The 72,089-nt window shown below is 42.7% G+C and overlaps 6 protein-coding genes and 1 long non-coding RNA gene across 8 annotated transcripts in view; 4 read left to right on the top strand and 3 right to left on the bottom strand.

Moving 5' to 3' along the window:
- The first annotated feature begins 17,667 nt into the window (after positions 1 to 17,667).
- On the top strand, positions 17,668 to 18,290 carry LOC310872279. Its single transcript, XR_014570361.1, has 3 exons — positions 17,668 to 17,683; positions 17,821 to 17,992; positions 18,162 to 18,290. It is a non-coding gene; the product is annotated as an uncharacterized lncRNA (long non-coding RNA).
- A 17,373-nt stretch (positions 18,291 to 35,663) lies between these two features.
- Positions 35,664 to 46,416, top strand: LOC310872236 (E3 ubiquitin/ISG15 ligase TRIM25-like). The gene is made up of 4 exons (XM_083783993.1): positions 35,664 to 35,971; positions 42,551 to 42,658; positions 43,950 to 44,045; positions 44,431 to 46,416. The coding sequence occupies exons 1-4, from the start codon at positions 35,937 to 35,939 to the stop codon at positions 44,864 to 44,866; spliced, it is 675 nt and encodes a 224-aa protein (XP_083640119.1). The 5' UTR covers positions 35,664 to 35,936; the 3' UTR covers positions 44,867 to 46,416.
- A 3,669-nt stretch (positions 46,417 to 50,085) lies between these two features.
- On the bottom strand, positions 50,086 to 52,857 carry LOC310871820 (general vesicular transport factor p115-like; the record flags this gene model as incomplete). Its single annotated transcript, XM_083783455.1, has 1 exon — positions 50,086 to 52,857. One exon carries the CDS (start codon positions 52,855 to 52,857, stop codon positions 50,086 to 50,088), a length of 2,772 nt encoding a protein of 923 aa, XP_083639581.1.
- Positions 52,858 to 54,179: 1,322 nt separating this feature from the next.
- Positions 54,180 to 55,298, bottom strand: LOC310872206 (glutamine synthetase-like; the record flags this gene model as incomplete). The annotated part of the gene is made up of 1 exon (XM_083783950.1): positions 54,180 to 55,298. The coding sequence occupies one exon, from the start codon at positions 55,296 to 55,298 to the stop codon at positions 54,180 to 54,182; it is 1,119 nt and encodes a 372-aa protein (XP_083640076.1).
- Positions 55,299 to 56,213: 915 nt separating this feature from the next.
- Positions 56,214 to 56,909, top strand: LOC310871819 (dolichyldiphosphatase 1-like; the record flags this gene model as incomplete). Its single annotated transcript, XM_083783454.1, has 1 exon — positions 56,214 to 56,909. The coding sequence occupies one exon, from the start codon at positions 56,214 to 56,216 to the stop codon at positions 56,907 to 56,909; it is 696 nt and encodes a 231-aa protein (XP_083639580.1).
- A 2,583-nt stretch (positions 56,910 to 59,492) lies between these two features.
- On the bottom strand, positions 59,493 to 62,675 carry LOC310871818 (putative E3 ubiquitin-protein ligase HERC4; the record flags this gene model as incomplete). The annotated part of the gene is made up of 1 exon (XM_083783453.1): positions 59,493 to 62,675. One exon carries the CDS (start codon positions 62,673 to 62,675, stop codon positions 59,493 to 59,495), a length of 3,183 nt encoding a protein of 1,060 aa, XP_083639579.1.
- A 4,528-nt stretch (positions 62,676 to 67,203) lies between these two features.
- LOC310871973 (annexin A3-like) overlaps positions 67,204 to 72,089 on the top strand; it is a 13,304-nt gene continuing 8,418 nt past the window's right edge. For both annotated transcript variants that reach the window (XM_083783622.1, XM_083783623.1), the window contains exons 1-6: positions 67,204 to 67,263; positions 68,786 to 68,837; positions 69,094 to 69,141; positions 70,285 to 70,372; positions 70,756 to 70,850; positions 72,033 to 72,089. The exon at positions 72,033 to 72,089 is cut by the window's right edge and continues 57 nt beyond it. In XM_083783622.1, coding sequence (XP_083639748.1) covers positions 68,823 to 68,837; positions 69,094 to 69,141; positions 70,285 to 70,372; positions 70,756 to 70,850; positions 72,033 to 72,089 — 303 coding nt within the window. In that variant the 5' untranslated portion in view covers positions 67,204 to 67,263; positions 68,786 to 68,822. The remainder of the gene's footprint in view (positions 67,264 to 68,785; positions 68,838 to 69,093; positions 69,142 to 70,284; positions 70,373 to 70,755; positions 70,851 to 72,032) is intronic.

Here is a 72,089-nt window from a genome sequence, read left to right as displayed (position 1 = left end):
CTAACCCTAACCTAAACCTAACCGCAAGCACGGGAGCAAACCTAAACCTAACCGCAAGCACGGGAGCAGTGCATGTTCGGACTAACGGGACTTCGGATCTATGGGCAGTTCTCCAGGCAGGCCCAGACCCAGGACTCAGACCAATTACACCCCCAGGCAGGCCCAGACACAGGACTCAGACTGTATTCCTGACAGAAGTGAGACCAGTGTCCATGACATCACTGGCACTTTGAAATACAAAAATATCTAAAAACACGTATTAGGCTACATATATAAAAACCCCAGGAAAGGATCTTCTAAATATGATATGGTTGCAAAAGGGGTGAAGTGGCCCATTAGTATTGTCATGGTCTGGCTCTCTGCCTGGCTATTTCTCTCTTTCTGTATCTCTCCCTCTGCCCAGTTCTGTCTGTATTTCCCTTTCGGCCACTCCCACCTCCCATTGCACCTGGTTCCACTCTCATCAGCCCAGCCCATTACAAACCTGTGAACACTGCTACAATCAACCCACCACCTATAAATACTGGACTCAATACACAAACAAACTGTCAGAACAGAAGTCCATGTCCGGTGTGCTACTTTGTTGTCGCTGAGCGCTCAACGTTTCTGGTTCGGTTCCTTGCTGTGCTCTAGTGTTTGGTGTTTTTTTGGACTTTACTGCATGGGTGCCTTTCAAAGGTTTGCATTTTTGGACTTGCCTTTGTGTTTTTGAAGAGTAATTCTTTTTTGGCTTTCCTGATTTTTCTCTGCATTGCAACTACTGCTAACTTTCGTAAGCCTGACCGTGTTTGATTTAATAAATCACTTTATTTGAACGTTCCTCTGCATTTGGGTTCAGTCATTCTGCAAATCATGACAGTATAGAGTTGGTGTTAGGTGTTTGGGGTTAGAGTTAGAATTAGGCAAAGCTACTGAACACTTTGTCCATTGTAAATGAAGAGTATTTATTATAGGAATAAGAATGCATTTATTCAATTTGTTTGATCATGTGCTTAGATTAAAAAAAAGAAGAGAAAAGTGTGTGGAAGTAGTGCTCTTTTTCTTCGCAGTGAAATCAAAGCGTCGTACTGTTCTCTTTCAATTAGGGATGGGACGATAATCATTATTGAAGAAGACTGTTGCATCTGCTGAAACTTTGGTTTCTCATTCTCTGCGTCCTAATAAATAATCAGCACTTTGGCTATCGGTGTGTGCGGCCACACAGTTAAGTTAGTTAACTAACTAACTTAACTAACTAGGACCCTGAGAACATAAATATGATCCTTCTGTCTGTCAGGCCTACAGTATGTTGGTCCACTGACCAAACTATTATTTTCCTTTTCCCATTTCCATTCTTATATAGAAATGTAAATGCAGCCCTAAATATCAACAATTATAACGGTGAAACAATACATTTTGATTTACGAATACTAATTTGAAAAAAGTTCGATGTCATTAATATATAGGTGTATAATTAAGTAATGTTGAATGTAGGCTATTAAACATAATTTAATACAGTAGTATGTTTAAATATTAGCTGTTTTCTTCTGTGTCAATAGTCTCATACCATTTACATACCAAAAACAAAATACATTTTAACATTAGCCTATCTACTGTAGAAACAACCAAACTAAAATTAGTCTCCAATCTCCATTGATTGATTTAAATATCTATTGACAGAATTAGCAGAATTACAGTACATTTCAAGCACAACTCAATACAAAGACTGTTAACTGTGAGTGGACGATCGACCCAATAAAGCATTATATTACACTCGTTTACAAGAGGGTCCAGTTACATAGATGCAACACTATAAGTGACCAGAAGGGGTTGCTGTAGCTTTACTTGTCACTTATGTCTTGAACCTTTGTCAGCTTTAGTATGATGTCTGCCGCTTTGTCTGGTGGAATGCCCCGTCTGACCAGCTCCTCTTTAAGCTGGAAGTGAAAAAGAAAATGTCTTTGATATGTGACGGCTATTATAAGGCATATTTAGCTTCATGTGGTTTTGAGATGGTATAGCGTGAAGGAAGGGGCTAGTGGCTCAGAGGTACTAAGTGACTGGATACTAATAGCCCTGGAACATGACTGCCATGATGATTATCATGACAGTCATGCAGTAACTTTGCCCTGTTTTTTGCGCTCGCTGCATTTACAAGATTTCCGTATATATAAACATTCAGATTTCAAATATAAAGTACTCACAAAGTGTCCCACGGGTGTTAGTTAGTAGCAGCGCCAGCGATTAGAATTGCTGCGTCCCGCGTTGTTTAATAAAAAGCATTTTTGTCCGAGCTCCCCGGCTACTTTTTTCAAACGGGGTTCGTTTGGGAAATCCACAGTTGCACACCGGGAGCGCACTCGCCTATTAGTCTGTATTGGCAGGGCGGTCAGCCTACCTATATTGAACACACTGAGTGCCACCCTCCTCCCGACCGATAGGGGTGCGTAGTTGAAAGCCAATGGCAAAATAACACCTCGGATAAAAATGCTTTTTATTAAACATGACGAGAGTCATGAATCATGGCTAGGATACTATAAGGCCCTTTGGTATAGCGTGAAGGAAGGGGCTAGTGGCTCAGAGGTATTAAGAGACTGGATACTAAGGCCCTTTGGTATAGCGTGAAGGAAGGGGCTAGTGGCTCAGAGGTACTACTGTAAGTGACTGGATAGGAACCACAAAGGTTCCCAGTTCAAACGGGTTCAAACCTGGGCTCCTCCAGAGTCCTATAATACTTAATGAATTCATTGATTAAATGGTACAGGACAAGTCACACCCGCATGTGCAGATGGTTAAATTGATCATGTAGTTAGTTTGATTTCAGTACCTGCGGGAACACAATATTCTCGATGTCTTCATCGGTTAAAGGTGTCTCTGAGGAGAGCACCATCTTCAGGCCGAGGATGACGTGACCTACAGGTATATCTGTTGGCCGAGGCGTGCTGCTGCCTGACGTCGTCGACGATGCCTCTGAAATGTTGGGAAAGGGGAGGAAAAAATGTAAATGTAAATGGGTGAGTGACGTGACATGGTGTCCCTGGCTGTCCTTAGTATCACTCATGTATAAATAAGAAATATATTTGTCAAAAACCTTCTGAATATTGTGCAGGACATTATGGTCCATGTGAACATACTCAAGATTAAAACATTTCATTCCTCATTTCTTCAGAATTGTCAACCAAACACAGCAAAACTCATATGGTGCGACTGTCCTGGCCTTGTTTCTCAAAGTAGGAACTTAAATAAAACTAAGGAAAAAAATGCTAAAATTCTTTTAAAAAATCCATAAATATAATATAGATGTCTATTTGTGAGCCTAATCTTTTCAAAGTCCAAGCATAATGTTTTCAGTCATTTCTGATCAAAAATATTTTGTCCCCCAAACCAAAATCATATTGTGTGACACCATTTTGGGAAATTTCAACAGGCAATTGTTTACACACCCATTGGGATAGAGAGGTACTTCTTCAGTAAGGCTGTTCAGCACTTGCATTACAATAGCATGACAGGTGTCTGTGGTGAATTATCATTTTAACATTTTCATAAAATACGATCTTGTTGGAACGCTGACAAATGCGACTCTTCCAAGTGTCTGTGGGTGTGACACCTTTTTCATTAAAAAAGCTTAAGGTATTAGATTTTTTGGTCATAATTACATGTAAATCTATGTTGCTTTGTTATAGCTAGCATGTTGTTAGCATGCTAATGTGTAGCTAGTAGCCTCAAGGTTATGTTAAGTGCAGAAAACGTAATATGGTGTGACACTTTATCATAATGGTGTGACTGTTTTCCTGTCACGCCATATGACTTTTTTGTCACACCATATGATACAAACTGTAATTTCCTACAGATATAGCAATAAATAACAAAGTCCCATGTTTCTTTTGTCCATTTAAACATTTGTTTTAAACATTTTCACCTAAAATCTGCAACTATCCACAATAAATTGTGTTTAATTTCGTTTTATTCAGTCATTGCCATGTTATTCAATGTTAAAGCAATTTTCCTGTTGCTGTTTTTCCTGAGTAATTGTTTAATCAATCTGTAAAGTTCAGTACTCACTAATAAGTAGGTTAAAACACAGTTTGCTTTGAAAAATGAAGATATGATCATACGGTGTGACACTAAATAATTTGGTGTGACGTTCCAAATAGTGAAAAAATCATACCTTTATTAATGATGAAACCATTAATGTTTATGGATTACATAGCAAATAGTCTAAGGAAGAGTCACAAATATTTGTGTAATTTTAGAGAAAGTTTTGTCACAATAAATGCAAAATATATTGAAAGACCGATAACATGGGCCTCACATTGAGTGTTGATTACGAAAATAATATACAGATTTAATACATTTTCACAAAACTATAGTGGATCACAGGTTAGTTATGATAAAGGACTTTGATAAAGTGAGCAACTTAAGAAAGTTGTACTCCATTTTCATTTTATAAACAATTATTGTCATGTCACACCATATGACGATTTTAGGCACAAGTACAACAAAATGCTGAATAAATTCTGATTCCAATAAAATATCTAAAAACAAAATATGTTTCCATAAAGATGAGAGTGAGTAGAACAAAAGTAAATCATTTTTATTCCTGTTATTTAAAGGTTTTAAAAAAACACTTTTTTTGGGGTGTCACGTCACTGACCCAAATGTACTTATACTACAGTATACGTACAGGTAAAAATGGAATTAGTTATCACCATGAAACGTCCCCAGTTTATTACTTACACAAATACAATGATTTGTTTTATTGTCTCCACCAGGCCAAAGGCATGGGGAGAGAGTATGTTTTGCACTCCGTCCGTGTGTGTGTTTGTCCGTCTGTCTGTTACCAGCTAATCTCCGGCACCATTAACCCGGTCGATGCCAAATTTTGCACACACACACACACACACGATGCCAACGATGCAGCTCTGCCCCAAATGTTCCAGAACGGCCTGTTATAGCACCACCAGGAGGCCGACTTTTGTAAAACAAATGTTTTGATATTACTCCTCCATATTTTGTCCAAAATATGCAGTTTTGGCCAGTTTTGAACAAAATGCCTCAAATCATGAACGCAGCGTGCAATTTACGTGAAATCTTTCACAGACTTTCCTACTAGGCTGAGGAATATATCCCACCCTTTTCACATTGGCCTGTTATAGTGCCACCTGTTATAGTGCCACCAACAAAACTCATTTTTGGAACAAAATGCCTCAAATCATCCAATTTTTGTGATGTATTCCCATGCTTTTTGTTCTTGCTTAATGTAAGTCGCTCTGGATTAAGAGCGTCTGCTAAATGCCTAAATTGTAAATTGTAATTGCCAACCAAGGCGTAAGAAGAAATGGCACCCTTTTCACATTGCCTTATTATAGCGCCACCAGGAAGCCACAACCTGACCTGCATGGTGGAGACCTGTGCCCCGTGTGTTGCAACACATTCAAATGTTCTGAAATTTGCAATTTAGAATGTCATAGTTTTTATTATTATTATTAATAATAATAAGTCTACCTATGCTCGAGGCTTCCATTTTCCATTTTACGCTTTCTATTTTGTAATTCCCTATTTGCTATTAGTATTCCTTACACATCTCAGCTAAACCTCAGCGTTTTGGATGGTGCACCACAAAATGAAATCTGTTTGATCTACTTTTTTATTTTATTGTTTCCCTTTAAGTCATATTTGGTAAATAATTAATGACAGATATTATATAAACCTTTGTACAAGTAGAGACAAGTTTCCAGAGGCTTTAAAACCCATCATATTCGTATAGACTTATCATTTAACCCTTTCCGTATAATTCTAAAAACGGAGAGATGTTCGCATTCCAGTATTGAGCTCCAAACAGTATATCGCTGCTATCGGGCAGAAACCTCATATCTCCATATTTCAAACCAGAGTGTCGCACAAAGGTAGTGAAAACAGAAAATAGGAGATCTTCAAGCTCACAATGCCTCGCAATGTGAGGCGTAGTGAGCTTGTAGATCTAACCCTAACCCACATCGTCTTTAAAATAATAAAAAAGAACAGTATACACCCGACAGCAACGATAAATATGATATGACATTTCAGCGATTAAATTCAATTCTAATTATTTATAAAAATAAATTAAAAAAAGTGTCTTGGATCTGCTCGTATAGTATCAAGTTGGTGTTTAGCACAAAGTGCTAGTGCTCTTTCAGCAGTATATTTATCAAAATTGGCATTATTGTGTGAAATACAACAAGTAGGTTTCTCACCATCAAAAAACTCAGAATAGAGGGGATAAAATAGATAATGGACTAACGTGCAGTGGTGGCAGCCTCCGTAGTAGCTGCAGCAGTGGTGGCAGGAGGTGCAGCAGTGGTGGCATGAGCAGCGGTTGCGCTGACGGTGCCCGGGATGACAGACGCGAACCCACTGCTAATTGCAGTATTCATCACTGTTTCTACTGCGCTTGTGGAAGGAACGGAGCCATTTGGGAACCCCAGTGTCATAGTAACGCCTGTTATTGACCTGTAATGTGTGTGAGAAAGAGAAAGTCACTTTTTAAGTTGCAAATCGTTTGCCAAACTCATAATGGAAAGTAAGCAATTGATAATAAAAAAATCTGTCTTACGTGAAACTGTCGAGTATAGAGCGATTGAAAGATGCAGTGCTGCTGCTGTTGCTGTAAATCAAGTTTACCTGAAAGAGAATAATGCAAAAAGCTTTAGCTCAATTGCTGATGCATGGAAATATGTGTCCCGACTAGAAAATGGCAATGCAGTGAAGTTTAATAAAGTTTACCCCCACCCCATTTGTCTTACATTTTTCGTGTTGAACTGATTTCCTTTTTTTAAAACCAATCAATCAAACAAACTATGAATTAATCAATCAATCCACATCTGACATAAATTAGATGAATACATATTAATAATATAGCTACATTCCTGTATGCCATTACATATTGATAATAAGTTAGAATTTAGAATGTTCTGGTTTAAGTACAAAAAGCACATATTTTCTCTTACATGTGGTACCACTTCGGCGACCAAGAAATCAGAGATGAAGGTTATGTCGAGACTAAACTTAAGAGTTACGGTGTCTTCACCGGCAGTAAGAGGGGGAAAATTGGTGGCAGGAGCGGTTGCGCTGGCGGTGCCTGGGATGACGTTCAGGGAGGTGGACCCACTGCTAATTGCAGTATTCATCGCTGTTTCTACTGCGCTTGTGGAAGGAACGGAGCCATTTGGGAACACCAGTGTCATTGTAGTAACGACTGTTCCTGGCCTGTAATGTGTGTGAGAAAGAGAAGATTACTTTTTAAGTTGCAAATCGTTTGCCAAACTCATAATGGAAAGTAAGCAATTGATTAAAAAAAATCTGTCTTACGTGAAACTGTCGAGTATAGAGCGATTGAAAGATGCAGTGCTGCTGCTGTTGCTGTAAATCAAGTTTACCTGAAAGAGAAGAATGCAAAAAGCTTTAGCTCAATTTTTGATGCATGGAAATATGTGTCCCGACTAGAAAATGGTAATGCAGTGAAGTTTAATAAAGTTTACCCCCACCCCATTTGTCTTACATTTTTCGTGTTGAACTGATTTTTTTAAAACCAATCAATCAATCAATCAATCAATCCAGATCTGACATAAATTAGATGAATACATATTAATAATAGCTACATTCCTGTATGCCATTACATATTGATAATACGTTTGAATTTAGAATGTTCTGGTTTAAGTACAAAAAGCACATATTTTCTCTTACATGTGGTACTACTTCGGCGGCCACACCACAGTATGTGGTGGACGAGTGGAAATCAGGGTTGAAGTATAGGTCGATACTAAACTTAAGAGTTACGGTGTCTTCATCGGCAGTAGGAGCATCTGTCGAGGCAGTGGTAGTAGGTGCAGCAGTGGTGACATTAACAGGTGCAGCAGTGGTGGCAGGAGCGGCCGTAGTAGCTGCAAGAGTGGTAGCAGGAACCCAGGTTTGAAAAGTGGCTGCAAGAGTGGTGGCAGCGGCCGTAGTAGCTGCAGTGGCAGTGGTGGAAGTACACATTGCTGTACCTGTAAAAAACAGTGTAAATTATTATATTGTTATAATCATATCATATACATCATATCATTCCAGCCAATCAGAATTGGCGTCCTCACCTTCGTCTTCATAATGTTTCTGTTACGCAATGTAACACTAAAGATTGTCCATTCATTGTCAATGGCATTTAATGTTTGTGTTTATACCCACTCACAAAAATACACACACGCACGCACATGCGGACGAGCACACACACACACACACACACACACACACACACACACACACACACACACACACACACACACACCTATCGCCCCTCCCTCAAAAACCTGAATGAACTTGATCAAAAGTAAAACTTAGTATCTAACTAACAATACTTGCTTTCCACCACTGCATAGGACCTGTGAAAGAATGAATTCACTTGGCGTATAGATACCGCTAGTATCAAACCGTCATGGTAAATTATGTGTGAGTGGGCCTTGGAATAACACACCTTGGATGAACACAATCACGGCTACAAACAACAGCCTGCGATACATGATGCTGAGTCTAATGTGAATCAGTCCTTGGAACATCTGGGGGGAAAACATAAAACACAATTAATAACAATAACAATAACAATAATAATAATAATAATAATAATAATAATAATAATAATAATGAAATAATGATAATAATACCACTGCAGTTTCAGCTAATGACTGTGATCCGGTTAAGAATGCTTTCCATAAGCCAGCTACTGGTTGAACTGATCTGATGAGGGAAATGCATCTGTTCATCATGCTTCAGTCCCGCCCTCACCTGCTGTGCCTGTCATATATTATGACTTTTTAAAAGTAGTAGAATTCAGGGGCAGGCCCTCATTTACTAGTCAACGTCAACCCAATGCAGATTAGACAACAAATATGAATCAGAAGTAAAATTACAACAGAAGTACTTAAAACAAATACCTCAAGTAAAAACCAAATTAAATTGATTAAAACAATCTTGAGTAAAAATGTTATAAACATTGCTCTGAACGGATGATGGAAAGTTTATGTTGAGCATTGCTTCCAGGAAGTTGAACTGATCGATCTGATGAGGGAAACATGCATCTGTTTATCATGCTTCGAACAGTCCTGCCCTCTGCCCACACCTGTGTGTGTGTGTGTGCGTGTGCGTGTGCGTGTGTGTGTGTGTGCGTGCGTGCGTGCGTGTGTGTGTCGTCATCAATATTTTAGGGGGCACAATTGACCAAATGATGGTAAGGAACATAGTTTTAACCCCATATTCACTTAGTAAGAGATCACACCTTCGCTCAAGATTAACAGTTTATTGAAACAGAATGAGATGAATGTGGAGTGGAGTGAGGAACCCAAGGTAGGGCGAGACTCAGGGTGGGGGTGTAGTCTCTGGAGCCGACGGTCATCTTTGCTATATACTCAGAATGAGCGGTTGGTCGTCTCTGCTCCGTCACTGCCCCCCCCCCCCCCTGGATTCCTAGAGAATCGAGGCGGAAGGAGGAGGTTGGGGTGGAGGAGGATGGCGATTTTGAAGAATAGTGAAAATAGCCGATCTACAAGTGCAGTACTCACAACCCATGTTTGGTCTGTCGTGGAGCAGAACAAACAACTTGGTTGAGAGATCGCAGGTGTATTTATGCTGTGGTGATTGCACCGGGGATTGGCTGGGTGATAATGAAAGGCAGGTGAGTTTGATGAGGAGGGAGGTGTTGTTGATAATGAGGGAGGAGTGGTTAAGGTCAAGCGGAAGGAGGTCTCTTCTCCCGAAACTACGTTACGTTGTATAAATACAACTTCCCGAACAGGGTTCATCGTTGGGTGAATTTCACCAGAAGAATTGTAGATGTGATGTTTCCTAATACTGATGTCTGACGCGGGTGCATGGGTCCTTGGGTACCTTGGCTTCAGGATGCTCCCTGATGTATTATGGAAGGGAATTTGTTTCCCTGCCCCCATCCCTGTGCCTGCAAAGTTCCCAGCTCCATATATGTTTTTAGGATTTATTTTAACAATACACAATTTTTTTTATAGCTAGAAGCGTTAGACACAGAGGTTGTGAAACGAGCTGGGAGCTGGAGCCAAGTGTACGCCCAAAATACACACTCACACACACACAATAAATATTTCATTTCATTTTCATTTCACACACACACACACACACACACACACACACACACACACACACACACACACACACACACACACACACACACACACACACACACACCTATCGCCCCTCCCTCAAAAACTTGAATGAACTTGATCAAAAGTACAACTTAGTATCTAACTAACAATAATTGCTTTCCACCACTGCATAGGACCTGTGAAAGAATGAATTCACTTGGCGTATAGATACCGCTGGTATCAAACCGTCATGGTAAATTATGTGTGAGTGGGCCTTGGAATAACACACCTTGGATGAACACAATCACGGCTACAAACAACAGCCTGCGATACATGCTGAGTCTAATGTGAATCAGTCCTTGGAACATCTGGGGGGAAAACATTAAACATAATTAATAATAATAATAATAATAATAATAACAATAACAATAACAATAACAATAACAATAACAATAATAATAATAATAATAATAATAATGAAATAATGATAACAATAATAATACCACGGCAGTTTCAGCTAATGACTGTGATCCGGTTAAGAATGCTTTCCATAAGCCAGCTGCTGGTTGAACTGATCTGTTGAGGGAAATGAATCTGTTTATCATGCTTCAGTCCCGCCCTCACCTGCTGTGCCTGTCATATATTATGACTTTTTAAAAGTAGTAGAATTCAGGGGCAGGCCCTCATTTACTAGTCAACGTCAACCCAATGCAGATTAGACAACAAATATGAATCAGAAGTAAAATTACAACAGAAGTACTTGAAACAAATACCTCAAGTAAAAACCTAATTAAATTTATTAAAACAATCTTGAGTAAAAATGTTATAAACATTGCTCTGAACGGATGATGGAAAGTTTATGTTGAGCATTGCTTCCAGGAAGTTGAACTGATCTCATAAGGGAAACATGCATCTGTTTATCATGCTTCAGTCCTGCCCTCACCTGCTGTGTGTGTGTGTGTGTGTGTGTGTGTGTGTGTGTGTGTGTGTGTGTGTGTGTGTGTGTGTGTGTGTGTGTGTGTGTGTGTGTGTGTGTGTCGTCATCATTATTTTAGGGGGCACAATTGACCAAATGATGGTAAGGAACATAGTTTTAACCCTATATTCACTTAGTAAGAGATCACACCTTCGCTCAAGATTAACAGTTTATTGAAACAGAATGAGATGAATGTGGAGTGGAGTGAGGAACCCAAGGTAGGGCAAGACTCAGGGTGGGGGTGTAGTCTCTGGAGCCGACGGTCATCTTTGCTCTATACTCGGAATGAGCGGTTGGTCGTCTCTGCTCCGTCACACACACACACACACACACACACACACACACACACACACACACACACACACACACACACACATACACACACTGCTTTCTCTATTCCAGAAAAACTGGAATAGAGAGGAGCGGCACACCCTGTAGTAGCACTTTAAAAACTTCCTTGTGAAGGTGTCCAAATTAGCCACTTCTACAGAAGCTGCTAACGAAATATTTTCAATATGTTTTTAAACATTTGAACAAATAACAAAAGGCACAAAAAACAAAAAGGCACAAAATATGTTCAGATGGATGTCCCGTGGACAATTAAGTATTAATCTGGGGTTCCTTGATGTGAAGAAATGTGGAAGCAAGCCCAAATAAGCCCAACTACTGTACACTTTAGAATCAAGCCCAAAAAAACATCAACCAGCAACTACCAATAATTTATTTGCAAGTGACTTTACAGAAAAAAACAAGTCAAAGGTTGCTTATAATAAGCAGACATGGCAATGCGGCCTGAAGGAAGCAAAGCACACACACAAAGAGCCCCAGGGCTTTGGTGGGGAAAAATGCATTAGGAATTATTTCCTGGGCCTGGCGTCGTTATGAAAGGGGGCGGGACTGCGACACGCAGTGCAATCCATGCGGAGCAGTGTGGATTTGTCTAAATAGGCCAATGTGCCACAGCTGTTAATGAAGTAGAACCGGCACAGAGCTGCCTCTTAACCAGAGTGGGCTTAATGTGCCAAAGTTGATCTGATGCTAAACGCAAAGAAAACCAAAACCTTTAACATCCCCCCCAGGAACCCCTGACAATAATAGGAGAAACTGCACTAAAGTTGGTCAATGACTTTAAAGATCTGGTCGCATAGGGGTCAACTCCACAGAGTTGCACGGTAGATTAAGCTCTGTTTAGGTGCCATACTACTATTTGGCATTTTTTGCATATTAATAGCCATAATGCATATAGACACGGCTTGTGCGCGTGCACGGGCATGCACATGGGATTTTTTGGCCGTTTTTCCGTGAGAATCGTTCGGCGCTCGAAGTGTCTGTTTGGGTGTAGCTGTTTGCAATATTATTTTAAAGTGTATTTTGTATATTATGTGTATTATTGGTATCTAAAGTCTAAAATATGATGTATATGTGTTGTTCAACTTTTTGGTATAAGGGTATGGCTGTTTATATAGGATATCAGATATATGGAGATTAGTTAATTGTCAGTAAATTGCTAATCTGTGTTCTGGGTGTGGCTCACCCGTTACAAAAGGGAGGTTTCAGGTGAGGTGAGGTGAAGTCTCAGTTGTGACTTGGAGCTGACTAGTACAACACTAAGGGAGAGCTGCCAGGGTGCAATCATGTGTAAGGTTTGGCCTGTTTAAACAGTTTCTCAAGTTCTTAGTTTGTTGTGATTATTTAGTTTGGCTTTTCAAGTGTTCATTTCAGATTTTGAAGTTATTTTTTGACAGCCTTATTCATGTTATGGTCATTGTCTGCCTACAGTGCCAAGGCCCACTGTATGCTGCACTGCATCAGGAGGCCATCAGGAGGCCATCAGTTCAAATCCAGCCACTCGTAGAAACACATACAACATTTAAATTAATCTCCAAGCTCCATTTATGTGTGAAGTTACAGAGGCATACCAGAAGGGGGTGCTGTAGCTGTAGTTGTTACAATGTATTGAACGTTTGTCAGGTGTAGTAGTGTACAGTACTTGCCAGCCCATAGAGCCCCATTGTGAACCTGGACATTTTGAGTACCCTACAGTGTCAGTTTTATGTAAGAAATGTCGAGTATGGGTCCCCAGCATTTAGAAACTGCCAGATGCTATAAAGTTGCATATGTTGGGCAATTTTCATAATAGGGTGAACCATGTGACCATACCATTACTAACCTATATAAGGCAAAACATTCAAAATGTCATTGTGCAAAGTATAGCATGATGTGACATGTCAAACTAGGGCGTTTTCATGATTCTGAATCCATTCCAAGCTTTAGTTTTGCACAAAAATCACAAATTGGGCTACAAATGGCCTAATCTTGTATATATTCTTTCAGAGCGAACATTTTTTTACTCAAATCTTTGCTTCTGCAGGGGGGTCACTGGACCAACATGTTTTCAGATGGGGGTTCATGGTCAAATACAGATAATTCTCGGGGTCCTTGACATGAAAAAGGTTGAGCACCACTCAAACATAGGTTTATCAGAAAACTGTTTTAAAAGCCTTTTTCTTCTCTTTTTTTAATCAGCCTCAGCCCTCAGGTCTAAATGGGTTGGAATTGTATAAGTGATTGTAAGTGATGGATGAATTGTAAGAAATGAGCAGACACATTTGGAACTGGAACACTATAAAATAATTATGTTGATAAACTTGATAAATAGCTCTGTTTTGAGCTGGAGAATCAGGTTAGGAGAGAGACAGGGAGACCCCAAATGATCACTATCAGCTAAATATATATTTTTTTTAACCAAAACACATCACTTACCCTACCTACAAGCACACGTGTGCCACATGTGACTATGGCTATGTGGCTATTTTCACTATCCTACTTCTTAAACATTTGCTGTCTAACTCATGGAATTTCTTAGATATTTCTTTCATAATTGAAAGAAATTGTTTAGAAAAATCATTGAATTTCTTTCAGATTCATGAAAATGTTAGCTTTATTATGTTTTGAAATAATAATTAAAAACAAAATGTAAGAAACAAAATAAATAAAGGCATGTTACTTTTACTCATGAAAATGTGTCCGTGACCCAAACGTGACCACCGACCGACTTGTTTGGGAAACAGTGGTTTAGATGGCATGAAGGAAGTGAAGCTGGATACATAGTCTGACGCATGTCTTTATACGCATATAATAATAATAATAATAATAATAATTATAATAATACCATTACAGTCCTGACTGACAAATAGAGCAAGACATGATGATGTGTTCATTTACAAAGAGGTTAAGACAACATTAAATTAAATAAATTTAACATTTTCAGAATGCTGCCTTGCCCAACTCTGCCGGAGTATGAGGAACCTGAATCTGTGACCTGACACCCATACTGTTACAAAACGAAAATGTGTGGTAAGTGATATTGTTCCATGACATCAAGGAACAAAAAGCAGGGAGAATTTGCAGCAACAACTTTATCCTGTCTCTCTCCTTTCATTGTGGAAAGTGGATTCAAAATAGTATTATTAGTTTTTGTTTGATTCAAAACTACAACCTTTTTAAATCAGACTGAGCATGATAACATCATGCTTAGTTGTGTTTTTTCAAGATATATTTTGGGTATTTTTCTGCCTTTATTGGATAGTGTACAGTATGGTGACAGGAATTAGGGAGAGAGAACAGGGGGGGGGGGCACTGGTCAGCACCCAATGTGTGCCAAGTTGTGAGCTGGAGCCAAGCCCCGCCTACTCAACAGAACACAGACATCCTCATACCGTCCTACAGTATATAACCTGGTTGCTTACTGTACGTCCACTCAGTAATCTCTCTCTCACCAAATCATGTGTCTCTTTTCAACACCATTCCTGTTGCTGTTGCTCTGTGGAGCTCAGGCGGACCACTTTCGTGGAACGGTCATGACCTTTGACCCGGAGGACCCCAACCCAGATGGAAATGTCTTGGTAGGTGATCTGTCTATTGATTGACATTTGCAATTCTCCAAACCAAATCCCTGTTCTGTCATGCATTACATGTTTTATCGTTATTTCACTCTCCTGTCCCAAAACTAAGAGCCATTGCATACTGTCATTGCATACTGTCGTGTGCTCCCCCCACATGACCCTAACAAGAACTAGACCTACATTTTGTTTCAAAAGGAAACTCAAGGCAGCAATTGTCAGAAAGGAAATTATATTAAATTAGGTTATTATTATTTTTCGGACTGACAAATCTTTTAATTTGACTGTTATAAATGTTGTTCGTACTGCATTTCATGATTTGTACTGTGATGTTTTTTTTGCCTGGACCCCAGGAAGAATAGCCTCCACTACAGTGTAGACTAAATGGACTAACTAGTGTAGACTATTTTTTATATACAGCTTTTGTCCCCACAAGTCTCATATTTGAGGGTAAAGGAGAAATTAGGTAAAATGTCTGCCAAATATGACGTAAATTTGTGGCAACACAAACATTAAATGCCATTGACAATGAAAGGAAGAGTTACGTTACGTCATATGTAGACGAGCAAATCGGCTATCCAATTACATAAATTCAGTTCAATTCATGATGTATGATGATGTATAAGAGCGCCCCTCACTTCACACAGGTGTGATTTTTAAATGCTATTTAGTTTTAGGGCACGGTCGCACCACACTTTTATTCTACCTATGTCACCAGATTCTGCCAGTGCATTTCAATGGGAATGGAGCAGTTTGCTGCCATTTGCATATTTCTGCAAAAATAACAAAAAGATTAGTCTCCTCATGCCAAACAACCTTTGTGTTCTGACATTTGACCTCTGACCTTTAGATCACCCACCATTTTTAATGATATATCTACTCCCGGGATCTTTGATCAAACTTCAGTTAAAAAATGAAGCTTTTATGAGCCAATGAATATTGCAGTTTTATGAAAATCCATCTTCCGCCCTGTCACATATAGCAAAATATAATTATAGTAATTCTGATTACTTTCAGGTGGTCCTGCGGTATAAGACAGGCTTTCGTTCATGCTCACATTCAGACGTATGGGATTGCAGTAGGGGGTCTTCATGTGGTACTCAGACAGCCCTGGAGGTGAATACGGTGCAGACTAGCAACACTGACTGGTGTCTACGAGAAGGAGTCATGAGTCGACTGCTTAGCAGCAACACTCCCTTCCAGCTGCAGTGAGTGAAGAGCCATGCATGACACGGCAAAAACAATGCTAATTTAAACGGGATGTACATCTTTTACACTGATGTTCTGGTCCAATTAAAGCTCCACATAGGTTCAATCAACATTATTATTATTATTATTATTATTATTATTATTATTATGTGACCTAATAAAGGCCCAATTCCAGAAATAATTTGGCCAAGTGAAACAGACTATGGAACTATTGGCGAACTTGTCTGTATGTTCGAAACTGAATATGATGGAACTCTTTTTATTGTATATTTATTTTTCTTTTTATCTATTGTGTTGTTGTTCTGTACTGTGATATGGATTCCCCTGAGTCTGCAATAAAGAATCAATCAATCAATCATAAATTGGTAATTTAATACTAATTTAATCCTCTCATACTGTACATCATTTTGACAACCAGCATAATTTGTATGTCAATCATATACATTATATATTTTATAACTGTTTTAAACCTTTTGGGTGAAATGATTAAGAAATGATAGTCTACATTTGGTTCAGTTTATTGTTTTTAGGAATATAAATTACATAGGCCATAACTGATATGCCAGGGGTTCTCAACCTGTGGGTCGCAACCCCTCAGGGGTCCCGAAATTATATTTATAAATACAATACAATACAATAAACATGGTACAAGGGACAGAACAACCACAAAGTGATGTGAGAAGTGACACCAGTGAGTTAATTTCAAATTAGTATTAGCTATTAACCCTAGATGTTATTTATTAAAAGATGGTCCGGGGACCACCAGTGGTATAAGGGGGTTCCAGGTGGTCCCCAGCTAAATGATGGAGAGTTGGTAACTAAATTGGCCCTTATATCTAGATATTTAACTCTTGAGAGTGTAAAATGAAGTGATATTGATGATAGTTAAATAGAATCGTTTAAATCCGAAGCTACATTTTGCACCCCTGCTTCTTCAACAATATACAATATAACTGCTTCGTTTTTAAACCAAACCACAATGACTGTATACCTTATCTTCCACAGATTAGATGGTGGTAACTGGATAAGTAACATTAATAACATTCAGAGCTGGAAAGCTGTAACACTCGTGGACCTCAGGACCAGATCTGACACTGGGAGAGCCAACAGGTCTCCTAAGACCACCATCATACCATTACTAAGGTAATGTAGAACACATCCCTTTATTCTTAACCCATTTAGACCTAGATGAGCTTGTAGATCTGCTATTTTAAATAGCAAAAAATTGACATAATGCTTAAAACACCAAAAGGGGTTCCCACAATATACTCAATAATAGCATGGCTATTATTATTATCATTATGAATCTCACTCTCTCTGTCATTCCAACCTTATTTTCTTTCACACTCTCTTTATCTCTCAGAGTCCCTTCTAACTGTGCGAGGAACTTCAACCTGTTAGCATTTGATCCAGATGGAGACAGTGTTGAATGCAGGGTTGGTATAAGAGATGAGTGTAACCCCTGCACTCCACCTGCTGCTCTCAGCATCTCAACCGTGAGTCTAATACATAATACATTTATTTTCTTTATAAATAACACCTAGGGTCTATCACTATGAATACATTTAGTTTGTACAGTACCTTCTTTTCCTGCAGCCTTGTCTTCATTGTTCTCCCTTCTCTCTGTTTTCAGTCTTGCACATTGGCGTATTCTGCCTCCTCCGGTACTGGCACCTACGCCGTCCAGTTGTACATGGAGGACTTTCCCAGCCAGTCTATCACCCTCACACAGACCGATGGATCTCAGAGCAGCAGAACTACAAGCAACGCTCTCAGCAAAATACCTCTACAGTTTGCTGTTATTGGTACTTAAAGTTCATGTACAGAATAGACCCTTGCAGGTCTATTTTCCTAGCGGTTGTTAATAAATAAATAAAATGGATAAATAAACAAACTGAATCATAACAATAAATAATCTGATGTACAGCATCTGTATTAGCCATACAAGCGGTTGATTTACCCTTTGTGCCCTAGTGGATGGAGCAGTAGCCAGCTGTACAGAGGGACAGTATCTACCCAGGTTCCTGCCTCCGACCCCGGCTAACAGAGCACAGCTCTACACCCCTGTTGGTCAGACTCTGGAAATCACCATTAACACAACAGCAACACTCTCCACGTGAGTAAAACATTGCAATTTCTCAGTTCCACGCTGACCTGTCCTAGTGCAGACTTTACCAGTTTCAGTGAGCAAAAACTCGGATGTATCAAATTAAGTGTAGTTCCCGTTTTTTGGTGTAAATTCAGACCATCTTTGGTGGTTTTGTAGGGTGTCTAATCTGTGGTTCAGTGGACCCCACAACATGGACCTGACTGGGTCGGGACAGGGACCGTTCACCCTGAGATGGACGCCATCGCAGTCAGAGGATGGAGATCATCACCCTGTCTGCTTTGTCGCTCAGGCTACCTTGAGGTGGGCATTCACTTACTGTACATGATCTGTCTGTGTCACATTTTAAAATATACCAGTAAGACGCCTGAGGGCGAGAAGCGACCTCGCCCCCTAAAGGGTGAAGTCACATGCACGCATCCGCCTCGTTGACAGCAGACTGCTGGGCAAGTGCTGGCACTTTGGCATGGGGAGTCAGATCAACATGGAGTCAATTCTGTACTGGCCAAAAAGTAGTTATCATGAATCATACAGGTACGTAAATTAAGAACGTAACAGTGGAATATCTATGAACCTATGCATATACTATATCGTGGTATGTCTACATAAAGTTATATCTAAGTTACTAGTTACATAAGTTGAGCCTTTGCCTACGCCTGTAAGGTCTGCAGTTCTGATTGCAATGGGAAGTGCATTCCATATTTTTGGAACCAGAAGGGAGAACACGTACTGTACACAATGTACGTACACGTACATTCAAACTCACGTCTGTGGTGGTGCTGTCTCAATTGTAGGTGTGAAATTGTAGGGGCCCGTGTTGTCTCTATAGCCCTGGGAAGGCAACCCAGACTGCAGGGATCTGTGCTGTGAAGAGTGCACTTTTCTAATTCAGATTGGTGCCTCATTTTGAGGGCTAAATCAAGTTTACTGTGAGTACAACAAAACCCATATTTAATCAAACATGTTTGTTTTCTCAGTGCAACCAAGTATGACTCGGAGCTTCGCTGTGTCATTGTCAGTGTCTCAAATGGTACGTGAATTAAGCCACACCTCTTTACCACTGTACCGTATTTCACATTCCATCAGTAATAATCTGTAGGTTTATGATCTCAATTAACCGGCAGAACCTACAACGACAACCCCAACGACCACACAGCAAAGTACAACCACCCAACAAACCACTACAACACAAACTACTACAACCCAAACTACTACAACACCAACTACAACACCACCTACTGTTCCTACTACAACACCAACTGCTGGTCCAACTACTGGTCCAACCACAACACCAACTGCTGGTCCAACTACTGGTCCAGCTACAACACCAACTGCTGGTCCAACTACTGGTCCAGCTACAACACCAACTACTGGTCCAACCACAACACCAACTGCTGGTCCAACTACTGGTCCAACCACAACACCACCTACTGTTCCAACCACAACACCAACTGCTGGTCCAACTACTGGTCCAGCTACAACACCAACTGCTGGTCCAGCTACAACACCAACTGCTGGTCCAACTACTGGTCCAACTACAACACCAACTACTGGTCCACCTACTGTTCCAATTACTGGTTCAACTAAAACACCAACTACTAGTTCAACTACTGTTCCAACCACAACACCAACTGCTGGTCCAACTACTGGTCCAACCACAACACCAACTGCTGGTCCAACTACTGCTCCAGCTACAACACCAACTACTGGTCCAACTACTGGTCCAGCTACAACACCAACTACTGGTCCAACTACTGGTCCAGCTACAACACCAACTGCTGGTCCAACTACTGGTAAAGCTACAACACCAACTGCTGGTCCAACTACTGGTCCAACCACAACACCAACTGCTGGTCCAACTACTGGTCCAGCTACAACACCAACTGCTGGTCCAGCTACAACACCAACTGCTGGTCCAACTACTGGTCCAACTACTGGTCCAACTACTGGTCCAACTACAACACTAACTACTGGTCCAACTACTGTTCCAACCACAACACCAACTGCTGGTCCAACTACTGGTCCAACCACAACACCAACTGCTGGTCCAACTACTGTTCCAATTACTGGTTCAACTAAAACACCAACTACTGGTACAACTACTGGTCCAACTACTGGTGCAACTACTAGTTCGACTACAACACCAACTGCTGGTCCAACTACAACACCAATCACTGGTCCAAATACTGGTCCAACTACAACACCACCTACTGTTCCAACCACAACACCAACTGCTGGTCCAACTACTGGTCCAACCACAACACCAACTGCTGGTCCAACTACTGCTCCAGCTACAACACCAACTACTGGTCCAACTACTGGTCCAGCTACAACACCAACTACTGGTCCAGCTACAACACCAACTGCTGGTCCAACTACTGGTCCAGCTACAACACCAACTGCTGGTCCAGCTACAACACCAACTGCTGGTCCAACTACTGGTCCAACCACAACACCAACTGCTGGTCCAACTACTGGTCCAGCTACAACACCAACTGCTGGTCCAGCTACTGGTCCAGCTACTGGTCCAACTACTGGTCCAACTACAGGTCTAACTACAACACCAACTACTGGTCCAACTACTGTTCCAACCACAACACCAACTGCTGGTCCAACTACTGGTCCAACCACAACACCAACTACTGGTCCAACCACAACACCAACTGCTGGTCCAACTACTGGTCCAGCTACAACACCAACTGCTGGTCCAGCTACAACACCAACTGCTGGTCCAACTACTGGTCCAACTACTGGTCCAACTACAACACCAACTACTGGTCCACCTACTGTTCCAATTACTGGTTCAACTAAAACACCAACTACTGGTACAACTACTGGTCCAACTACTGGTGCAACTACTAGTTCGACTACAACACCAACCACTGGTCCAAATACTGGTCCAACTACAACACCACCTACTGTTCCAACCACAACACCAACTGCTGGTCCAACTACTGGTCCAACCACTACACCAACTGCTGGTCCAACTACTGCTCCAACTACAACACCAACTACTGGTCCAACTACAACACCAACTACGACACCAACTACAACACCTACTACAGAACAGAGTACAAATGGGACATCTCCACCCAAAACAACCCCACCGCCTACAACAGAACTCACAACAGACATCCCTGAGCCTCGTAAGTGTGATGAAATTATCCTTTTTGTCTCCACCAGGCCGAAGGCATGGGGGGAGAGTATGTTTTGCACTCCGTCCGTCCGTCCGTGTGTCCGTCCGTCCGTGTGTGTGTGTGTGTGTGTGTGTGTGTGTCCGTGAGCAGCTAATCTCGGCCACCGTTAACCCGGTCGATGCCAAATTTTGCACACACTCCCTGGATGCCAACGATGAACCTCTGCCCCAAACTTTCCAGAACGGCCTGTTATAGCGCCACCAGGAGGCCGCTTTGTGCAAAACAAGTTTTTTTTCAATAAACCCAGTATGGAAGTCATCTCTATCATGTTGTGTAGTACTACATGGTACATTTAAAGTGGTACTAAATGATCATGCTGTTTGGTCATCATGTTGTTCGGTCATCATCATGTCATCATGCTGTTCGGTCATTAAGCACGCACATCTCAAAACATTCTACAGGTGTACTGAATAAAAATGCATACAGTTTAGAAGGAAGGACGTCCACACACCGATCTCAAGCTTCCATGCACTTTATTAACAGACAGAAGTACAACAGATATGAACAACAACGGAATATAGTGCCCACTGCCTACACTGCAAAATAAACCACTACTTCAGGGTGATTTGAGTATCAACCTTTTTATGTCGACATTGCCTTGTTTTGCCATTGTCATGATGTGACAGTAGCTACATGCCTGAGGTGTCTATTACAGACATTACAGAAATGTCTTTACATTTTGGTAGAATATGGTTTGTTTATATTAATTTGCGGATTTCCGAGACCACGTTTCAAAGTCCACTGAGATAAATGATAGTCTGCTTTCGGCACAATGGAGCAACTAATGATATTATATCATAATATTGTCATGATATTATCGGGATTTATTACCTAGTTGGTAGCTCTAGACTCCAGGGTTCTTCTATCCACATCATCAACAACATAACTGTCTGTATTCTAATGACTCCAAGGTTGGTCTATCCACATCATCAACAACATCATAACTGTCGTTGGTCTGAAGGTGGCGCTCTCCTCAGAGATGTCTTTAACCCATGAAGACATCGAGAATATTGTGTTGCCACAGGTATTTGTGTGTGTGTGTGTGTGTGTGTGTGTGTGTGTGTGTGTGTGTGTGTGTGTGTGTGTGTGTGTGTGTGTGTGTGTGTGTGTGTGTGTGTGTGTGTGTGTGTGTGTGTGTGTGTGTGTGTGTGTGTGTGTGTGTGTGTGTGTGTGTGCCGCGCTATGCCAGGTGACGGCAAATCATGATTATTCATAGGGGCTTGCTGACAAACATTTGAAGTATTTTAATGATATCTCTGATATGCTCAAGGAGTGTGAAAAATGTATTACCACATCAAAAAACCCTTTATTTGTTTTAATTCCAGCTTAAAGAAGAACTGGTCAAACTGGGGCTGCCGGCAGACGTTGTACTAAAGCTGACAAATGTTCAAGACAAGGATTAACAACTACAGCTACAGCACCCCCTGCTGCTCACCTCTATTTGGTCTCTCTCTTAATTTAAATTTAAATTTAAAAGTTGTTTCTCACTAGATTAAAAAAAAATGTATTATTTTTTTAAGGGCAATAGCTTCTGATTGGGGTTGCCCCACTATAATTTCGTCCTGCCCACCCCTAGTGTGGCAGGCTAAAGCTGTCGCCAGACCTACCAGACAGGTGCTGCCGTTTTCTGCTGTCTGCTGGCGTCTTTTCCGGGTTTTTAGACAGCTGGTGGATGGAAATTATGCTCCACCCACGCGGCTGACTGCCACTGGGGCAAGCGTTTCTGGGAATCTGGCCCTCGCGGCATTCAGCCGCGTGGGTGGAGCTTCTTTTCCATCCACCAGCTGTCTAAAAACCCGGAAAAGACGCCGGGAGTCAGCTTCCTTTGGCCGCGCCTGTCTGCTCAGGTCTGGAAATGCTGTACAACAGCCCCCTGGTAATGATCCTAAAGCGGGCGGGCATGGTGTGTCAAACAACCAGTCTGGGCCATAGATTAATAAAAGGATAGAGACCGAAACGGACCGTTGGCTCGAGTGAGCGGAAGTTGCGCTTGTAGATCTGCTATTTTTCAATAGCTTAAGTATAACAGAATGCTTGAAACACCAAAAGGGGTTCCCGCCGAAAATGGGTTAAATAAGGTTAAGAAGCGAAGACCGTACGTACGGTGGACTCCATGTTGCTCCCTGGAAGGAAAGAAACATGTGCAATGGGCTATATGCAGCCAACACTTCCGCGTTCAGCTTCCTTGGTCTCAATTCCCCTGTACTGGTTCCAAGGTACATGAAATGGAGATAAAGTCACCAATGTAATTTTAGCTATCACGCAATTCCAGACGGCAGATTTGTCGCACCGTGGGAGCCAACTAGACCACTAGTTGGGAAACTAACTAGTTCATTAAGTGACCTGGTGATGTATGATGACATCAATGTCAGTTACTGGGAAGTCGGATGTCAAGAACTTCCACAGAAAGGGAGTTTGAATTTCAAGGGAAAGTGAACCGGATTGACTGGTTGAGTCTATTAGGAAATGTCAAATGTGTCAATATAATCATGCAATCACATGTGTCTGCTATCGATTCTTAGTCAGGGTGGTGGTCCCCAGGTTGATTCTTAGTCAGGGTGGTGGTCCCCAGGTTGATTATTAGTCAGGGTGGTGGTCCCCAGGTTGATTCTATAGTCAGGGTGGTGGTCCCCAGGTTGATTCTTAGTCAGGGTGGTGGTCCCCAGGTCGATTCTTAGTCAGGGTGGTGGTCCCCAGGTTGATTCTATAGTCAGGGTGGTGGTCCCCAGGTTGATTCTTAGTCAGGGTGGTGGTCCCCAGGTTGATTCTTAGTCAGGGTGGTGGTTCCCAGGTTGATTCTTAGTCAGGGTGGTGGTCCCCAGGTTGATTCTTAGTCAGGGTGGTGGTCCCCAGGTTGATTATTAGTCAGGGTGGTGGTCCCCAGGTTGATTCTATAGTCAGGGTGGTGGTCCCCAGGTTGATTCTTAGTCAGGGTGGTGGTCCCCAGGTTGATTCTATAGTCAGGGTGGTGGTCCCCAGGTTGATTCTTAGTCAGGGTGGTGGTCCCCAGGTTGATTATTAGTCAGGGTGGTGGTCCCCAGGTTGATTCTTAGTCAGGGTGGTGGTCCCCAGGTTGATTATTAGTCAGGGTGGTGGTCCCCAGGTTGATTCTTAGTCAGGGTGGTGGTCCCCAGGTTGATTCTATAGTCAGGGTGGTGGTCCCCAGGTTGATTCTTAGTCAGGGTGGTGGTCCCCAGGTTGATTCTTAGTCAGGGTGGTGGTCCCCAGGTTGATTCTTAGTCAGGGTGGTGGTCCCCAGGTTGATTCTTAGTCAGGGTGGTGGTCCCCAGGTTGATTATTAGTCAGGGTGGTGGTCCCCAGGTTGATTCTATAGTCAGGGTGGTGGTCCCCAGGTTGATTCTTAGTCAGGGTGGTGGCCCCCAGGTTGATTCTTAGTCAAGGTGGTGGTCCCCAGGTTGATTCTTAGTCAGGGTGGTGGTCCCCAGGTTGATTATTAGTCAGGGTGGTGGTCCCCAGGTTGATTCTATAGTCAGGGTGGTGGTCCCATTCTTAGTCAGGGTGGTGGTCCCCAGGTTGATTCTTAGTCAGGGTGGTGGTCCCCAGGTTGATTCTTAGTCAGGGTGGTGGTCCCCAGGTTGATTCTTAGTCAGGGTGGTGGTCCCCAGGTTGATTCTTAGTCAGGGTGGTGGTCCCCAGGTTGATTCTTAGTCAGGGTGTTGGTCCCCAGGTTGATTCTATAGTCAGGGTGGTGGTCCCCAGGTTGATTATTAGTCAGGGTGGTGGTCCCCAGGTTGATTCTTAGTCAGGGTGGTGGTCCCCAGGTTGATTCTTAGTCAGGGTGGTGGTCCCCAGGTTGATTCTATAGTCAGGGTGGTGGTCCCCAGGTTGATTCTTAGTCAGGGTGGTGGTCCCCAGGTTGATTATTAGTCAGGGTGGTGGTCCCCAGGTTGATTCTTAGTCAGGGTGGTGGTCCCCAGGTTGATTCTTAGTCAGGGTGGTGGTCCCCAGGTTGATTCTTAGTCAGGGTGGTGGTCCCCAGGTTGATTCTATAGTCAGGGTGGTGGTCCCCAGGTTGATTCTTAGTCAGGGTGGTGGTCCCCAGGTTGATTCTATAGTCAGGGTGGTGGTCCCCAGGTTGATTCTATAGTCAGGGTGGTGGTCCCCAGGTTGATTCTTAGTCAGGGTGGTGGTCCCTGGTTCATAATCAGTTGAAAACCCCTGCCTTAAAACAAGGCTCCAGACTTCCCAATACAAACTGGTCAGGCTTCGACTTGACCTCACTCCCCCGAACCCACCTCACCCCTGCCGATTTTGACAGGCTTTTCCTGTGAAATGTACCCCTTCTGCAAACTGTTAATAAATACTTCAATCAAACCATTGCCCATAAAATTAAGCATGGCGGTGTCTTACCGTGTCTAGATATATACATTTTGTCTGGTATTAAAAGGGAGGACATCATGCACGGTATGACTTTTCAAGCCATAATCCAGTGTGGTGTATGTGTGAGTGTGTCTGTGTTTTCGAACAGAAAGTAGCCTACAAAGGGTAAAGTTCATACACACAATGTGTGCGAGAGAGACGCACGCACGCGCACACACACACACACACACACACACACACACACACACACACACACACACACACACACACACACACACACACACACACACACACACACACACACACACACACACACACACACACACACACACACACACACACACACACACACACACAGAGAGAGAGAGAGACTATTGCTAATCCTCTAAGTAATCACAAGGTTTGCCTACTTGAACAGATCAAAGTTCACCGTAGCCTATTTTTCTGCTGGAGACATGAGACAAAGGGCAGTATAAACTCATTCCCCAGCCAAACTAGATGGACATTTGTGAGTGGCAGAACATTTAGAAGTGCTCTATATGCGATAATCATCTGTGGATTATTTCCCATACCTTCTGCTCCACAACTAGAATGCTATGGATGGAATCTAGTTCTCTTAAATGCAAAGGTATAGTCTTTAATGTCTCAATGTGCATTAAACTGGTGATACTACTGGAGGTCTCTCCATAGTGTTTCAATTCAGCTGCATTCAAAGTCTGGATAATAGAGAGAGTATATATTATATTATTATATATTATATATGCTACTTGACTTGTAGTTGTACTAAGGACCGTTTGCAAGGATTCTACACTACATTCATCTACATTTGACTTCACTTGTGATTCTGCACACTTCAAAACAGTGAGTATAATATGTAAATACTTTTGCTTTAGTCTGGTTCATGTAACAAGTGTTTGTAAATTCATGTAACAAGTGTTTGTAAATTCTCATAATTATAGCCCAGAGCCCCCGGCCACCTTCACTTAATGTGGCCCGCAGGTTAATATCGTTATAATGATATATCATTGAATTCAGCTGTTACAATTCCAAACATGCACAAATGACCCGCTTTAACTTCAGTCTATATTAGCTTAATGAGTAGTATTACAAGTTTATTGTCTTTTTTATGTCCAATGTATTTGTATTTAAGTTCATGAAGTTAACATGAGTAAAACAAAATGCATTTGCAATGCAATTAAATACAAATGATACTTTTCAGGATTCCAATGTAAAAATAGCAAAATATTATTCAAGATTCCAGTAAAATAAAGCACACCCGTGTGAAGTGAGGGGCGCTAATATATTCTATCTCATGTTGATTAGGTGATGTAATGGTGATGTAAAACAAACGGTGCAAACACAAACATTAAACTCCATTAACAATAAAGAGATAATATGACGTAAATGAAGAAAACTAAAGATAAACATTAAACCTGTGTATAGGAGGGGCTATAGCGCCCCTCAAAGATAGCAAGCTCAAAACGCGTCACACTTTCATCTTGTAGATTGGCTGTTTTTGCTACTTTTCTTTTCTGTGACATAGAATGACAAAGTAGGGCATTAATTTATGAAAAATGTAAAAAAGATAAAAGTTTTCTGCCTGAAAGTATGCAATGTGGCCCTCTGGAGTGAGTGTGGAAATACTAGTGTCTCTCTATATATTTGCCCACCCCTAGCCCAGATGTTCTCATCCTGAATAAAAGTACCGCAAACAGGTTAGCAGCAGTGTTGTTTTCGTCGACTAAAAATAAGACTAAAATATTTCATCAACTACCTTTTTTCACTGACTAAAAATGAATCTATGATGACTAAAACTAAGACTAAATATACTGACAATTTCGTCAACAAATAAAAACTAAACTAAAATGTTAGTAAGGGACTAGTGGACAAGAGATCCAGTTTTATGCTGGGTTGCATGCTGAAAATAGCAGATATACAAATCAGTCGTTGTGAGATTGTATATCTGCTATTTTCGGCATACAACCAAAGTGTAAAATATGTCATTACAACGACATCAAGGCCTGTCAAAACACATTTTAGTCGACTAAATCAACTGTAGGTTTAGTCGACTAAAATCGTATGACATTTATTCGACTAAAACTAGACTAAACACTAGAACATTCCAGGTGACTAAAATGTGACTAAAACTAAGTGAAAACTATTCAAGAGACTATGACTGAAACTAAAATTGAAATTTGCTGCCAAAAACATCACAGGTTAGCAGTGTGTATTATGTCTAACACAATGCTTGACCTAAACTAACCTCAACTCGTAAATGTCACCATAACATTTAAACAGCAGTTCCAACAACAACAAAAAGAGGGACTATAGTGACCGAAGCATCACACATTCATGAGATGGAAGGGCAGACATGGCACAGAGAGTTACGGAAATGCCACTGGAAATTAACAATTGTAACATTTCATAAAAAACACTAATTTGAACTGAACATATGAGCAACGTATCATCAATGTATACTGTGATGACGTATAGCATAAGCATAATGTATAACTAATGTAAACTCCTTTAATTAGACCAGAAATATTATATCTCCCCAACCACAATTTGCAAGAGGGACAATATTGTGCAACTTCATACTGTATCATAACATATGATGTCTCTGTGTGTATTGTGACACTTGCTTTGGCAATGTAAACGTATGTTTTCTCATGCCAACGAAGCTCCTTTGAAATTTTTAAATTGAATTGAATTGTGCTCCATCTAGGGGCAGCATGCAGGTGCTGAGTGGACCCTGGGCTGACCTGGCTCTGCTCTACAGACAGATAGACAGTCAGACAGACAGCTCCCTACCTGTCTGTCTGTTAGTCCTGCCGCTGTTTCTGTCCGTCTGCCTCCTGCTGGTACAGCTGACTGTCTACCTCACACGGAAACTCAGAGAGGGTGAGACCCAGTCATGATCACATAATTATGCATGTCTGCTGTCAATGTGTTCGCAAGATACAAGTGTAGATTACTGTACAGGCTTTTACATCCCACTGGGGATGTAAAAGCCTGTACACTTTAATACGTTTATGTATTCAGAGAAGCTTTGGGTATAGTAATAACGTATACCGTAACATTTAAACTTGACGTAATATTTGTTCCACAGTTACAGTAGCCTACTAGGCACTTCACTTAGAGCCACAAGTGCAAACAATCTTCTAGCGTTCGTTTCCTGTCGTGGCGAAAATAACATAGCCACAAGCTCGATCACAGTGTGTCACATCTGGGCCTCATAATAAAGCACCAACCATGCAAAATTATGTCATTAAGTCACTTTTAAACCACATCCCTCTGCATTTGCTGTTAACATGTTATCTCTTCTGATTGATTCATTGATTAGTTTGCAGAAAAGAGCACAAGAAAGTTCAATGTCGTACGATTGGCCACACACGTTAATGCAGTGAGATTTGTTCTCCACATTTGACCCATCTCTTGGAGCGCATTTGACCCATCTCTAGTTGATTTGACCCCCAATCCAACCCATTGATGCTGAGTGCCAAGCAGGGAGGCATTGGGTCCCATTTATACTTATTGTCTTTGTTATGACTGTATGACTGGTATGACTTTGGCTTTGGCTTTGGGGATCGAACCCCCGACCTCCCAGTTTCAGGGTGGACACCCTAACCACAAATCCACTGATCTGGTTGAGGATTTAGAACACAAGAAAGCACCACAATAAACACTTTAATATGACTCAAATTAATTAACACTTAATTGGACTTTATGTGTCATGATGACGCTTTCACAAACGGTAACCGCACAGCCTCCATATCTCCATTAAACTCCTCATCCTCTTCCCTCTGTATCTCTTAGTTGAAGCTGAGCTGTCGGACCTTCCACAGGAGAGAAGCAGCACCACCTACTGGCCACGGAACAGAACTAGACCTGGCACTCGGTCACAGACTACACTACAGTCACCCACCTGACAGAACACACACAAGACACGTCATGAAGCTGCTAGTTAAACTCTAATGGTGATGGTTGGTTTACTAGGAGGAAACCATGGGGAGATGTTGTTACTGGGATAAACTTACCGTTCTATACGCCGCAATTAATCTCAGAAGCTTAATTGTTGAGATGAATTACACTTTATAATGAATTGCATTTTGTTTTATAATTATATGCATTTTTATAGAGCTTTTGCATGCACTACGTGCCTACTCAAAGCACTTACAATGGTTCATTCATCATTCATGTGCTAACATCCTTTCAACAAGTGTCACTTGGAAATTGGCAAAATATAAGTGTTGTGCAGACATGCTATAATACATAATGTATTCTTGTTCCACAAGACATACCATTGTTCCCACACCACCAAAGGGCAGTATTCTATTAAATGTGTTTGACTGTGGAATACATCTCTATTTTAGAGAGTATATTTATAGATACATTTAATGCATGTGCTATTGTGTATTTCTTCTTCCTTTCCTTCCAGCTTTTCCCTTCAGGGGTCACCAAAGCAAATATTTTGCCTCCATCTCACCCTGTCCTCTGCCTCCTCTTCTTTCACACCAACTACCTTCATGTCCTCTTTCCTCTTACATCCATAAATCTTCTCTTTGGTCTTCCTCTAGGCCTCCTGAATTCCTGCCTGGCAGTTCCAAACTCAGCATTCTTTTAGTACCAAGATACTCACTATCCCTCCTCTGTATATGTCTAAACCATCTCAGTATGGACTCTTCAAAACATCTAACACGTGCTGTCTCTAGTCTAGATGTACTCGTTCCTTAGCTCTGGTCCATAGCCTTCTACTGCTTCAGTATAAGGCTATATGGGACTTTCGGTTTACTTTCGGTTACTTTCCTTAGTGGACGCACTCTGAGCCCCCCACCACACGTATAAACGGTACTTTTTGGCCAAAAGGATTTTGTTTCCACAGAAAAAAAATACTTTTAGTCCCATAGCCTTATACTGAAGCAGTAGAAGGCTATGGACCAGAGCTACTCGTTCCTGATCCTATCCATCCGTTACTCCCAGACAGAACCTCAATATTTTAGTCTCTGCTACCTCCAGCTCAGTGCTACTGCCTCTAAACCACAAACATGCATGTAAAAAAACTACAGAGTGAGAAAAAAAACTATAACTCTTTTTTTAATCTTCCCCCAGAGCCCAACATCTCTTCTCTGCTGGTGAAAACAGATGGAGCTCCATTACTGGAGCACTGATTTCACCACAGGTTTGAGTAAAATGGCCACGCCTGCCCTGTTAAAATAGCACTCAAGCCCCCTAATCACAAGTACTGTAGCTCCTCATGAGGCTAAAAGGAAGTGGCAGAGAGTTCTTTACTGTAGCATACAATTGCAGCAAGTAGGACTAAACTGTGAGTTAGTACTAAACCGTTAGTACTAAACCGTGAGTTAGTACTTTCACGAATCATGGAGTGATTCAAGATTTAGAGATGAAACTTTTTAAGACTACTAATGAGTACTGACACTGTGACAATAACAGGCTTTATTATGATTGATAAAGACATATCAAGCTCTTGACTTGATTATAAGGAATAGACATAGCCTACGAATATTTTTCCAGTAACAAAGAATATCTTGGTATCCCCTTATACTAAAGATGATTGTGTTCAGTCTCTGCATTTGTCAGGAAGTATGACTCACAGGCATTAAACAAAAACTGACCAATGGAGGCCCCGCTTTAGGATTATTAACAGGGGGCTGTTTTAGCCTTAGGGCCACACTATGGGTGGGCAGGAAGAAATGATAGTGGGGCAACCACCACCAGAAGCTATTGACCTTAATAAAATAATACAAAAATAACATTGTTTATCTAGTGAGAAACAACTTTTAAATTTAAATTTAAATTAAGAGAGAGACCAAATAGAGGTGAGCAGCAGGGGGTGCTGTAGCTGTACTTTAATCCTTGTCTTGAACATTTCGCAGCTTCAGTAGGCTACAATGTCTGCCGGCAGCCCCAGTTTGACCAGTTCTTCTTTAAGCTGGAAGTAATACAAATAAATAAAAATAGGTTTTAATACATTTTTCACACTCCTAGAGCACGTCCGAGATATAACTAAAACACAGCAAGCCCCTATGAATAATCATGAATCATGATAATTGTATTCACCTGTGTGCCTCCACCTAGCTGGCATAGCTCGGTGTCCCTCCACACACACTTTATTTACTGAGTATTTCAGGACATTTCTACACCTAAACCTCCTATACCTCCACTACATCTCAGAGGCAAGTTTTATACTTTCACTTGAATTAGCCTATTTGAAAACTTTGGTTATAGGCTACTTTATATATTTTGATACAAACACACACACACACACACACACACACACACACACACACACACACACACACACACACACCGACACACGTGTGTGTATCACACAGGTATTTAGCGGTTGGTTAAATACCTTTTGCAACACAATATTCTCAATGTCTTCATGGGTTAAAGACGTATCTGAGGAGAGCGCCACCCTCAGACCAACGACGTGACCTACAGGTAAAATGTTCCAGCATTAGAATACAGACAGTTATGATGTTGTTGTTGTAGCCCCTCTTGGGACCCCCTCCGGTTGGTGGTGGTGAAATGTTTCAGATCAGCAGATCAGAGGCAGGAACGTATGGACGCGCAGCTTTCCAGTTCACAATGTTACTTATCCAGTTACCACCATCTAATCTGTGGAAGATAAGGTATAGGCTACAGACTATAGGCTACAGTCGTTTGGTTTAAAAACGATATTGTTGAAGAAGCTGACAGCAGGATAATAACAGTAGTATACAGGGTTAATTTATTCTCATCTCAGCATTTGAGAAAGAAAACATTTATATAAGTATCAGGGCTTGACATTTACCTTTTGAGGCACTTGTCCTTCGGACAAGTACATTTCACTTTCACTTGTCCTGGCACAAAAGTCACTTGTCCGGAGCACGAGCATACACAGATTTTAAATCAACTAACTGTAAGTTCGTTTTGTTGAATACATGTTTGAATATTAGATCAATATTCTCAGTTTACAAGTTAATAGCCCATGGGCTCCATCTTGCACCACCATTATCCCTAAACTTATTTGCCATTGTTTTTACTATTTTGAAAATCATTTTAAAATAGTTCTACTAGCCGATCTACATCTACACGTTGTGAGCTTGTAGATCAATTTGTATGAGTCGGGACTATTCAAAGTATAGGCCTCACTAGGAATTAAGCCTACAGTGGTTTTTAAAAGATTTAAAGAGCTTGTGCTTAGTTGTCAGTGAGGGAGAGAAAGGGAAAGTGATACTGTAGCAGCAGTGAGAAAGATGCTGAAGACAGGAAACAAGGGGCTCGTATCTATAGGCAGGTTGCAAAGACCAGGCAGGAAACGTGCAGCAGAGAGCCGTAGTAGCTGTTAAAGGCTGTATGAACTAAACATGTGTTTGTTTTCATTGATTGCAACATTAACTTTGAGGTAAAAAGGCAAATGACGGAAATAAAGCAATGGATGAATGTATGGGAGAATAGTGAGGCCACAAGGGCATACTAATGTAACTAGTGAATAGTAGTGACTACATGTCACTACACTAGTGACTACTAATTTTAAACAACACCCTTGTTCGAAAATAGTAATAGATCATAAATACCAAAACCAGCACCACCACAACTGGCATGCTCTCCATTCATTGTCAATGTGAATTCAATCTTTGTGTAGAACAAATTATGTCCTATACTCAAAGATTTACATTGACAATGAATGGAGAATTTACTGCTATTTTTGTCCTACACAAATATTAAATTCAATGACAATGAATGGATGATGTACTATGATGGGTTGCTGTTGATGACGGACGGGTGTCATTTTTTAAATCCAAAAATTTGTTAATAGCACAAGCAGACTCTTCACATACTAGAGCATGTCTGAAATAACTGTCAGAAGTGATTCAGGCCTGTTTTCTCAACTCTGCAAGACATTACTCTATAAGATATATCTCTAAAACTGGTGGATCTATGATTTGTCAGCTTGCAAAAATAGTGGCCTATGTCATTTATATTTCTAAAAACAGAATAAACTGAACCAAATACAGATTACAGACTATCATATTTCTTAATCATTTCACCCAGAAGGTTTAGAACTATACTCTATATGACTATTGACATACAAACGACGCTGGTTGTCAAAATTATGTATAGGATTAGGAAGAGAATAAAATCAGCACTCTCAGTATTAAGACCCATTTAGACCTGAGGACGATTCTACAAATAGCTTCTAAATCCTGACAGTTGAGCTTGTAGGCAGGCCTTCCTGCTTTAGTGCTTAGAACGGAATCCCCCTAGTTTTCAAGGGGGTGTGGGGCCATGGGCTGCAAAAACAAGGTTGCCATGTTTGCTTATTATAAGCGACTTTGAGTTTGGGCATGTTTTTCCGTAAAGTGTATTATTATTATTATTATTATTATTATTATTATTATTATTATTAAAGGTATATTCAGTGATTTCACTCAAAAAACCTTAGGTTTCGTTTTTGGCTGTGGGACCCAGCCTTTCGTCCAATCAGGATAGAGAGTCAAAAACGAAACCTAAGGTTTTTTGACCCCCAGGGGTTAACTGGGGACAGGGAGGAACTCCTTATATGGTCAGCACACTCTATAGTAGGGCGGATTATCACAACAAAACAAAAAAATAAGTGATATTTGAATTAAGTGAAATCACTGAATATACCTTTAATATTATTAATATTATTATTAAAGCACTATAGGCTTGTTTCCATTGGGGTCCTTCATTTTCAATTAATCACAACATAATGACATGTATACAAAAAATGCAGTACTGTAAAATAAAGAAAAATCATCATAACAGATAAACAGTTAGAGATTTTGTACATCTGCTATTTTCAATGTGTGCATGCGTGCCTGCCTGCGTGCGTGCCTGCGTGCGTGCGCATCATGGCTCGATCTTGTTTTCATACACCTGGTTGCTTGTTTCTTCAGAAAGATCTGGCAACACTGCTGCTTAAATACAGCTGTTGCCAGGAAGTCTTTTTCCTTTTACCCTTTTCCTGGTCTTGGCAGGTGAGTAATGTGTGTAAATAAATAGACAATAGTAGGTCTAAGTGCTATTCTAGTGTATTTGTTTCCTTCTTACAATAAGTGCTACTCTAGCGTAACTTATTTTATGGCAGTGTCTCATGATTGACTCGTGCAGCCAAACTCCAGCTAAATGCTTCTCATGAACGCAAAACCTTTAAGACACGCAGCTCCATTTTGAAAAGATGACGCAGTAGAATACATTTCGGATCATATAAGACAATGCTTGTGCCACACATGAAGGCAAAGTCAGAACATTGCTATGCTATTCTATATCTACGAGTTTCGTGAGTTAATATCTGAAGCGTTTTGACTACAGCAATTCAACATTCATGATGTTTGAAAAGCATCAATTGCTTTTAAAACACCAGACTCAGGAAATGCATTGGAACAAAAATGGCGACATGCCCTTGGATCTCTTTTCCGTTGCATTGTTGCTAATCAACACCAGTATCATCAAATAATGAAATATTTCAAGATTTGATTAAATAAATGTATAAGTATATAGCCTGCTATACCAGGACTCTTATCGGGTAAAAACTAGCATGTTCTTATTATTGGCGTCTAGATGCCAGACTGATGCATTCAGAATGGCAACTTTCAATCAAACTGATTAGCCTGCAGGTTGACTTTTATGAAATATTTCCCCCTCCCCCCTCATTTAAATCATGGCATAGCTCAGTGTGTGTGTGTGTGTGTGTGTGTGTGTGTGTGTGTGTGCAAACTGAAGGTCATATTCCTCACTGGGCGAAGGATTCAAGGACAAGACTGAAGGGCCGTTCACACACCGAGCAAGGAAACTAAAACCACAACTGTGTGCGCTCAAAACCACCAACACTAAGTAAACAATTTAAAATTAAACAACAGCATATATACTGTACATAGTTTGGACCGTTAAAACAAGAACAACAGGAAGAGGGGAACAGGGATAGAGACACCACTGGGCCTCACCCCTTAACAGAGCTATCGCCCTGTTTTGGGTCAAACCGCTTTGGTTTTGAGGTTATTGTTCTGTGAGGGTTCTTTGAGGTTATATAGTTATCGTGCTCTATAGTGTGAGCGGCCCTTCGTGCTGGAAGACATGGAAGCTGGTGACGCTTACATCAACAATGACAGGTTGGTCTCAATGAGCGCAATATGTATATGATAATAATACTTGATATCCTCTGGGATATTTCCCAGAACGACTGTGAACGACTCAGTAGTAATTTTGCGAGTCGACGCGTCGAGCCCTTATTGACGTGCAACAGTTGTGCCTTCCTTTAAGAATTTCTGGCCGCACCCATCATGTTTACCCTATAAAGATAATAAAAATTTAACTTCATGTCGTAAACATGTGTTTATTAAAAACGGAAGTGACGGAACAGTTGTTTAATCCGATAGGCTACAGCAGCCTTTAAGTGTCTGCATGTTAACCTCCAAACGCTCTCTCTCTCTCTCTCTCTCTCTCTCTCTCTCTCTCTCTGTCTCTCTCACACACACACTGTGACAGGCACAAACACAACAGAGCACAAGAACAGCTCTAACCTCAGTCTGTCTCAATGTGTATAACGTTTATGAACAAGCCATTACAAAAATATATATTAGCATATGTACAATGTACCTTATGTACGCATGTAATGGTAGTAATAATAACTAGAACTGCACTCTGTCGAGTGCATACTTGCTTGTTGCACACTAGTAGGCCATAAATGAATAGATAAAACGTACTCTGGTCCCAGCAGATCAGGCACAACTTGCTATTTTATTTTTACTGATTATGTATATAGTATACGTAAGACTAGCTCTAAATGATGACGTAAGAGATATGGTCATTTGTGGTCGTTTGGTCCCAGCAAAGCAGGCATATACTATATATAGTATATAGGCATATACTATATATAGTATATAGGCATATACTATATCACCCATTCTTGAGATAAGGGACAAAACTTTTTTCAAACTAGATTTTTTTTTTTTTTTAAGATACATTCAAATCAAATAGATGTATTTGTAGACACAGGTCTCAACTACCAATCTTGAGAAGGAACAGGTTTTTCCCATAACATTTCTTTCTAAAATGGGACATTTATGCACTTAATACCTGATTCATGTCAACTCCGTCAGACACACTAAAATCCATTTTAATTGAATTTGATAATTTCAACAATAATATAAAGTCCTCAGTTATCTTATAATGGCTTTCAGTAATCAAGTTAAGTAATACAATTCTTTTAATATTGTTTTGTTCCAATATCACACTATTATGAAATATCCAATTTCTCAAATCCGTCATTTCAACCTTTATTTTCAATATTATAACATGAAAACCATGTAAAAAAAAAAAAAATCATCATTACGTATCATTTCAGTTGGTGTTTCAATACATAAGCACAAAATATTTAACATCGAATTTTCTATTTGTTTGGAAATTAACAAAAACATCACGGGACGAACGTCTGACGGAGTTGACGAACATCTGACGGAGTTGACAAGTTTAACTGATTTAGGTTCTAGACCACCTAGGATCTTGATTCTGGTGACTAATCCCACATTGTCAAGGATGAGGAATACAGTGGTACTATTTATATTGGCCCTGTGACCATGGCAGCCATTTTCAAAATGGCCGCCACCATTTTTTTTCTTTTTTACAATAACTCAAGTTCTACACCACCTAGGATCTTGATTATGGTGACTAATCATACATTTTCAAGGATGTGGGATACATTGGTACTATTTAGATTTGTCCTGTGACCATGGTAGACATTTTTCAAAATGGCCGCCAAATTTCTGTTATTTCCCAATAACTCAAGTTCTACACCACCTAGGATCTTGATTCTGGTGTCTAATCCTACATTTTTAAGGAGGAGGAATACAGTTGTACTATTTAGATTTATCCTGTGACAATGGCAGCCATTTTCAAAAATGGTGGACCTGCTATTATTTTACCAATTTAGTCAGGGAATATTATCAGAATAATGTCAAATCGGTGAATACAATTCTTACCAAGAATTCTTTCACCAATGTGTTTGTAAATGTGTCTACTAACATATCCCACATTGGTTTCTATTGAACCACCCTAGGGGCATTTTTGACAGCTGCTGAAAGTTGGGTACCATACCAAGTGGCTATGGCCAAACTAGGGAGTCTATGGCCAAACTAGGGGTCAAACCCCTTGGGCTAAATTCGGCCATATATCCACTTGCCCAAATGTGCTGACCTCATTTTGTGATGACGGCTATCGCCATTTTCAGCCCAAGGAGTGTTCTTCGTGCATAGCTAATGCTTGGAATGCATTCAGAATCATGAAAACTCCCTAGTTTGACATGTCACATGCTACTTAAAGCATAATGAACATTTTGCCTTATATAGGTTGTTGATGGTACCCCAACTTTCAGCAGCTGTCAAAAGTTCCCCTAGGGTGGTTGAATATAAAGCAATGTGGGATATGTTAGTAGACACCCTTCCAAACACATTGGTGAAGAAAATTCTTGATAAGGAATTTATTACCAGATTGTATTAATATCCCCTGACTAACTCATCTTCTAGACCACCTAGACCCGACTTCACCAACAGAGACCCGATTGACACCTAAACAACAAGTTTGGACAGCCCCACCAATTAGTGTTACGGAAAATAGCAAGTGTCTACCCTAGGCCCAGAGGGAGACACAGAACTTAGATGCGGCTCACATGTTGCACGACTCCTCAACAAGCTGCCACCAGAGATGAGAGCTGAATTCTGCTGCACAATGCTCTGCGGCCCAGGAGCAACCAACACCATGTTGGAGTTCTCTGAGTGGTTGAAGCACGAGTCCTAGCCATATAGCCTGTGCAAAGGCAAACACCTTGAAGACCTGCTTGAGGTGAACAGTGAGCAGTGAACAGTGAGCGAAAGACTGAAGACAGAAGATCTGCCTTCAGGACTATCAGGCAGGATGTGCAGACACTGAAGGCATCAGTGTCATTCTGTGTCCCCAGCATGTCAACCAAAGCAATGTTACCAAATCAAAGGAGCCTTCACCTCAAGTCACCTGGGGCTGGGTGAGCAATCGTATCCTGTATCTAGCCTCACAACTAAATACAGACACTTGGCCAGACTGCCGTTTGAAAGGGTCAAACCCTTCATCCTGATTGGGGAAGACCACCCCACCTAATCACACCAACCGAACAAGTGAGGTTGGGGCCTCCAGGTGGGCCAGCAGCCATCTGCACAAGACTGGGCTGGACCCTGCAGGAAAGCAATCTCCAGCCAAGACAATGTAAGTTGACTATAACAGAGCCCCAGAACACAGAGGTCATGAGAAGGATGGAGAAACACTGGCAGGAGGCCACCAAGATACAACGCCACACTGCAGTGGCCAGTGAAGTCAAACTGTGCGTCTGTACCAGGGGGGCAGTCAGCCAGATATTTCGTGAAGCCTCATTTGAAATCGGTAGTTCATAATAATGGCCTGTTGTGGCGCTGGACTGGACCCAAAAAGCCCCATAGCTCCATAGAGGCCCATGTATTTTGGCCCAACTTCACCTAGACTGTATTACCTTAATAAACATGGTCATGAATACTTTCTTCTTCCAGTCACTAGTTTAAAGTCTCATTTCTAATGTCATAATATTCTTTTTGGAAGATTATGGTCCCATTAATTTAAAAAAATGACCATAAAGAAAAAAAAACATCGCGTATGTTCTGAGGGGCGTGGCTACCGTTACAGTCTATGATCGGGATTCCCCTCCCACTCGAGTCAAAATAAAAACCAACGGAGAAGAAGGGGGGAAGTCCCGCCTCGTTGTCTGGGCAGCCAATGGCCAGCTGGTCCAAAACGGAGCCAGCCAATGGCCAGCTGGTACCAAACGGATCTAGAAAGATGGCGACTTACAGTGCAGGAATAACAGGCTTCATTTTACGTCCATGTTAGACCCGGCGAACGCTTTGTCCATATTTTTTACAGTCTATGGTCTGTACCTGAAAGGGACAAGTCAAAGGCCAGAAAGCCCACCTCCTTTTAATGTCCTGTCAGTAGCAACTCAACCTGCACCTGAAATAAGCCCTGACGCCTCCCAGAGAAAGTTCATCCTTGAAAATGTAATGATTAGTCACCAGAATCAAGATTCTTGGTGGTCTAAAACTTGAGTTATTGGTAAAATAACAGCAGGTTGGTGGTCATTTTGAAAAACAATCGCTGCCATGGTCACAGGACAAATCTAAATAGTACCACTGTATTCCTCATCTTTTAAAATGTATTATTAGTCGCCAGAATCAAGATCCTAGGTGGTCTAAAACTTGAGTTATTGTAAAATAACAGCAGGTGGCGGCCATTTTGAAAAACAATGGCTGCCATGGTCACAGGACAAATCTAAATAGTACCAATGTATCCCACATCCTTGAAAATGTATGATTAGTCACCAGAATCAAGATCCTAGATGGTGTAGAACTTGAGTTATTGTAAAATAACAGCAGGTGGCGGCAATTTTGGAAAATGGCTGCCATGGTCACCACGAGACAAATCTGTGATGGCCCTATAGCCAAAAATGTTCCTTAAGGCATGCTCTAACTGTGTGCCAAATTAGAATACGTCCCATTATTCAAAAACTATAATTTTATTGTTTTAGGAACACTTTTGTCAACTCCGTCAGATACATGTCAACTCCGTCAGACACAAAACCTGACGGAGTTGACGTCTGACGGAGTTGACAAAATGTCATTTGTTTTCATCTTAATCTGTAGTACAATGTAGCCATTTTGTTTTTGCTTCATTTGTTAGCTAAACCTAACCCTAAACTAAAATAATAAACATTATTTTGGAATTCTTAACAAAGATCATAATAATGTCCTGACGGAGTTGACATGTAAAAGCTGTGACCTCATTGATATCAACATTGTTTGTTTAAAATATCAAACAATTGAATGCTTGTCAGACCAGGGGCCTGTTTCACGAAACTTGGATGAACTAATCCAGGATTTAGGCCAAAGCCAGGCTTTTTAAATCCTGATCTTTACAGCCTGGTTTATTCCGTTCCACTAAAGCCAAGCGAGGCTCAGAATTGGCTGATTTGGCGAGCCGGGATCAGCAAGCCTGGCTTAATAGACAGTCTGGCTTTTTGTCTCTAGACCCATTCTGTAGAACACAGATTTACTGATCCTTCTTCTTCATGGGGTATTAAGGCAGTTTGCATCCTTAATAGTTGCATTACAGCCCCCTTCTGTATATCTCATTATCTTTACTAATCTATTCAAGACTTACTGATACAAGGACTTAAGCTTCTAAAATAAATACTGCTGCTGTAATTAAAGAGAGAACATACTCTCAATAGTGGATAGACTGAATGATTAACTACCCCAAAAATATAGTTTACATTTTACCACTACTATTAACTTAAAACAGAATTCTTAATATTGTAAGCATAATGATATTGTCGCATTGTGAATGATATTTGGCCATAACTCCCTCCTCTGAGGGAGCTACCTTTATAACTGTGTATATTGTTTGCTATGTTGTTGACAATCTACTTTAATTTAGTATGTATATTTATGTGATTGTGACAGTATTAGACACTTTTTTAGCAGTTTGAAATTGTGACCACTTGCTGGGGACAGGCTAAATACAGGCGTTTTTGGGTACAGTGCCTGCTTTTAACTAATTCAGATGGCATATGAAAACAATTATAATGAAATTAATGGCATAATAATACACAACTGTATTACATTTAACTTTAGCAAGTGCTTTTATTTTTATGAATTAATTTATTTTTAACATAAATAAGGCTCTTATGTGTGGGACATGTTTTTTCCACTTTTGTCCCTCATCTCAAGAATGAGTGATATACGTATACATATATACTATATAGAGTGTGTAGTTGTAAGTTGATTAGCAGTATACTGTGGTTACTTTGCGCCAAAAACCGTGACAGCTGTCCCGCCATTTGATGTTTATGCAAGAAAACAGCAAATCTGTGCCTGGTTTGCTGGGACCAAACGACCACAAATTACCATATTTCTTACGTCATCATTAAGAGCTAGTCATACATATACACACCACGTACTCTGGTCCCAGCAGATCAGGCACAATTTGCTATTTTATTTTTACTGACTATGTATATAGTATAAGTATGACTAGCTCTAAATGATGACATAAGAAATATATATAGTATATATATAGTATATAGGCATATACTATATACGTATACATATATACTCTATACTCTATACTGTATAAAGTGTGTAGTTGTAAGTTGATTAGCGGTATACTGTGGTTACTTTGCGCCAAAAACCGTGACAGCTGTCCCGCCATTTGATGTTTATGCAAGAAAACAGCAAATCTGTGCCTCGATTGCTGGGACCAAATGACCACAAATGACCATATTTCTTACGTCATCATTAAGAGCTAGTCATACATATACACACCACGTACTCTGGTCCCAGCAGATCAGGCACAATTTGCTATTTTATTTTGACTGATTATGTATATAGTATACGTATGACTAGCTCTAAATGATGACGTAAGAAATATGGTCATTTGTGGTCATTTGGTCCCAGCAAAACGGGCACAGATTTGATGTTTTTCTGCATAAACATCGAATGGCGGGACAGCTGTCACAGCGGAAGAGACCGGGCGAAAACATGACTTGCGCGCTCTGCTTGCGCAAGTAATAATGTATTCATTATGTTTTATGTTGCTGTTGATGCTCTGGTTTCCAGCGTGAATCTGTTTGGTTTCAGTTTTCAGTTTGGGAGCAGATCAGCTACTTGCAGTTCTCCTGCATCTAGCTGCTATGAGTCCATGAAAAGTGACTGGTCCATGGATGTACCTGACCACTTCAAAGAAGGGTGAGAAAGTCTAGATATAGTTGTTTGTTTGTTGGTGTTCATGCAGCTCAAAGTCCTTTACAGAGCAAAAGCAATAAAGGCATAAAACAACATGAAAATAATAGCAGTGAATACAGCAATACAGTGAGGAACCATGAGGTAACATTACTAACACTATCTCTAACTCTAACCTAAACATAACCACAAGCACGGGAGCAACGCGTCCCTCACCAACTTTAATCAGGTTGTTTTAAAGCATCCCTCACCAACCTTAATTCAGTCGTTTTAACACATCCCTCACCAACCTTAATCCGGTCGTTTTAACACATCCCTCACCAACCTTAATCCGGACATTTTAAAGCATCCCTCACCAACCTTAATCCGGTCGTTTTAACACATCCCTCACCAACCTTAATCCGGTCATTTTAACACATCCCTCACCAACCTTAATCCGGTCGTTTTAACACATCCCTCACCAACCTTAATCCGGACATTTTAAAGCATCCCTCACCAACCTTAATCCGGTCGTTTTAACACATCCCTCACCAACCTTAATCCGGTCATTTTAACGCATCCCTCACCAACCTTAATCCGGTCATTTTAACGCATTCCTCACCAACCTTAATCTGGTCGTTTTAACGCATTTCTCACCAACCTTAATCCGGTCGTTTTAACGCATCCCTCACCAACCTTCATCCGGTCGTTTTAACGCATCCCACACCAACCTTAAACCGGTCGTTTTAACGCATCCCTCACCAACCTTAATCCGGTCGAACTAACGGGAGGTCGAATAACTACTTGTTAGCGCCCATAGGTTCATGGAAGGCTCTATATAAATTCAAGCTATTATTATCATTATTAGGGATCAAGCCCGAAGGGGAGAAGACCCCTTATTGTTTTTGTACCTTTTTCTTTCTTATTCTGCTCTTTTTTATCTCCAAATTATATGATTGTATAGATAGGATCGATATAGTATAAGTATATTATTATTATTGCCCCAAATGTGTGCAATTTAGTTTTTTCCTTTGTGTAACGATTGATGTGTCAGACCCAGAACAGTGTTTGTGCCCAGTTTCCACAATCTCTGAACCATACTCTGAATGCTACAATGAATCTGGAACAACACCTTCATAGTCATACATAGCAAGAACAGAAAATGTCATCTGTTCGTCATTTCAATATGTATTCAATATGTATTTTAAAATGGCTATTTTAAATTCTGCTAGGAGGAAAGGCTTGTTATCGCTTTGACTCATTTGATTTGCCGTAGGACATTGAGTCAACTGGAGAGACTAACTGAACTGGTTTTCAGGTTTATAGAGAGGTCAGACAGTCCCGGCTGTCTGTCCCTGAAGTCTGACAAGTCCATGGATCGACCCATCAACTTCGTCATCTCTCTTGAGTTGAGGTGAGGAAGCTTCAATGAAGACTTTAGAATGTTATAGTAGACATGGGGTGGAAAGGGACACTATTATTTCCACACTCACTCCAGAGGGAATGCACACTGTTGGGCAGAAACCTCAACAAGATTTTTTTTTTGCCGTGTTTGGATGTATATGGGCTGTCAATCAGATGGGATTTTTGTCAATCAGATAGGACTTTGTTGTTGATGTTGTTTTCTCCACTCAGTAGGCTTCCCTCTTATTGTCCATAGAGACCCAGGGGATGAATGAGTGACGTCAGTGACTATTGTTTCTGTCTATAACGCTGCCCCGTCTCTATAATAGACCTATCTCTCTCTCTCTCTCTCTCTCTCTCTCCCCCTCTCTCCCTCTCCACCCTCCTCTCCCCAGTGATCCTCCAGACCACGTGAGATGCTTCCTGTGTTCCTCCATCCTGCGGGACCCTGTGTCCATCCCCTGTGGACACAGCTACTGCATGAGCTGCATTGACGCCCGCTGGTCCCGGCCGGGCCCAGCAGGAGAATACGTGTGCCCCCGGTGTGAGAAGAGCTACCCAGCCCGTCCCGAGCTCTCCGTTAACGAAGCGCTGAACGGGCTGCTGCAGCCGCGCTGTGCCGGTCCAGCCTGCGACATTTGCGCCAGCGAAACGCGCCCAGCAGCCCCAGCCATCAAGACCTGCATGGAGTGTAGCGTATCCTACTGTGAGAAGCACGTCAGGCGTCACTACACCGTCCCAGCACTGCAGAAACACACCCTGGCCGCGGTCAATTACAAATTACCCCAAATTACGAATTACCCCCTGTCCCCTGAAAAGGGGTCATTTTAGTTTCTAAATTATTAGAATTTAGAAACCCCTAACCCCCCTCCAAGGAACCATCACCTTATCGTGGTGGAGAGGTTTGTGTGCCCTGATGAACCCGGGATCTGTGTTGTCTGGAGCCTAAGTGCTCCTATAAGAGCCTTAGTTCTCCAGGTAGGGTCTCCCATGGCAGAGTGGTCTCGGGGGAATGGCCAGACAAAGAATGGTTCATTCCAACGAGCATATTCGTACCCACTCTACGGGACGTTATCTGCCAGTTATGTACAAATGTACAAATGTACAATATGTACAAATGTACATAATGACGTAAAATAGACTGCTAGTCTATTTGCTCAGACGCTATTTTCTGCAACCTTTACTTAATATTGTAAGAAATTAGTCTCTGAAAATGGGATTCAGAAGAGGTTTAGAGTTAGCTAGCAGCATTTGCTAGCTAACTACAAGACCCAAGTACCCACTCTACGGGACGTTATCTGCCAGTTATGTACAAATGTACAAATGTACAATATGTACATCATAATGACGTAAAATAGACTGCTAGTCTATTTGCTCAGACATTATTTTCTGCAACTTTTACTTAATTGTAAGAAACTTGTCTCTGAAAATGGGATTCAGAAGAGGTTTAGAGTTAGCTATAGCAGCATTTGCTATGCTCCTCGCGAGAGACTGCACCGTCCTCCGTACGAGGCAGGATGTCTGGCCTTATTACAATTCCCAGACATCATTGTGCTAGAATTTTTATAGCTCCATATATGGAGATATCAGAGATGTCTAAGCACTGACATTAGGCTAATGTAGAAACCTCATATACTGTATGGTATTGGGTATACACATTACATGCCTATCATCGTCATGGTGATACGGACACAGTTCTGGCATCGTCATCATGACATATGCATCCAGTAAAACCTTACAAAAGAAGGATCAAAGGTTTAGGGTTAGCTAGCAGCATTATTTGCTATCGCCCGCCGTACGGGACAAGACATTTGTCCTCAGTGACGTCTAGACATAGTTGTGCTAGACGTTTTCGGCATCCCGGTTAAGTTCTAAACGGACCCCACTGCGGCAGGACCGAAACCAGACAACCAGCACTAGTTTGAGTGTTATTTTATAACTACCAAAATTAGATTATGCTGATATATCAGAATACCACAGAAACAAATCTCTACCCCCCCCCCCCTTAATGTAACCTATTACCTATAATACCCTATGTAGATTCATACTGAGATACCCTTATAGAACTAGTATTTAAATAATCTATCTCCACTCACCTTCTAACGCGTGCTCATGCTTCTAATTGTATTTTCTATATTTTGACATAATGTACTGACTCTTCTTCAATATGCATGTTCATGTTTGTACCTTGCTTGCTCGCTGTTGCTTTTTATTATCACATGTGCATATTGGTACCGCATGTCAGTACATTTTTCATTGTTTTATCTTTGCTATGGGTAGTTTTCCATATGAACTCTGCTATTTAGTGGTTGAACCAGCAGCTATCTTTGTCTGTATGGATGCATTGTTGTATTGTTTGGATACTCTATGTATTAATCTGTGTTGACGACCCCGTCTAAAATAAGATGATGCATCTCAAGGGGTTTATCCTTTCAATAAAGATATATAATAATAACTATGACGTAAAATTCTCCATTCATTGTCAATGGGAATTTAATTTTTGTGTAGGACAAAGTTTGTGGACAGACACCAACAGCTGGATTTTTTTTTATATATATATATATATATATATATATATATATATATATTTTTTTTTACAGGTATGGTGTAAGCTATGTGAGCTTAGTTTACCATGGTCACAGATCCATACTCATATTCCATCATATTCAAGGGCTTTTGGAGAGAAATGAAACTCCGTCACTTTACTGCAGAGGTTCACCATGGTGCTTGTTGACGCTCATTAACCCTCTGTCTGCCTCTTAGTTCCTTCTGACCCAGAGCTTCTTACAATCTACAATTTAGGCATTTAGCAGAGGCTCTTAATCCAGAGCGATTTACATTAATGGGAAGTGCATTCCATAGTTTTGGAGTCAGAAGGGTGAAGAGTTTGGGACGTGTGGAGCGTTGTCCCAGCGATTTTAGTGAAGGTACTTCCAGCATCCCTGCGTCGGCTGATATGAGTGTGCGGGAGGGTTTGTAGGGTTCAATCAGACTTGCAAGATATGGGGGGATGGCATTGGCATACCTTTGGTTGCCTTGAATGCCAGCATCAGAGTTTTGTATTCTGTGCGGGCAGCGACCAGGAGCCAATGGAGCCAGCGGAGAAGGGGGGATCGAGAATTTTGGCTGGTTGAAGACCAAGCGAGCTGCGGCATTTTGGATCAACAAAGATTCTTGTTAGCAGCTCTGGGTCAGCAAATGTGCTCGTGATGGTGGTCAGTGTATTTTTGTTTTCCGCACATCATTTCAGAATATCATTTTGAACAGTTTCAAAACTAGGGATGTCCCGATACACTTTTTTAGCTTCCAATCCCGATACAACAATTTCTGTGTTAGCCGATACCGATACCAGTGTCATGATCTCATGTTGTGGTTATAGCTATCTAAATATCTCGTGTTGTGTTTATAGCAGACTCCTCACTCAAATGTGCACTTGCAGTTTGGGCAATTCCAAAGCAAACTCCACATGTCCCAACATTTACCTGCCCTGTGTTGGATCGCTGGTTAGACTGGCATATTCACCGATACCGATATGATCCGATATGACAAATAAGGGGCCGATCCGATACTTTTACCGATACCAATACAGTATCGGGACATCTAGTCAAAACGTGTGAAGCTATACATAATCCTGCATTGAGTCTGTTCGCTTCCTGTAGGTGGTTGTCGCTCGCAGCCAGCTTCTCTCTGACCTGAAGCAGCGTGATGACGGTCCCCAGGATGTGCAGCTTGTCTCTGATTCCTAACACCTCTCTCCACATGACAGGTAAGGAAAGGAAAGGTACTATGTTTATCCAGGGTAACTGGACTAAGCTCAAGAACTTGTTTACAGCCAGGCCCTGCTCATAGAACATTTCATGGTAGGGGTTCAATGCCTTGTCCAAGGGCACTTCAGCGGTGGTCATTTTAACGTGCCGGTCCGGGGATACGAACTAGCGACCTTCCGATATCAAGACCGGAGGGGGTTGCTGACACAACGCCGCTCTGTCTCTCATCGACCAGTCTGCGGTGTCCTTGAGCCCCCCCCCCCCCCCCCCCCCCGGCCTCACTCACACACACACAACAGAAACGCAAGCAGCAACGCTCCGTAAGCCTTCACTCTGGAACTCAGTCTGTGCAGATGTTGTTGTTTCTTACAAAATGTGACTCTTTCCCTTCTATCTCGTCTTGTTTTTTTTTGGCTATATATATTTTTGATATAACATTGATTGGTTAGTTCAGGGGGAGGAACATGGTTTCAGGGACGGTGTTGTTCTCCTCAGAGCAGTGGTTCCCAAAGTGGGGACCAGGGACCCCCAGGGGTCCTTTAGGGAGTGCCCTGGGTCCCCAGCTAAATTATAGTTTGGAACCATACTACAATTGCATTTTATGTAGTCATAGCACTTTATAGTACATATGTATAGTATAATATAGTATAGTATGAAACTATATATATATATATATATATATATATATAAACTATATTTATATATATATAGTTTCATGATATCATAGATACTCACTCCACTGTTACGTTCTTAGCTTACGCATGTTTCATGATAACTACTTTTTAATTATATATGTGATGTATTGCCATGCTTTTTGTTATTTCTTAATGTAAATCGCTCTGGATTAAGAGCGTCTGCTAAATGCCTAAATTGAACCAAATGGACCCTTATTGGACTGCAAGTACAAATGGAACTGGTTCCAAAACCAGTTGACCAAATTGATATCCATGTATCTGGCCATAGACCCCCATCTGTAAATGTTTTGTGCCAGCTGGGTACCCCAGAAGAGAAGATTTGTCTTGTGAAATTCAAAATGTTAATTATACTTCAGCGAGGCGGCCTCGCTGCAACCCACAATAAAGGGCTCCCCGCAGACTGTATAGAAGGCCACAATAAAGTCATGACATGGGACTATTAAACAGGGCAACGGTGTCGCTTGACCTCAAAACGAACGTTTATCAGATAATTGTTGGAATAATATGATTATGATTAAATTAATTATGACGTTTTCATATGTAAAAGATTGGTGGGGAAACAACCACCAACCACACCAACCCTGCACAATAGTTATTATGCTACAAGGAAAACTATAGTTTTCATTGAGGTTTTACAAATAATATTATATATCATAATATATTTTTTTATAATGTTTTATATGATAAAATTACAAATTATTCCTACTACATACAAGGCACAATAGGAAAAGCGAATCCAACTTAATGTTAATTACCGGTATATACGATAATAAAACAAATGAGAAAAACATTTAAGAATGACAAAAAAAAAGAAAACAAATACTATGTCTGCAGTCTTCTGTATTTACGCTCGAGATTGAAACTATATAAAAGAGACTAAACATAAATATGGTCTCTCTTGCTACGGACATGTCAACAAATAGTGGTAAATGGTGCATTTATATGGTGCCTTTATCCAAGGCTCTTTACAGAGATTGTGCATTACATTCACACATTCACACACACATTCATACACCGATGCCGGAGGAAACCATGCAAGGCACCAACCTGCACATCGGTGACTTGCTCAAGGACACTTCGACACTAACTCTGTGGGAGCCCGGGTTCGAACTGGGACCCTTGCTGTTTCCATCACTCTACCCCTGAGCCACTGCCGCCCAGTGCTGTCCATGGTTCTGAAACAGGGCTTACATTTACAGTAAGAGTGGTACCGGGCCAATGCATGGCACCAGAGAACATTTATACCCTCAGTGTCAGGCTGCTAGCAGCTGTTGTAGCCGATACATACACAGAGGGAAGAGAGAGTTGCGTGTGCGTTTGAGTTAGAAAGAAAATCTGACAAGGGACAAAATCACACTACATCTGGACTTGCAGTTCAGACATGAGAAAGGGTGAGTAAGTTATAGCGTCGTAGAGTTATACTTTTTGGGGAAGGCTAACGGTAATATTATCTCTGAAATGTCGTAATTAGTTAGTTATACTACCGGTACTTGTTACTGGGATAAGTTAAAGTATAATTATCATGGTGCCAGTGTGACCCACACAGAATGTAAGATATAGTAATAGTACTTGCTTGGTTTTAAGTAGTTTAATTAGCCGTCCATTGTAAAGGGATCGGTGCTGGATCTTGTCCGGCCCGATAGGGGCCTGTAGTGTCTTCATCTTCACTGGTCTCTCTCGTGTCTCCGAGGCCGTCGTCTATCTTCTGGTCCGCTGGCGGCATACACAGCTCATCGTCCTGCTCCTTGACCTCCTGCAGCTTGGACTCGTCAGTCTGTGGGAAGACCCCCGAGCTCATGGCTGAGGCCAGCTGCTGCAGCCCCGGCATGCAGCCCTCCGACAGGCTTGTCACATCCTCTTCGAGTTTCTCTCTCAGTTGGGCCAATAGGCTCTCCGTTGCCGCCATCTTGGCCGAGTCTGCCAGGCCCTCAATGATGGGAACGGTTTCTGTTGTTGTTGTTGACCCAGCTTCAGCTCTCCTCGTCGGCTCCTGACTCTCCGTCTGCAGTTGTCCGACTTCTGCCGCCGGCTGGCACTGACTCCTCGGTGTCTCCGACCGGATTAGTTCTATGTGCTCTTGGCCTCCTGCTGAGACCGTCCGTCGCCCGTCTGACCTCAGGCTGTTGATGAGCACGTCTCTGTCGCGGAGCTGTGCCTGCAGCAGACTGCAGCTGCACTGCAGCTCCTCTCGGAGCCGCACCAGTTCCTCCACCTGAGGGCCGTTGACCTGGGCGGCGTCTGAGTGGCTGCTGTTGGCCTGGCTCCGGTTATCCTTGTCCAGTGTAAGCTTGAGGTTGTCATACTGGTCTTTGTGCTGTTGGATCTGGGCCTCCTGCTGGGTGATGGTGGTCTGCATTTGTTCATTCTGTTCGTTCAACTTCCGGATCTGAGCGTCCCGTTCTTCGATCAGGAGTTGGCCGTCTTTGTACCGAGTCACAATGCTATCGTGCTGTTCCAGCGTCTTCTTCGCCTCCTCCTCCTCCTTCTTGTCATCCTCACTGGACTTGTGCAACGCTGTAGTTATCACACCCTCCATTTCCCTGACCAGCTTAGCAAACTGGTGATCAAACAGCATCTGTTCTGCAGAGAGGAGTACAGGCTCAGGTTGGGGTTTCTGAGCTGCTCTCGAGTACAACTCGTGTTTGGTGATGAAGCCAAGCTTCTCCACAAAACTCTCCTTCCCGATACGCTTCTCAATGAGCTGCTTCAGTGTCTCCTTGGTGTAGTTCTCCAGTGAGTTGTCGTTGTAGCACATGCAGATTCCCAGCAGCAGTGCACACAGGCCCTGCACCAGCCTCTCGTCCTCACCCAGGTTTTCGGAGATCATCTGACCTGTCAAAAAGGGAACGTTCTCCTGGTTATGCAGGAGCCGTGCGACGGCAACTGGACAGCAGCTGGTCCAGGTACACAGCAGAATGAGGAGGCCCACCCTGGTCTGCACTTTACTGCACCGAGAGAGGATGCCGGTGCAGTGCTGCAGGAGCAGCAACGGCGGCTTGCCCAGGCTGGTGCACAGCTGCACACGGAGCAGCTGCTCCTTCTGGGTGACGTTGTGCTGCAGGGTGTGGGCCAGGGCCACGGCTGCACACCAGTTGGACAGGGAGTCGGCCGAGAACAAGCCCCCGCACAGCAGCCGGCCTGCAGAGACGGAGTTGGCGGAGGAGGAGGGCAGCAGCGTGGCCACGATCTCCCCCTGGACCTTTTCGTTCTTGTGCAATAAACACTGGAAGCAGTAAAGAACGGCGCAACGCAGCACAAATGGCTGACTCTCATTCACCATGGACATGAGCAGCCCCACAATGGCTGGTCTCGGTGGGTTAGAAGGAGCACTGACGGACGCAAAGTAGTCCTGGTTGATCTGTGACCCACGGATGACCTCTGACAGAGTGTTGAGGATCTCCGTGAGGGTGTCGGCTGGTATGCTAGTGGCCATGAGGATGGTGCAGAGCTGCTGCAGTAAGCCACATTGGTACATTGATTTCTGACAGGCGGCCGTGACTTGTGGAGTGTTTGTTGGACACACCATCAATCGTACCAGCTGCATCATGAGTTGAAGGTTGGTGACTTTCTGGGCTGACCAGTATGAGTTATCGTAACTGACTTCGAACCACGGCTTCATCCTCCGGATGTAGGAGCTCTCCTTGAAGTAGTTCTGGTTGGAGCTGTTGTTCTTCAGCAGGTTGAGGAGGAGCAGCAGGCAGTCCTCCACTACAATATCGCCATCACTGCCGCCTTCCTCCGTGATGATATCTAGGAGGCGTTCAAAAGCATTCTCAAACGCCACAATCTTTTGAATGGCAGGGTTGCCTTTGGTCAGCTGCTGAAGCAACAGCAAGCCATCATTGCGGATGACTTCCCTGGCATCTGCCAATAAGTCCACTATTCTGGAAACACCCATTGGGCTGGCAAGGACGATGCCTTGCACGTGGGCACGCTTGTTCTTCAAGAGGGTCGTCAACAGCTTCACTCCTGGCCACCGCACATGGAAGTCAAACTCCTCCAACAGCGTAAGCACCAGGGTCACATGTTCAGAGTCCTGGATGAACTTTTCTGTCAGCAAGCAGGTATTCTCGCCTGGTACATCTTCATTGCAGATGATATATAATGTGTCCAGGGCGTAGCCGAGGATCTCGGAATCAAAGCTGTCCGTTTTCATTACGTGGACAAGGTGCTCCATTGCCTGGTTACCAACTTCTATACGACATGTCTTAGAGAGGGTCTTGAGGTCCCTGACGGCATCCCTCCGGTCCTCCAGGAGCATGGAAGAAGCCAAGCGATCACACAGATTCTGGATTGTTTCTGCTCCCGACGGCTGTGGATCCTCAGGTTGTCCAAACACCACTCGCCTGAAGTAGTCCATCTTTCTGGACCCTGCTATTGATTTTTATCCAAGGCTTACTTTGTCCTTTTTATATAGTTTCCCATGTGCGTGAGAACCGTTCGAATGTGATTCTCCTCGTATAGGAACAATGACGTGGAGAAACTTGGCAGTGATCGACACAACACTTGAACCTTGAACCTTATATTGAACCTGAGATGGCGCTCTGTGAAGCACAGCATATCTCCGCCAGAGAACCTTGCATCATCGATGTAACATCATATTGACATCCAAATATGAAGTTCCACACAGCTCCATATTTGGCAATGACCAGCGTTTTGGTGGGACGGTGGATCTGTCAATGCGGAGTGAAGTGAACCCAATTACAAAGCAACAGCAAGCAGAGAAGATTTCCCCCCATCAAGCAAGGCTGAAACCTATCTTTATTAGGTCACCATCGACAGCCAGTTATAACCCGACATTGAAACATATCTTAATTACGTCACCATCAATCGGTATATATACCTCTGAGCATACCATAAAAAAGCCAGCATGACCACAATACTTAGAGCACAAGTAATAATGCTGATATGGTGATCTCTGTAGTCCGAATGTTTATGTTCACTCCTTTTTGAGGGGCTAAATACAGATTTAATGTTTGTTTTTTTAAAACGCAATTGACTTTATTGTTCATGGCGTTTGTGTTTGCACCGTTTGTTTTACATCACCTAATCAACATGAGTTAGACTTTAATAGCCCCTCACTTCACACGGGTGTGATTTTATTAATGTGTCAAGAACTGAATAATGATTCTCATAAGCACGTATACCATAATATAGATTTTTTATGAATGAATTCAATAATAATAAATATAATATTGTATACACTCACTGCACACTCTCTCACACACGCACGCACACACAAGGCAAAATAAGTGAAGACATACTTATTTGTTAAATATCATCTAACACTAATTTACACCATATGAGCTCAAAGACAAAAAATAGTGTGTTTGGGTCTCATTATGCTACCCATATCCAGATATGAGGAAGCATCTCTAAAATAGATATCAAACCATGTGGATCCGATTTCAAAATTGTTCAGCACTGCCACTGAGGTGGCATGAAGAAAGAAAGAAAGAAAAGAAAATCTGAACTTTAAATGTTAATTTATTCTTTCATTATTGTTTTGCTCATTTTAAAATGTGCTTTATAAAAAAAACGAGTTTGGTTGAGTCGAACGTGTAGATCTGTGACTAGCCAACGACACACCGTATATGGACAGGACTGTATGTGTGTGGTCCTTGGACAAAAAATACAGCATAATTGTAATGACACTTCATGCGCCTGGCCAGCAGGGTGCACTCATTTGCTGTAATCTGTGGGCTCCTCGCCCTCCTCTTTGAGCAGACACGTGCGTATCAACGCCTCACTGACAACATAGGGGTCACAGTTGGCAGACGGACGGCGGTCCTCAAAGTACCCCTTCTTGTCGTAGCTCACCGCGCGAGGGATGCGGATACTGGCACAGCGGTCAGCCACGCTGGCGGAGAAGTCCTTGATGTTTGAGGTTTCGTTGTCACCGGTCAGACGCCTGGCGTTGTCAAGCCCCCCCTTTGGGTCATAGTCCCGGATGTGATAGCTGTGCCGCTTGCCCAGCCTTTCGATGGACTCTTCGATGGCCTTCAGTCCGCCGTCCTGCCGCATCTCCTTAGTGCTGAAGTTGGTGTGGCAGCCGGCGCCGTTCCAGTTCCCCGGGATGGGCTTGGGGTCGAGGGTGGCCACTACGCCGAAGTCCTCGCAGACTCTGTGGAGGATGAAGCGAGCCATCCACAGGTGGTCGCCCACGCTGATGCCTTCGGAAGGCCCGATCTGGAACTCCCACTGAGCTGGCATCACTTCGGCGTTGGTTCCACAGATCTTAACCCCGGCGTACAGGCAAGCTCTATAGTGGGCCTCCACTATATCCCGTCCGAAGGCCTTGTCGGCTCCCACGCCGCAATAGTGAGTCCACTGAGGGCCACGGAGATTTGAAGGCCAGCCAAAGAGACGTCCATCCGTGCCTAGGAGGGTGTACTCCTGTTCCATACCAAACCAAGGCTGCTGGTTCATCACCATGCTCATGATCTGCTTACACCTGTGCCGGAGGTTGCCCGCAGCAGGCTTGCGGTTATGGTTGAAGACTTCGCAGAGAACTAGCTTGTTGGGGTCTTTCCTGAACGGATCCCTGAACATGGCTGCGGGGATCAGATACATGTCACTGTTGGAGCCCTCTGACTGGCGGGTGCTGGAGCCGTCAAAGTTCCATTCGGGAACATCCCTAATGGTCGTGGGTTCAGAATCCAAAGTCCTGGTCTTGCAGCGCAGTCCCTCTCCAGACCCATCGATCCATACATACATGACCTGGACCTTGTCTCCTTGAGGGAGATTCATGTAGTGCTGCTTGACAACCTTACTCAGGTTTGCACTTGCTGATGTTGCCATTTTAGCCCAAAAGCCTTTGCTAACTCAAGAACAAAGTCAAACGTCTCAAAGACAAATGTACCAAATAGACTTCATTGCTATACTAAATGAGACCCTAGCCCTCTTATGCTGATCTGCCTTGAATGACGAATAATCAAATGTGACGTAACTATGTATGTTTATGTAAAAATGGTGGTTCCGAGGGACAACTCCGACATATGTGGATGACGTAACCAATTTGAGTTTCAAACTTATATATAGGAAACTTAATATATTATTATACAGTATATATAGGCCATTTTGGCAGCTCGACAGACTGCATTTCTAGTGTTATTACCAGGTTATTGTGTGGGTCAAACAAGCACAAAGTACCTGGAGGCCAGTCTGATATACTGTGACGTCAATTGTGTCAGTCAGTCAGGCAGGCTGGCAGGCTGGCAGGCTGGCAGGCAGGCAGGCAGGCAGGCAGGCATGCAGGCAGGCTGGCAGGCAGGCAGGCAGCCAGGCAGCCAGGCATACTATTGTTGAGGGGGCTAGGCCCTTTTTAGATACTGTCCACAAACTTCGTCTTAAACAGAAACATTAAATTCCCATTGACAATGAATGGAGCAATTTTATTTTACGATGATAAGAGTTAGTTCACACGGGTGGGATTTCTTTCAATAATTTAGCTAACTAGCCGAAGTTCTGATTAAATACAGAATACCTTTCCATCGTGTTCAGGTCTCACGATATAATATTCGAATCCTCATGTCCACCTCTGTCTCTCTGTCTGCCTGTCAGACTGTTATTTTAGCCCATATATGGAGACCCCTGTTGTCATCAAAATGACGTCACAGTACTGACTTCATGATCATCATAATATACATTATATGGACTGTCGATCTCGCCTGATGCGAGAAGGACATACGTTTCAGCTGTTCCCAGCAGGGGAAGATGGCATCGGAGGAGCAGTGCTCGGCCTTATCCCATTGGCGGTCCGTCTACCTAACACATGTAGAGTTCCCAGATGGCGATCTCTTGGGACAAGCGCTCGCCTACATCACTCTCCTTCCTATAGCGATCATTGTGGGTTTCGTCACACTCATCGCATTCAAACGGGAACTGCACTCCATCTCGTTCTTCGGCGGGCTCGTCCTGAACGAAGGCGTGAACTGGCTACTGAAGCGCGTTCTCAGAGAGCCACGCCCGTGTCCGCTGGTTCGTTCGACGCCGGCCGTGGGCTACGGGATGCCCTCCAGTCACGCCCAGCTCATCTGGTTCTTTGTCGTTTACTCTGTGCTTTTCCGCCATCTGAGAACACGTCAAACGGACCCGTTGTGGAGGCATGTGCTGTCCGTCACCTTGTTGGGCACGGCCTTGTCGGTCTCGTACAGCAGGGTCTACCTGTTGCATCACACCTGGAGTCAGGTGTTCTGTGGTGGAGTGGCGGGTACCACCATTGGCATATTCTGGTTCTTTTTCACGCGAGAGGCGCTGACGCCGCTGTTCCCCAAGATAGCAGCGTGGCCGATATCAGAGTACTGTCTGGTGCGAGACACGAGCCTGATCCCTAACGTCTTGTGGTTTGAATACACAGTGACGAGATCAGAGGCAATGAACAGACGACAGAAACTTGGACCACGGAGGTAAGGGACTGAGCATGCGCACATGCATAATGCACACACGCACGCGCACAAACACACACACCACACACACACACACACACACACACACACACACACACACACACACACTACACTACTACTATTTCCACCCCCTGCTGCATTTGGGGTGCATGTGTTTGTTGGTCCGATGTCCACCAGTCCTACAGTCCTAGGACTGGTGGACACCCTACCCAAAACCTAAACCTCACAGGAGGAAGCCACGGGTTAGTTTTAACCCACCACAGGAACGTGTAACCTGCCACGCCATGTCGGGAGCCTCAGCCACGGGGGTTAGTTGCCACGGGTTAGCTTTAACCTGCCACGCATGTTGGGAGCCACGCGTGAGTTTTAAACCCGGCCACGGATTATAGTTGTAACCGGCCGCGCATGACAGGAGTGACGCTGTTGTCGGACCAATGCCTGCCCGACTTGTTAGTATGTCTTGATCACCCGCGGCTGGGTCACCTGAGTGAGGGGTATGATGTTGCGAGACCCGTAACCCTGAGGACATTGGGATACAACACTGAGCATACGTCCCGGGTGCATCCATGCAATGTTTTTTCTCGTTCATTCTAATAATAATAAAATCACACCCGTGTGAAGTGATGTATCATCATCATACATCATCTCATTCTGGCCAATCACAATTTGCGTCCCCACTTTTGTCTTCAACGTTTGTGTTTACGTAAACACTTGAAACTGTCCATTCATTGTCAATGTTTGATGTTAGGATAATGTTTGTGTTTATTCTGCATGGCCTACAAGTAGGGGATAATGAAATCTGGGAATACATTTCTTACCAAGAAATGTGTGTTTGTAAATGTCTCATGTATTCATGATTATGAAATCTGAATACATTCCAAGCATTTGTTTTGCATGAAAAACACTCCTTGGGCCAGCCACTTGCCGACGGCCTTTTTTTCTCCCAATTTTTATTTCCAATTTTCTGTACTAAAATGTGTGTTACTATAGTTTACGTTGTAGATTTGGACTATTGTTACAAAACATACATTTACCATTTCTGCCCTATTTAAACTTGAGCTTGTCGATCGGCTAGCTATACATTTGAAACCTGTGAAATGGAACATTCTGCATAACGAGTGCTTTTACTTTTGGTACTTTAAGTATACATTGATGCCTACTTGTAACGGATGCCTACACTGTAATCTTCTGACCTATTGGCCACATGGCATGGGAACTGATGATTCCCAAGACTATACTTATTCACTTTGAATCTTATGTATGAAATGTGCTGATTGTTGTTGTTTTATTATCATTCATTATGTATTTATTATTATTTGTTTTTACAATCCACCCCAAATTGGAATCACGTGTTCAGGTGCACCTCCAAAGGTGCTTTTCACAATTTGACCTTAGGGCCACCAAATGTAGAACTGTAACGATAAAACACGAACTAGAAATTATGACATAGTGATATTTGTCAGGTGAAAGAAGCACTGGTTTCTTTACTTAGTAACGAACGCTCCTCTCAACCGGCCGTCTCAATCATAACATTGGGTTACATAACATTGGGTCTCTAAAGATTTCGGTTACCTGCTTCCCGTTTCCTGGTCATGTGACCTGTAACCAATACATGGCAGCAGCGTGTGTGGCAGCCAATCAGGACTAGGTCCTCAGTATGACTCATGTATGACTGGGTCTTGTACATTTCATGGGCTGTTGTTAGTCAGGTTTCACCTGACAAAAAGCTCAAGATTATTTAAAGTTGTGGTCTTTTAGTGCTATGTGCGTGCGTGTGTGTGCATGCGTGTGTAAAATGAGTGCCCTGTGTTGTGAGGGGGTAACCAGAGACATTCAGTAAAATAAAATAATACATTTATACGTGTGCCAGTACCAGACAACTAAAATAGCAAAAAAACATGGGTGCTCTTTCAAGCTCTTTCAAGTTAACAATGCTGCTATTCGATTTAAGGCAACGCATTCCACGTAACTGCTAGAGTATAACAGGTCTTTTTGAAGCAATAGTGGAGTTGTGAGGTTCACTGTGATTGGTATAATTTATAGGGACACACACAATTATGTATACCTAGCTTGTATACAGCTGGCCCCTTTGGTTCCATGTCGTAACTTTAAAGACTATGCATTCAAACAGTATGCCTTTTTTAGTGTCAGTCGGCTCTGTGAGGAAAAGCATGTGCATGCTTCATGTCAGTGATCATATTGGTTCGAAGTTTCATCCATTTCCGGGTCACCATTAACCTGACGCCACCAGATTGTGGCAGTATTGAGTTCACCAGTTCCCTCCTCCTGCCTGCATCTGGGATCTCTCAAGCAGAAACGATGAACCCGAAGCAGCGGGACAAAGATCTGATATCTCCATAATAATTTCGAGTTGTAGTCTTGTTAGGTTGTGTTTACATTTGCGCTGTGGCTCTTCAATACATCACCAGTCTCGCATTGATCCCGCCTCTATCGGACGCATACGGACGCATATCGCTCCAATCAGCACTGGTTTGGAGTACATCATCTCTGCCCGAGAGAGACCAGATGGAAGCAGGAGGAGGAAGTCACTACTGCCACCATCTGGCGGTGTCGGGTTAGGTCACCATCACTCAAGGGTGAAACCCCGATTGTGATCTATAGCCTGAAGAAGCTTGTCACGGAGGTTCTCTCGGCTGGTGTACTTGGGCAGGTCCAGGAGGTTGAAGCAGGTGTGCGCGACAGGCAGGTAATGCTCTCCATTGCCAGTCGGCTGGATCTGCAGCTTCAGGCTTTTCATGCCCAGGATGGGTATGCGATCGCTTCCTGTGAGGAACAGCAGAAACTTTTTCTTATTCTCTAAGGTGAGGTTGTGGAACACTTCCCAAAATAGCTTGATGGTGGGATGGTTGGCCCGGTATTCTCCTTTGTATTCAGTACTCTGCTCTAGCTCTTTCCAGTCATAGTTGGTGTTGCCGATGACCATGGCTTGCAATTCGTTTGGCTGGAACAGTTCCAGAACCTTTCCGCCGCACACTTTGTGGAACCCTGCGGAGAAGTTCTCAAAAAGTGGTGCAACGGGCTTGTTGAAGATGTAGTCCACGTATGCGTCGACAAACTCGTATCTGTTTGTATTATTGACGCATATAGTATTGCCGTTAGGGACGAGCTCCAAGACCTCCGTGGCACCAAAGTTGTCCTCTGTGACTGTGAAGTTCAAGCAGAATGTATCCTCGACGTCGCCCGTGTAGTCCAGTAACTGCTGCAGACTCCTTCCCACATCTGGCATCAACTCCTTCAGGTCATCCAGCGACGGGTTCCTCTTCAGCAGCTTCTTGTAAAGAGCCACAGGGAAGTGAAGGTCTATGATGGTGAGGTTGTAGATGGCCAGGCCGCAAATCACTCCAATGAGGTGGAACAGGTCAATGTCTTCAAAGGTCTTGCGGGAAAACCAGATGAGCCTGGACTCCTCGTAGTAGCGAAACATCCCATATTTGGGATGCAGCAGCTCTTTCATGATCAAGAGGAAGAACTCCTTCCTCACACCGCCAGCGTCGACCGCCTCCTCGCCCACAAAGATCACCTTGAGTGGTTTCTTGTAGTCCACATTCTTGGACCTTCTGAGGACATCCATTGTATCGCCGACAATGTTTCCCCTCCGAACGGTGAGGATGAGACAGGGGTGTACAGACTCCGCCATGTTGAAGTTCAACATGGTGTTGATGTTGTGCCACTGTGCCTGGGCGATTGCCATCTGCATTTGTGTGATGGCATCGGTTTGAAGTAGTGTGGTCTTTGCCTGGGCATCAAATACAAAAGGATACTTGCACAGGGTTACGGCACCATCTTGGCCCATAGAGTCCTTATTATTATGCTGCTGGGTCCACGTGATGTAGTCATTTCTGATGTCTATCAGGCCATCCAACTCGTGGATGTAGAACTTATCATAGTGTATGATGTGCCCTGCTCTCTCACTCACCCTATGCAGGATCTCTAAGAGACGGAGGGACGTATCCAGGAAGCTGAAGCTTCCTGGATACGTCCTAACAGGAAGCTGCTCCGAGTGAGGGCTCCCCGTCCCCGCCTTGTGCATCCTGAGAAGATACACCGCCACCTCTTTGTACAGCTCCACCAGCCTCTGGAACACTGGGGGCTCAAATGTAGACCACCAGTTTTCTAGCACTTTCAGCGGAGCTCCTTTCAAGCTGATGAGTGATTTAGCAAAGGGGATGGCAAGAATGACGTAGGTATCCGGGTCACTTAAGAGCGGACATTCTGGAAGAGTGAGGTAGAGCCTCAGGGCCTCGATGTCTGGAGGAGAGTTGCTTAGTCTGGGAATCAGTTTGCCCAAACTAGACGCAATTGTCTGGGCTATTTTAGGGTGATCGTGCTGAACCACTCTGTGAAACAGGAGGCGCGCCATGTTCATATCCACCCCTGAAGATTTACAGCTGGTGCTGTAATGATCTGGATGACTTGCCGCCAAGAAGGACCCGTTGAGACAACTCGCAGAGGAGAACACCAGGTCAATTTCATTAAATATCTCCAGTGGGAGTCTTCCTCGCGAGTAGCTCAGCCATCTGTGGATGAGATCAGCCGTCAAGGTGTAAATCTGTCTACGAGGGTCCTGCTGTTGTGTCATCGTATTATCCGAAACCAGGTCGTTGTCGGGAGTGTTGTAGTGGGCGAAACTCTGGTCTCCTCCTGCATATATGCGGTTGACACAACAGCGTTGCGTTTTATCTGTGTGTGAGGGTATTGGGACATTAGTAGCAACCCAGGGGCCTTTTACACGGGCAGGGCTTTTTCTATTGTATGTAGACCGTGTTCCAAGCTGGCCGTTGCCACCGAGCCCAAACGCTTCCATCTTTCCAGACGACGGGATGAAGGCCAATGTGTGTTGCCTCCCGCATGCGATCTGTGTGACGACATTACCCATGAGCTCAAACACTTGCCTTGGGTTGATCTCATTGTTAGTAGAATTATGTCCAAGTTGGCCATACCCTCCTGCTCCGAATGTGAACACACCTCCTTCCTTGGTCAGTGCTGCGGTGTGGTCCTCTCCACAGCAGATGTAGACGACCTTCTGTGACCTAAGGGACTTTAGCGGGGTTGGGCAGTTTCGATCGTCGTTGTCATTTACACCCAGCTGTCCAAAGGTGTTCCGTCCCCAACCAAACACTGCGCCTGAGGGTGTGACGGCAAAGCTATGGGCGCCCCCTGCTGATATCTGGGCAAAGGGAATGCCCTGCAAGGACTGAATGAGTTGGGGCGTGGAAATGCTCTGTGCGTCCATCCCCAGTCCCAGTTGGCCATATTGATTTTGACCCCAGGAGAACACCTGTCCTCCACTCGAAAGAGCATGTGAATGCGTGTATCCACACGCTACCTGAGCAACTTGTATATCTGACAAACTTTTTATGTTTCTGGGCACCCGGACACACCTCGCTAAGTTATTGAGACCCAACTGCCCGTCGGAGCCGAGACCCCACGAGAACATGTTCCCCTTGTCGTTCAGGGCGAGCGTATGGGCCTCTCCACATGACACCGCCACTATGTTCTGTGCGTCCAGTGACACCACCTGTTCCGGTTTCTTCTGGGACCTCTCGTGTCCCAGCTGGCCGTGGTCATTACAGCCACATGTATACACTGTGCCGTCTTTGAGCAAGAACGTTGTGTGCCACCGGCCACACCCCACGTCACGCACCTGTTTACCATTAAAGAAGTCACACGTGCGTGGCTCAACCACTACCTCGTCATCAATCCCACCCAACCCTAGCTGTCCTAAGGAAGCATTGCCCCAACACAGCATTCTGGGTAGTATTGCCTTACTGGTGCAAACGCTGCCTTGAGATGAATCAACGTAAACACATTTTTGTTTGGCACAACGCCAACCTTGGTGAATAAAATGTCGTGCATCAACACATTTATACGTTCAGATAATGTGATGCATAACTAGTGATCTTTTAAGGGAATCTGCCTGGAATCTCACGTCATCAATTATGTCATCAGTCCGATGTCATGCCGTGAAGATGGCGCTTGGTCTCATAGCATCTCTATTGATGACATGATAAGTGGGAAAGCTAACGGGACCCAATATGTGTGCCCCAATATACAGAGCAATACAGTAATCCAACAGACACTTCAAAACAATGATTCCTACTGCTGGTAATGCAACATGACTGGTCGTCAACCTGTCTTGGCTGTGAACCGCTGAAATAATCATATTTGAAATGGGGACCCAGACCCTGATAAGCACTTGGAATTGCAGGAGTTGAAGAATTACATTTAGTTTGACTCTGTTCCACAAATGTTGTGAAAATAGCAGATCTCAGATCACAGCTAGAAGGCCCTGGGTTCGATTCCCGCTCTGGACACTGTGGGTGCTGGCGGCGTGTTTCCTCCTCCGGTCATCAGTGCCGATACCCGAGGCGGGGTTGGCGAAAGGGCCTTTCTGTGTGGAGTTTGCATGTTCTCCCCGTGTCCCCTAGGGTAGGTACCCTCACAAAAAAAACATGCAGTAATCCTAGTCTCTAAACTGCCTTTCCCTGGCCAGCCGGGGTGCCTGATGAAGGGGAAAGGAACTGGTTGGAATAACATGTTCCTTCCACGCGCTACGTCCAACCAGGGAAACTCCCCCCCTGTCAGGTGTAAAGGAGAAACTTGGACACTCGGGAGGAAGCATGAGTTCAAGTCCGTTGCTCTCCCCATGTCCCCCATATATGGGGACTAGGTTAGCGGAGGGTGTGTAGAGCCCAGGATCACATTAGATAGTTGACACAGGGGTGAAAAATGGGTTACAAAATTGTGGGATAAAATGTATAAACAGAAAATAGCAGATCTACAAGCTCACAATGCCCCTTTCTTATAGTATTTGACAATTTGGCCAATGTTAGTTTGACCAGTTTCTATAGCATAGTTTGTTCATTTGTTTTGATGCAGTAATGCCTTTTTCCTTTCTTAGGTGTTAAAAGTCCATACATTGTCACTTCACGGTCATCTGGGGACCCCCTAAAAATCACGTGGGGACCCCCTGACCTACAGGTTGAGAACCATCTAAGATGCTTTACATCCTACTGTACACCTGATATAATGTGTCTGTGCTCTCTCAGTCTAGGTCGTCCTCAGACGAGCCCTCCATCGTTCCTTCCAGTCATCCCGGTTCTCCATACATCCGGCCAGCTCATTGGTGCTTTGCACTCCTGCGTCTTTCTTGAGTACATCCACATATGTTAAGGTGGGGCGTTCTCAGGACCATTGGCAGTGTCCTGCTATAGACCGATTCAGTAGCGGTTTCATGGTCGCAGCCTACGTATTTCCTGTAGGCGGACTCGGCGTAGCTGCGGGGTTTAAACCCTCACCAGGCGCATCTCTTCCACTACAGTGAACGGCAGAGTGACTGATGTTAGTTTGCCTCAAACTTTACTCTTTTACCTGCTTTTTTACTAACACTAACATTACAGTCAATTTCAATTCAATTCAGGCAGTGTTGCTGCAGCACAACTACATTGTGTAACGGAGGGAAGAAGTTAATAATATAAATAACATCAGATGGTACATTTCTCATGTGAAATTGCTGTAAAGGCCCCCAAAATGTCCCCCAAGGGCCCCCAAAATGTTGGTGCGCGTACGGTGTGGCCTGCCAGGGCGTATAACTCCTGGCCTGATTTGGAGTTCCACTCCGGGCCTGACTGCACGTGTAATATAATAACCACCAACCTTCCGAATAATTAACCCTCCTGTCTTGTATAGCTCCCTCCAGCCTTTGTGTTAACGTGCATGCATTTAGGTGATGCTAAAGTACTTTCTAGTTCTGGGCGGGAACCCCTTTTGGTGTTTTGTGCATTATGTTATACTTTAGCTATTGAAAAATAGCAGATCTACAAGCTCATAGCTACGAGCTTGTAGATCTGCTATTTTTGAAAAATTGTGAAAATGTGGCGGAAATCTTTGAATATATAAGTCAAATCTTTGCTTCTGGGTGGGTCCCTGGAACAACATATGTTCAGATGGGGGTCGGCGGCCAAATACAGATATTTCTTGGGGTCCTTGACATGAAAATGTTTGAGAACCACTGACAACATAGAAACATAGGTGTTTCAGAAAACTGTCGGAAAGACATTTCGTAGAATCGTCCTCAGGTCTAAATGGGTTAACTAGTGCATGTACTTTTCAAATGCATTGTTCACAATCCTATTTTTTTTGTGTGCTGTGCTGTCAGTGATTATTCTGCCAAAGTCAAACATTTACTTACAGGAGAGTACATATAGAATATACAAAAGACATTGCCTATAGCTCATTTTCAATGAGACCTGCGGTTTGTTTTTCTGTACACGTGAGGGGCAACAACGCAAGCGTATTTACATGGCCGCGTTCCCGTGAAATTGTCTCGTTTTGTCCACACACTCGAGACTCACCAGACCTGGATTCTGTTTAGCTTGTTTTTTTTTACGCTTGCGTTATCGCGCCCCTTTTGAGCAGACCTAGAGCAGTCGACCTGTCGTTGATCCAGGCGACAACAACGTCTGCGTTCATCGCTGCCCATTTGAAAGGCCCTTTAGAGACATTGTTTTGGAGTGTGTTTGTTAGTATAGTTAATTTAGGGGCAAAGGATGAGTGAGATGGACTTTGTAGGTGAATGTTTACAGTAGATGAATGGTCTTGCCAAATTGCCAACCCACCAATCTCATGCAGTGAAGAGATTAGGTAAGGTCAAATGGCCAATGGCTTTCTTTAACAAAACAATAGGATAACTAACAAGGTTCATCTTATGTGTTAGTGTTGTAGTACTCGAGTCCAGACTCTCAAGTCCACATTTCCATTTACTCTGTCTCGTCTCGGTCTCGCCGTTAATTACTTGCGCAAGCAGAGCGCGCATACTGTAATCGGCTGCATTTCACCCTAGCTGGCTCACGTTGTACATGATTTCCAGAGGCAATGCTGGGAATTTTACACATTTTTAAGAATTTTGTAACCTGTTTACCAGGTTCCATAAGCGGAGCCTAACCCGTTAATTATTTGTGTGTGTAGTCCATTCCTTTGGTGCACATTGCTCCTAACAGTTAGGCTAAAATGCAGAGGACACTGGACACACTTCACCAGTTTGCAAGCTGTTCCTACTATACGTAGCTGCGTGACACACACCGTGCACAACAAAAATAGCAAATGTATAAGCATGCAATATGCAATGCAATGGGCAGAGACTAGTTGTGAGCACAGGGGCTCACACACTACACACTAGTGTTCATTTTTACAGCAAAGTTTTAGCTTTAGTGGTAGTTTTGAATACAATTCTGTTAGGTTTTAGTCATACTTTAAGTCATCTGAAATCTTTTACTTTTAGTCTAGTTTTAGTTGACTAAATCTAAGATTTTTGTTGACTCAATCTACTGTTGATTTAGTCCATTAAAATATTTTTGACAGGTCCGTCATGGCATTGAAATGTCTGATTGTGATATAGCTGTGTGCTGAAAATAGCAGATCTACAAGCTCACAACGTGTCATTGCAGCACGACACATGAATTTATAGATCTGCTATTTTCGAACACACACACACACACACACACACACACACACACACACACACACACACACACACACACACACACACACACACACACACACACACACACACACACACACACACACACACACACACACGCTCAACATTAGAGAAGGTTGAGAAGTGTCATATTTCAGAGCTGGGGGAGGTGAGGGCAACGCAGACCACATCCTTATCATTTCCATTAGTATTGTATATGAGATACAATTCAGCAGTCAGTAGAAATCCTCAGTATTAATCCCCATGTGAGTTCATTTGGTACACTTCCAGAGTTATACATGATGGATAAATTATCACATTAATACAACAACTTACAATACATTGTACCAGCTGTACCAGCTTTGCGGTACAAGATGACGAATCATAGTCATAATCCAAATTCCCAAACTTACTATGTCCCAAACCTGGAATAAATAATGACCATGCAGACAAACAGTTTTAAGAGCCAAGCGAAAAATAGTAAATACCATAACATTCAAGATTTTATTTATTTAATCCCATACAGGTGTACCTGCCCTAGAGCTACATGAGACTAAATTTATTTTGGTTTGTCTTAGCATTGTAGCAAAAACAAAAGTTATCAAGTAAAAAGATTTAAAAAAAAAAACCCACACAAATAAAATGTGTAACTTGTACTGCGCATATGTCTGTCTGCCTGTGTGTGTGTGTGTGTGTGTGTGTGTGTGTGTACACAAGGCTGGCACACCCAGCCAGGTCTAGGTGGGTGTGGCCAGGTACAGGTAGTAACCGCAGGTTTCTGTTCAGGCTTCAACGGTGACATCATCGGAGTAGGCTGAGCTGCTGGAAGTGTGTGTTTCAGATCTGTTCAAACAAACAGGTAAGATTTCCTTAATATCAATACATTATTTCTGCCTTCAGTCAACCTTTATCAGGTTAGTGTCATGTTGTGTTCATACAACATAAGGGAGGACAAGTTACTTGTAAAAAAGAATGCAGCAAATGGCTAGAGTTAAACAGGAAGCATATACTATTCTATTATCTTATCAGTGTTCAGGGCTTCAGGAGTGACAGGACAGTGAATCTAAGCTATGTAACCAGGAAGGGAAACATCACAGGCTCACATGTCTCATAGCTGCTCTGCATTGCACATATTATATATTTGTACCAGCATTCTGCTGATACCAACATCACATGACTTTGGCAGTGGCACATTTATAGCAAACAGTTCTTGAATTAGAATAAATACAATAAAATAATGTTTCTAAAATAAATCTGTGTCAGCATTTTTGAAGATACAAGTGAAGATAAAAATCTTTTCATTTACTGGAACAAATCTAATTCATAAAGATGGTCATTGTGGGATGGAGGGTGGCTGATTTAGTCAGTCACACTTGACCTGAGTCAAAGTAATTGGACGGTGATTCTCTATCAAGCTTAATTTGAGGAAACCATTTAAAGTAATAGGGCGACCGGATAGAACAGGTCGGTGTCCTGTTCTAGTCGTTTCCTCAAGCTATAGGTCAGTGGTTCCCAAAGTGGGGTTCTGGGGACCCCCAGGGGTCCTTGAGGGAGTTCCAGGGGGTCCCCAGCTAAATTATAGTTTGGAAATTTACCTTTATTTTACAATATAAATTGGGGGTCCCAGAGATAGGAATGTCATTAAATGGGGGGTCCGTATACTAATGCATGTCAAACTGGGGGTCCTTGAAATGAAACGGGTTGAGAATCACTGCTAGAGCCCTAAAAATCTTCTCTTATGGGGGTCTCTGGCATATCTTTTCAAATGGGGTTCCGCAGGATAATCGGTGTCAATTTGGGGGTCCTTGACATGAAATAGTTTGCTGTAGCTCACACAGAATATAGGCCTACAGTTGTAACATCGAAGCCTTGGCTGTATACGTCTGTCCTACAATTAAGCCGGTTACACTGGACAAACTGCTTGCCATTGCCTTAATAAATAGCCACAAGGAAATAAACAAGATAAAATCATGCTATGACACAGCTAGGCTCTGTTAATGTTTGTGGAGATGACTGGTTTACCGGTCTACACCTATACGAGTCCAATTACTGTAGTTTGACTGACACAGGCCAGGTACCCGCAATCACCTTGTCAGATTAATTTCTCCTCATCGTTTACCTCCGCTCTCTGTGGAAAGGTTCAATTCATACTATAGGCCTACAATGTCACAATCTGATTCACAAAATGTGTATCCCCTCTTCTGCATTTTGATTTAGTTGTGTTATTAATTTTATTTGTTTGAAATGTTAAGCCAAAACATGTTTTGTTGCCATGCCTTTCATTTTATCCTAGTAAAATTATACGTTTGAATTGCTTCACCATCTTGTTTGCTTCAAAAATAAATGTTCAACCAATTTTCACCTTTTCACTTTATCTACAGTCTTATCCCAAGTCACAAGTATTGCTGTTTGCAAAGAATGGCAACTCTATGGGTGAGATACTGTCTGTTGTTTTGAAATAATTAAATCTCTGGGCTATTTATATTGTACATACACCGTTGCTGTTTTTCTTTATGGCATTAGAAATGCTGAGATGTGTCATGTGGTGATTGAATTCTGCATCTTTTGTTACTATACTATTCCTTCTACTGCATGGCCTTAAATTAATATCTGTGTCACTGTCTGAAATGTTATGTTCATCTTTTCTATTGTGGCTCAAATGGTTTTCTATTCTTTCCTATTCTAATAGGATGACTTGGACAGTCTTGTGAATTCTCCGGACTCCTTCACAGCATCGGTAGGTCCACCCATATGGTTCCATTTATACCTTCACAGCATCGGTAGGTCCACCCATATGGTTCCATTTATACCTTCACAGCATCGGTAGGGCCACCCATATGGTTCCATTTATACCACAGCATTGGTATAGGTCTACCCATATGGTTCCATTTATACCTTCACAGCATCGGTAGGGCCACCCATATGGTTCCATTTATACCACAGCATTGGTATAGGTCTACCCATATGGTTCCATTTATACCACAGCATAGGTAGGTCCACCCATATGGTTCCATTTATACCACAGCATCGGTATAGGTCCACCCATATAGTTCCATTTATACCAAAAAACAAACCAGGTGGAGGGGGAGCCAAGCCCTATTATATGGCATACTGTTGTACAATAATATACTGAAGCATGTGTTTGTTGTTGTTTTAATGAGAACGAAGGAGTAGAATTAAGCACGTTTTTGTTTACTTTGAGTTCTGCAAAGTAAGTACTTTGCATTTTTTCTATCGTCGGTACACTGACGCCCCATGAAGCCTTGAATTCATGTTTTTTACCAGCGAGGGATCGAGGCCATATTCTTTTCTTTTTTTTTCTATGTTACAGCTGGTGACCTCTAATCCAGCTTCAACTTATTGTTTTGACAGATATTCCATAGACGTGGAGCATGTTCCCTGAAGGCGGTATCTCCTAACCTGACGCTGCCAGATCCAAGAAGCTTGCTACACAAATTTGTTTCACAGCTTATTGGGATCTGGGATCGCGGAAGCAAATTCGATGACGGTGCTGTTCCTTTTTTTCAAGATACTTGGTCTATCACCGTGTGGGCGTGCAAACACAACCAATCATATTGACGTGTCTATATAGCTTCACGTCCGGTTTCGCACATATCCCGCCCTTAGCTCACGCTGATTGGTCCGGTACGGAACGGATTTTTGTCAGCTCAACTGCCTGAGAGATCTCAGATGATTGCTGTGTTGGGGAACATGGTTACCCAATACCACCCTCATCTGGCAGCGTCAGGTTAGGTATCTCCCAGTTTAGAAGAGGTTTTTGGTACCTTCAACAGAAGCCTATCTTGAGATCTGGTACATTGTGATTAGTCCCGTTTGTTGTAGGATATTAACCCATTTGCTTTTGTTTTTCCCTGTGCAGAGCGGAGAGAGAGGCACCGTTAAATCCAAAGCATCCTTCAATGCAGGGGATGATGTTGTGGCTCTAAGAAAGGCTATTGAAGGACTTGGTACAGTGCATGAGTTTTATACGCTACTACAGTATGATAATCAGTACAATGCATACCTTAACCAGTGCTGCTGAGCAATTAGAACTAATCTTTGGGGCAGTTTGTTGAATTTCATGAAGATCCAGCCTTTTGTTATTGAGTTGTTGCTGTTAAAACTTATTTGAATGACCAAAACATGTTAATACAATGGCTATAAAATCTGCATGGGTTGGAGGTGGTCTCTCTACCTTCGAGACAATCGAGGCCTATTCATACATACTCCAGTTTTAGTTGATAAGTGCCACATTTCATTAAAAACTACAGACTCTGAGTTCACTCTGTATTTATGCTGAATAATTTATTTTTGCTGTGCTTCGGGAAAACCCCTTTTCTGTTATTTGCAGGAACCAAGGAGAAGACCTTGATTGATATTTTGACGCGCAGGACCAGTGCTCAGAGACAACTGATCTGCGAAGGATACCTGAAGGCCACGGGCAGAGTAAGCAGTCTTCAGTCTATTGCAGTGGTTCCCAAAGTGGGGTCCAGAGACCCCTAGGGGTCCTTGAGGGAGTTCCAGGAGGTCCCCAGCTAAATGATAGTTAGGAACCAAATGGACCCTATATGAGTCTGCAACTCTGAGTGTACAAATGGAACTAAACGGACCCGTTAGAGTTGAATTAACATACATTTTACAATATAAATTGGGGTCCCAGAGATAGAAATGCCATTAAATAGGGGACCGTAGCCTAATTAAGGTCAAACTTTTTACTAGAGCCGTAAAACATATATCTTATGGGGGGTCTCTGCCTGGCATATGATTTCAAATGGGGGTCCGTGGGCTAATTATTGTCAATTTGGGGGTCCTTGACGTGAAAAGGTTTGGGAACCACTGGTCTATTCCATCCTGCACTAAAGCCAAATTCCAATACGCAGCCGCTCGCTCACTCACATTCGGTCACTCCAGCATGGGGATGTTATCGCTCACTCACCCTCGGTCACTCCAGAATGGGGATGTTATCGCTCACTCACACTCAGTCACTCCAGCATGGGGATGTTATCGCTCACTCACCCTCGGTCACTCCAGCATGGGGATGTTATCGCTCACTCACACTCAGTCACTCCAGCATGGGGGTGTTATGGTGAAATTGGTGACCTGACTATCTCTTGTGGACTTAACACAACTTACATGGAAGTCTTTAAATATGTGGCCTAAATACCGCAAAATTTAACTCTGCTAATAACAAACGGCAACGATTTACATTCGGACACGGACATTATGTGATGTCTACACGATTGTCACAAGAGAAGCCATACAGTACCTATACCTACCCTGCCTCAAATGTATGTACAACATGATTGCCAGTGTATCACCCACACTTTTCCAAAAGACAATTTAAATAACACAAACCTATGTAGGAGTGGACATATAGAAGTTTATGTATGTATACTGTTCATCACTTGCTGCCCATAATTGCAAATTAGGTGTAACTTAACGCATGTGTCTCTGTGTTTCCCCTCCCCAGACATTAGTGGAGGACCTGGAAGGGTAGTTTTGTGTAACTTAACGCGTGTGTCTCTGTGCCCCCCCCCCCTACCCTCCCCAGACATTAGTGGAGGACCTGGAAGAAGGTTAGTTTTGTGTAACTTAACGTGTGTGTGTCTCTGTGCCCCCCATCCCCAGACATTAGTGGAGGACCTGGAAGGGGACACTCACGGTGACTTTGAGGACCTGCTGGTG

The sequence above is a fragment of the Protomyctophum parallelum genome (genome assembly GCF_964188405.1).
Source record: "Protomyctophum parallelum genome assembly, chromosome: 15".
Classification (NCBI taxonomy): domain Eukaryota; kingdom Metazoa; phylum Chordata; class Actinopteri; order Myctophiformes; family Myctophidae; genus Protomyctophum; species Protomyctophum parallelum.
This window is presented reverse-complemented; position numbering and strand designations above follow the sequence as displayed.

Excerpts from the sequence above, each read along its gene's own strand:
- LOC310872236 (XM_083783993.1), top strand. The coding sequence starts at position 35,937 with ATGGAAGCTGGTGACGCTTACATCAACAATGACAG. Across the intron at positions 35,972-42,550 it reads GCTTACATCAACAATGACAG|TTTTCAGTTTGGGAGCAGAT; the intron begins GTTGGTCTCAAT and ends GTTTGGTTTCAG. Across the intron at positions 42,659-43,949 it reads CCTGACCACTTCAAAGAAGG|GTTTATAGAGAGGTCAGACA; the intron begins GTGAGAAAGTCT and ends ACTGGTTTTCAG.